Source organism: Argiope bruennichi, chromosome 7, assembly GCF_947563725.1.
Source record: "Argiope bruennichi chromosome 7, qqArgBrue1.1, whole genome shotgun sequence".
NCBI classification, from domain to species: domain Eukaryota; kingdom Metazoa; phylum Arthropoda; class Arachnida; order Araneae; family Araneidae; genus Argiope; species Argiope bruennichi.
In genome coordinates, this window is record NC_079157.1 from 109,261,718 (window position 1) to 109,333,806 (window position 72,089).

At 29.3% G+C, this 72,089-nt stretch overlaps 2 protein-coding genes across 4 annotated transcripts; one reads left to right on the forward strand and one right to left on the reverse strand.

Annotated features, from left to right (window-relative positions):
* Positions 1–1,029: 1,029 nt before the first annotated feature.
* On the reverse strand, positions 1,030–14,597 carry LOC129975718 (acyl-CoA Delta12-desaturase-like). The gene is made up of 5 exons (XM_056088894.1): positions 14,352–14,597; positions 7,422–7,603; positions 4,133–4,263; positions 3,842–4,047; positions 1,030–2,336 (listed from the first exon to the last, which is right to left on the reverse strand). The coding sequence occupies exons 2-5, from the start codon at positions 7,600–7,602 to the stop codon at positions 1,895–1,897; spliced, it is 960 nt and encodes a 319-aa protein (XP_055944869.1). The 5' UTR covers position 7,603; positions 14,352–14,597; the 3' UTR covers positions 1,030–1,894.
* A 14,183-nt stretch (positions 14,598–28,780) lies between these two features.
* On the forward strand, positions 28,781–47,093 carry LOC129976025 (uncharacterized). 3 transcript variants are annotated; one of them, XR_008785067.1, is made up of 7 exons: positions 28,781–28,926; positions 30,206–30,258; positions 33,982–34,089; positions 37,576–37,623; positions 41,595–41,651; positions 43,352–43,509; positions 46,898–47,092. XR_008785067.1 is itself a non-coding variant. In XM_056089360.1 (6 exons), the coding sequence occupies exons 1-6, from the start codon at positions 28,797–28,799 to the stop codon at positions 43,400–43,402; spliced, it is 447 nt and encodes a 148-aa protein (XP_055945335.1). In that variant the 5' UTR covers positions 28,781–28,796; the 3' UTR covers positions 43,403–43,553. The 3 variants fall into 3 exon arrangements, 1 of the variants encoding a protein (XP_055945335.1); XR_008785068.1 differs by having other exon boundaries at positions 28,920–28,994; positions 46,898–47,093; XM_056089360.1 differs by lacking the exon at positions 46,898–47,092 and having other exon boundaries at positions 43,352–43,553.
* Positions 47,094–72,089: the final 24,996 nt, after the last annotated feature.

Here is a 72,089-nt window from a genome sequence, read left to right on the forward strand (position 1 = left end):
GTATTTTCATTTGCACAAAGAAAATATATTTTAATTGATAGAAAACTTTATCTAAAGGAATAAAACTTGATTTAAATCTTTACATTCCAGACTTCTCATAATTGAAATAACGCAAGGATAACGAATTTTTCATTCTTAATTTCGTAATAATCGCTCTCAAAATCTTCCAAAAAATTACAATTTTTTAATTAGATAGTTTAAATCGTATGTACTTTTTTTCTATACCTATAGTTTTTTTTTCAATAACGCACACTTTCTAATTTTTATTACAATTTATTTTTTCTTTCTATGATTGGCTAAACCTAACAACCCTTAATGTTTTATCATTAATCAATTAATAAAATTAATTTCATCATATTTTAATAAGTCTATCTTTTTATGCATTTCTCCACTATATAGGCAGTTCCATAATTCCTAGATTCAAAGGTTGATAAAAGGCATCATGTCTTCATAGAAACATGATGTAGTTCCTTCTTAGTATCTTGGTCTTCTATAGAAAAGGGCGACACTTTTTAAATTCATTAAGGAATCTACAACCAATTCCTCAATAGAAAGCAGATCTGCATTTTGCAAGTAATTATATATGTATGATAGTGTACCGAGGAACAAGTGTGGCCAAAACCACGAATTTAGTTAATCTGAGCAGGTATCTATTTGGAAAAAGATGATTTACACTTGTAAAAGGTTGCTATGCAGTAGATTCGGTCCCCTCCAGTTTTTATAATCGATGTTATTAATTTTCATATATATTTACTCCAGTTATGAGAAAATTGGGGGTTCATCATTTCTGATTTCAATCTCCTGATTTGTTTAGATATCCAGAATTTCTGAAGTTCATTTACTTTCAAATAACGTGTTACATAATAACAAAAAACATTTTTAATGAAGGTTTTGGCATACACAAATGGTTAACTTTTTCCAAATAGGATTCTAACTGAATATATATCTCAACTTTATTCTAAAAAACATCACCGAACATTGAAAGCACAAAAATAACAATTTGAAATGGAATTTCATACAAAATTTAATTGAACACACTCGAAGGCAGTTGAACCTGAATATTAAATTCAAAGTACAATTTAAATAAATTTTATTCTAGTTTAAGTAAAGAAAAATCTATTTCGGAAAAGGGTGCAACTTTGAACCATAATCAGGTTACAGCTAAAAATTACATGGAGGTCTGACTGCTTCAAATTTTAATCCCACAAAAGTTGCATTAAAAATCAATCTAAATATTTTAATGTAACAGATGCTTCAAAACATCCGGCTGATGTAAAAAAAGATTGCAATCATAGTATTGGAAACCATATATTTAAAATTGATGTCTTCTTGATCTACCAATTGCGATTACTTCAGATACCAAACTCTAACTTGGAAATAAATTACTCACCATTGTGGCCAAGTATAAAGCAGAGTACACACGAGGACAACTATTGCGCGCAGTAGAAGGTCACACCTATTCAGGAATTTCACGTGACCCGAACTGGACAATGGTAAATAGTTGTCCCGATGATACAACTATTTGCCAATGTCCCTTTCTGATCTCGTGGTGTTCCTGAAGTAGGCTTGGCGTTCTATTGCGTGTAATAGTTGGAATCATGTGAACGGTGCTTAAAAACAAACTTGCAGAAAAGAAGGATTGAATTTTTTTAAAAAAAAATTTATTGAAAGTATAAAAAATGCATCTTCAACCAAACTTTCAAAATTTCTGAGAAGACATTTTATAATTTGGATAAAAAAAAAGATAATTACTTCTACCAACACGTTTTAATAACAACATAATGATTTGGAGTTAAGATTGTACAGTCGGAGTTAGTACTCTATGAGTAAGTTTTGGAGCGAAAATAAAAAAAGAATTTCTTCGGAGCTATCAAGTGCAGAAGAATTACTTTTCTCACTCGTCTCCTTTTTCCATTCTTGTGCCATCTCCAGTCTTCAATTTTCTATTCTTGATCATCTGAGGATGAGCAGATCTCCGATCATAAGCTTGCCCAATCCATGCCATGAAATCTATGAATGCTTTTGTAAAGTTTAATTTATAGCCCCATTCGCTTGTAGAATAGTCCCATGGGAAGACATGGTGGTAGTTGTGCCAGCCTTCTCCCAAACCCATGAAAGCAATAAGAATATTTTCTCTGGCTTCAATGTACTTATCATAAGATTGGTCACCATATGAGTGGGCAACGCTATTCACCAGAAAAATCACATTCTGAAGGTAGCAGTGTTTCGCCACAAAAGCGATAAAGAATGAATTCCGCATAGATTCATTCCAACACCACATAGGTATTATAGTTGGCAAGATGGTAGCAAAAAAGAGAGCCATAAGTAAATAAAACCTGCAAAATAACATTATGTTTAAAATAATAGCAGGAAAGTGGCATTTAAAAATGTTACATAACCTTACTTGCTTTAAACAATTTATGAATGAGTCATGAATCTCTCAACAATATTATGAAAATGAAGTCATCTTATGAATAAAATAAATTTTGTGGTATTTCTTTTAAACAAGAGGCGAAGAGACTTTGTATTAATGTTTCGATGATTTTATTAAACTAGCTTCTTGTACTCTGAAAAATTAGATGCATCATTCCCAAAATAGGTTTCTTTTTATTGTTTGGAGAAAAAAAATATGGCTGAATGAGTTAACGCTTTTAGAAATACTAATCTGCATTTCTTTGCAAACTGAGTGAGTATTTTATTAACTGCCAGAAAATCAAGAAACTTTGAAATGATATAAAGTTTGGACAATGCCTGAGAATAGATATCGAAGTAAAAGGACTAATCAATTAAATGTGAACTTTTCGCCTAAATAATTATCGAAATTTCGATTTAAATAGGATAAAAATGTCGATGAAATTTCTAATAGATTTCTTGTAACAAGAAACTAATCACAACTTTTGAAAAAAAATATGTTAGGCTGCAGGAAATATTTTAGGCCTCAAGATGTGTTGAGGAAGTAATTTAGTAATATATATTAAGTTCTAAAATAAATAAAGGTACATAATTTTTTTATGACAATAATTTTTCCTGATAATTTATTTCAATCGTGATGAATAATAATAATAGATTTTTTCGATTTGTGGAGTGGTTCCATCCTGATGAAATTGAGACTTCGTGTTATAATTTATATATCCTTTTTAATTTTGCTGTGTAAAAGAACTGAATGTGAAATTATAGTACATTCTATTTCTTGAATATTTCTGTGAGTTTAGTCTATATTTATCTATTACTGCATTTCGTTTGTCTACACGCCTATAAATCAGTAAAATCCGAGAAAGTCTACTTCGAGGGATATGAAGTTTGTCCTATCACTGTTTTTATCTAGCGAATTTTTAATTTTTTTAAATATCTGTGGAGCGGCGAACTTCCATATGTGACTAGAATAATTTTCATCATGTACCAAACCATAATTTGATTGAAATTTGATATTATGAAACTGTGTCTAACAGCAGCATTTTAGCTAATAATTTGGAATTTGAAGATTGGATGCTGTCTTTTCTTAATTCATATTTAATATCCGATTTATAAAATTAGAAAGAGGACCACCTTAGGAGCGTTTATTTTTAATTATCGTTAACTTAAGAAAATCTCTTGACATAATACTGCTAATCAATTCTGAAAAATTTAGGCTTTAATTTTTAAATTACTTTAGTAATTCGCAACTAAAAATTCCTACTCTGATGTTCACAAGATGTTAGATCGCCAAATCAATGCTGACTGAGTTCTTCTCTGGAGTACAATAAAAATCATTCTGAGTTGCTGTCAAATATGAGGTGTAGTTTTAATAATATACCAACAAAAAGCTTTATGCCAAGGATAGAAATAAAAAAAAAATTCTTACCTTCTGTGAAATCTAACAACTGGATCAGCCAATAAATCATCAAGGTAAATAGATTTTCCTTTCTCTACTACATCCGGATGCTTTTTACACATCAACCATCCTATATGAGCAAAGAAGAAACCACGCTTGATATTATGTGGATCTGCATTGGTCTCAGTGAATTTGTGATGAATCCGATGATCTCTACACCATTTGTAGATATCTTGCTACGAGATAATTGGTTTTATAATAAGTATTATGCTAATATATCAGAAACACATTTAAAATGGTTTATAAGTTACAAAAACTTACTTGGGCCGCAATACTAAGAAAACAGGAGAGTAGAATTCTTAGTGGCAACTTTGCTTTATATGATCTATGAGACCAAAGTCTGTGTGTTCCTGCTGTAACACCCAATCCACCAAGATGTGCATAAATGAAAGCTGGAACAGATATAAAACTAGTGAAAAAGGAAACGAATTCATGTACGCTCATTTCAGTAGAAAAGATGTGTCTTAAAATTTTAAGGATAAGGCTTCTATTCTCAATAAATCTTGGTATTTAAGCTTAAACCATAATATGAATCTGCTAAGAGTTTGTATCGTTACAGGATCTTTGACACTTAACACTTTTCAAAGTGTTCTTGATATTCTATCGAGAGCCATTTTGAAATTCGGTTCGATCGAGTTAAATTAGAATATAATGAAAGTGTGCGAGAAATTTCTTGGAAAGGAATTCGTGCTTTTGATCTAATTTAAAATAAGGAAAATATCCGAGATTGCTCCTCCCATCTAATTCCTATTTTATATCAATTAACCTACAGGGAAAAAGATATTGTTGCCACATCTCAGCATCACTCTAGAACATATTTAGAGTTTCCATTCTAGAACACACATCATGAAAAGAATAGAGTTTCTATATTCACCATGAGAAAATAGAAGAACGGATGCGTTCAATTTTAAGAGGTTTGTCATTATTATGAATAGTGCCTGCGAAAGCAAAAAGAAGTGAAAACTGACAACATCGAGAATCTAGCAGTTAATTATTTAAAATAAGAGAATTGTGGGACATGTAAGATCATTCTTTTACTACTGCCTGCAAGTATTGTTATTTGAATTACGTTGGACTTATATTTTTGAGATAAATAATTTCTCGAAATACCTTACAAGATATTTCGTCTTAATTCTTTCAAAGGAGATATTGACACACAAAAGTCAGATCGGATCAAAATTAAATTTGATGATATGACAGTAACGGTTACCAAATAAATAATATTTCATTTATAGAATAATATAGATTGGTAATAGAATGGTAAAAAGATAATAGATTGGTAAAAATAATTACAGTCATTGAATTTTGATCTAAAATGAGTCTTGCATTGACAGGTTTTAAATGTGCATCTTCAAAGCCGACATGGTTAAATATATAAAAGTGGCATATAAGTGATAAACATGTAAAGAAAATTCTTACTCAATAAATTTTGTTGCTGCCTTAGCTCATTTTTTTAAGGGGCAGCAAAGATTGTTTGATAGAGTAAAAAAATTAAGCATATATTTTATTTTTCTTAGTTTTATATGAGATTTAATATATTTTAAAATTTTGAATGAAGACAAAAACCAAATAGTAACCATATAATTTTTTACAAACATGTTCCAAAAAAAATTAATCACATGAATAACATAATTAATAAAACTTTAAATGGCTTTGATTATAATTAACAACAAACAAATTACAATCTACAAATTAAATTGCCTCTACAAATTAAAGATAAAAAGACAGCCTTTTAAAATTAGACAATTGGGCATTTTATAAATATAAAAGTGATAAAACATAAACAAAATTAGGTAAATATTTAAAGAAATTATGACAATTTTACTAGCCAATTTTTAATAATAAACAAATGTATAAATAAAGTTCCTTTTTCTGTGTAAGAAAAGCAAAAGTGAAAATGTCCAATCAGCAATAAATTATATAAAAATAAAGGTAGATGCATTTAAAAATTTTTCATCTTAATGATGGCATTCAGATAAATTTTGAGTGATAATATATTATAAAATTATGGTGGATGAATATTAAACCGTTTTACCGCAATTTCACTTCTTTACAGAAGCGTAGAAAATTTAAATGTCAAACCATCGATGTGCAATTAAATATATATGCCAGCTTTTGTCTGAGTTCTTAAAAGGACGAGGAAATTATATAAAGAGATGATGTGCAAAGGGTCTCGTTTATATTTTCCGACTTGCTTAAATGCACAAATTTTGCAATTGTACATACAAAAACAGAAGGAAAATCATTCTCAATTATGATATTATTTCCGATCATGGGAAGGCATCTAAATTTTTGGACGAAATATAGGAATTCTATGTTTCTTAGATTCTGTCTTCATAGTTTCTTCTTTTTTAATTTTAATCTCATATTTTTTGAATTTATAGTATAAAACTGTTGCAACAGGTGTGGATGATAAGGAAAAGCATTATTTTTATGTTTAAAAATATTCAATATCATGCATATTTTAAAAAGTGTTTTCAAAATATATAAAAAAGCATTTAATAAAAAAGCAATATTTTAAAATTTAAAAATACAGTTGAAAAATATAGTTTAAATTTAAAAATATTGTTGTAATAAGTTTTAAGGAACCACAATGATCACAGGCATAATAAAGAAATTTTAAACTTCATTGTGAAAGAAATAACGTCGATATTTCAAGAAAGCATTTGGACCGGAGAAGAAGTGGCCAAAGAACAGTTTGAATAAAATTGGGAAAGAATCTTAGAGATATGAAAAAAGGCCGATGTAGATTTTTGCCAGTAACATTTTTCAATTCATTTGAAAAATTACAAATCTAAACCTTCTGTGAAGCATCAATCATGCTGAGCAATTAGATATCCGAAATTTATTCAATACAAACGCTTAGTTTTAATATAAAGATTTATCTAAATTTCTTATCAAATGATGGTCTTTAAGTCATTGCAGTGAGACTACAGTTTGCATGCACAATACATCATACTTACCATCATTTTCATTCGAAATGCCTGCATGTTTTCCTTTAGCCATTTTGAAATTCACTGTGCATTAAATGAATTAATAGAAGAAAGTAGCAGGATCACGTTTAAAAGGTGTTACATATTTGTCAATAGTCGAAAAGCGCAACTTACCTATGATTAGGAATAGAAACTATTTCTGATAAGTAGAATATTTAAATGAAATTTATCGAAACGATGTAACAAGAGAAAATGTGTTGATGTTCTGTTCTGTTGCCAACACTAAGTAATAAATTTCTGAATTATCTATATTTTAATAAAGCTATTTTAATGTCTTTTACTATTATTCCGACGTCTTAAAAGAATCTGACAGCAAATAAATTTAATGCTGTCATCAATAATGTCTATATTAAGAAAGTTGAAACTAGTTCTCAATGATCTAAAATTGGAATTTTGTTTCAAATTTTTTTTTATTTTGGGATTTTTACATACGATGTCAAAAGAGGCGACTTAAAGTTCATGGGATTAATGTGCAAACCAAGCAATGTTTACAGATAAACTGATAATTTTATGATTGGATTTATGCTAAGCGCATAATATCACAATCAAATACTTACCGAATAGAGAAGTTTTCCAACAGGCTGACGTGAAACTCAAGTAAAGCGCATAAAGGAAGCCTGCATGAAGAAAAATGAAAAATATTACATTGAACCAGATTATTTTGACTTTGTACTCTGGTGTTTCGGATTTTTTCTGAAAAACTACTTCTTTCACGACAGTCGAACTCTGAGCAGCCATTCTGGAAGAAAAACATTTCACATTACAAGGAATGATTTTTATATTATGCATACGTTTGATTTTGCCATAATATTTATCAAGTGAAAGCAGGCAGAGGAATATAAAAAAATTAGACTTGGAATTTCCAAAATTAAACTCCAGGTAGATTCCTAATCATTTCATGCATATTTCTAATGAGTTTTGTAATCGGTAAGTTCCCAAAAGAATTTAGTTACTATTTCAAAAGCAACCAAGTTCTTTATAACAGAAAAATTAATTTTCGCGATGATTCTCGAGGTACAACGTCAAAGAAACTTCAGAAATTTAAACGATCATAATTCCTGAAAGGCTAAATCACATTCATTTCAAAAATGCAAAGTTTTAGGTCATTAGAAACGGAATTTTAAACTCCAAACGAGGATAATCATGTTGCTAGAAATTGCTGATGAAAATTATTTGACCTTGTTATGTTTCAAAGAAATCTAATAATGACTTAAAACTTCTATTAATGGCTTTGTTCCGGATGTTAAATATTCACATGTGCTTTTATAGATGTAGCATGGATATTAAGAGCAATGTAATTTTTTTTTAAAAAAAATCCCAATATATTTGTAAACATCTTTTATAGAAAATACAGAATTTTTAGCGGAAATATACGAAACTTACAATATACGTGATAATATGAGACCAAAATATTACGTTAAAATTTGCAACAAACATTTTGAATGTTTGAGAAAATATGAGCTATTGAAATTAGCGATATGTAATAGTACATGAACGATACATAGCATGTTTTTTTTCATAATTTCGAAGTAATATAGGCAATATAAAAACTCCAAATTAATATTCAGAGAAATGTCGGAATTCCAGCGGATTGAATTTCAGTTGCCTTCTAAGAGAAATTAAATAAAGATATCGCTCTAATTAATATTTATTAAATTTTATTTATATTGTATCTTTACTGAAAAAGTTTTTTATCAAATCTTTTCTTATATGCAGTAAATTTACGATATAAAAATATATATTAACATTCCGCAAGTTCAGATTCGGAATACCTTCCTCCTCTCCAATATGAAGTTTTTCATCGAATGAAAATTATTTAAAACTTAGTGGGGATTTCAACGAATAAAATCTTTTTAATTACGATATGATAATTTCCAAGATTTAATAACAACTTAAATTCAACAACTATCAACCTAATAAGGAATGAGATGTGATTCGGTACACTAGAATAAGGTGTTTTTTAAATAATAAAATTGTTAACAATCATAAGATTTTAACATAGGTTTTATCAGTTCAAAAACATCTGTTAAACAGATTATTAATTTGAAAAAATCATAATTTTAGTCAATATTTTTAAGATTATTAAACATCACGTGTCTTTTTATCAAATGAATGCTATGTGGAAATTCGTGTTTTGTTTGAAACCTATAATGAACTTTCGAGAAATCTTATGCGAAAATAAAATTGTATATTACTTAATATTTTCATTAATTTATAACGTGAAAGTTACCACTTTTCTGAGTCCGAAGTGTCTGCACTTAGTTTCATTACATAGTTTAATGAAATTTCTGTAATGTTTTCATCTTAATTATATAAACAATCAAAGCTTGATTACAAATATTTGATTATATTTTTCAATTCTATTCTCATAAAAACAATCGTTCAATTCTCAATATGTCAACAACAAATGAATAATGATCACCTGAATGATGTTATTGCAAATATGGTTCAGTGATGCTTAAATTACAGACTGAATTTTCAAATATTTATTACAACTAAAATATAATTATATAAAATTAGATACATTATTTACAGTAATAAAATTATAGTGAGTGCAAATTATCAAGCTATCCCAATGTATTACAATCACTCGTTTCCGTAATCTATTACACAAATAACACCAAGTTTACATTCCTTCAAAAAGACCCTCAATATTACCATCCGGATGCTCAGAAATATGGAAGAAACACACACTAAATTTCTTATCTGTCATCAAAATTATAAAATTAACATTTCCATCCTATTTTGCATGATTTTATTAAAAAAAATGATAATGCTCGGCTATTTCGTAACAAGCTACAACTCTTTAAGAAAATAATTTTATCTAATTTAAAATGAACTGTTGATATATTTCTTTTTCTGAGACTTAAAAACCAAGAGGACACGACTAGGACAAAAGACATTTTTAAATCAAATATTATATATGAAGCGGGGGGGTTTTCTAAATAAATAAAATTCTTACTTTTAGATTTTTTTTAAATTTTAAGCTTCTATAAGTTAAAAATGAGCAGATGATTGAAACAAACTCATTCAATTACATTTTATCTCCACATTTTTTTTATACTCTAAAATTTACTCTAGCTCCATAGTTGGCTCTTTGAAAATGTGGAGCAATTTTTTTTAAATTTTATATCAGTTGCCTCAGTGTGAAAGTTTTTGAAACAGTTTCTTTTTTATAACGTGATGAAGGAACGTTGCACTATTTCTAAAAGAGAAATTAACAGTAAAATTTTAAAAATTTATCATACTTATTAATTATTTAAATAATATGGCAATGATTGATTTCTACATTTGTTATGAAGACAATTATCAGCAATTCGTTTTAGATATAACTGATTTCCAAACAAAATGTCCTTGCTATTTAAAACCAATTCACCGAATGAAATCATCTTTCATAATCACAATGGCTGAATCGTTTTTTAGTTGCTTTTAGCTACACAATCATAAAATTTCCCATCGCAGCAAAAATCGTTACATGCTCACAGCTTTCAAAACTATTTGCACGATCAGCTTAAAGAAAGCTGACTTGAATTTTCTTATCAGAAATGAGGCGAAATCTTGTTTGTCGCTTTAGCAAGATTGAAATTCGATAGCATTGATTGCGCTTATTTCCACATTTTCCCTTTCGAATACAAATTTATCAAGATTTTAAGAACGAAATTCATTATAATTTTTTATCAATAACAACTTCTGCAACAAAATTACAAATCTTCCCGTTTATGGCAATATTTAAAATGTCATATTATTATATTCTTCACTATACGAGAAATCCTTCAGAATATTCACAAGACACTAAAAAAAATTACTTGTTTTTTTTGTTTTGTTTTTACAAGACACTAAAAAATGACTCGTGTCCTTTTTTTTATTTGTTTGCATCCGAAATTTACAAAGAAAATACGTATAATGCAATCATCATGAAAAAAAAATCGCATTCGAGATTTTGACAAATTTTCGCGATTCAAACCTCACCGAGTCCAAAAAAAAATCATATTTTTGGAATTTAATTTGCACTTCTGTGAATACAATGACTCAAAAACACTTTGAAATAAACGGATGAAATTAGTTATATGGTCTGTGCACTTAGTTCGCAAATTTCTATAAAATTTTGAACGAGATAAATTCAGAAAAATTTGTCCGACTATAAATGAACACTATAATCACAAAACGTAAAGAACTGGATTAAAAAAATTGGTACATACGTTTAGTATATAAAATGCAGATTCTTATCAAATTTTAAATCAAATCTATCGCCGTCAATCGGTTTGAATTTTCGCACACATATAAACGCAATAGCAACAAATGCATATAAACACAATAAACAATGTAATGATTTAAATAAATGAAATTTGATAAGCCGTCTTGTTACTACCGTTGAAGATATGTACGAAATTTTAGTTTTCATTAGGTTAGAAAAAATGCATCTAAAATACATTTTCGATATTCTGACGCTTGTGTATTAACCACACACTAGCGATTAATCGCTAGAAATCACTAAAGATTGCGTATTAATTGACTCTTACGCGATTTTCTTTGAGAATGGCATACGGCTAATAATTTTTAATTCTTTTAACTCTAATAATAATGGGTAATATTTTATTAACGAGTGTACTAGAAAGTTTCGGGGAGAACACGGTCGCTCATTTTCCTTCAAATTCAAGTATCTTCAAACTGCAATATTAAGCCTCAGCTCTTCTGTTATAAATTTTAATATAAATGGGGTCTATGCATACCATTATTAGTTAAAAGGTTTAAAATATTTAAGAACTCGTTTTAAAATATTTTCGGACTGAGATGGAATGCCTATAATTCTTCAAATGTAATTCTTTTCCTTTTTAAAAATGTCAATGGATTTAATTAATTTATTCAAACTTTTACCATAAAAATATTTATTCGACATATATTTTTGCAGAGTCGTATTCTTAGTACTTTTTCAATAAACTGTCTTTCTATTACATCTATGTGTGTCTTATATTCCGATGAGTCGGAGAATGTTTATATTGGGTGTACAGCTACCGAAGAATAGATGCTGAATTACAATTTTTATACAATATCTCCTTTCCATTTAGTTTTATATGTTTTACTGGAGAAATGATTCCCTGAACAAAATGGGTTTATTATAATCAACAATGAAATTGGTTGCTTTTTAGTTTGGGAAGTTTAGAATAATTACCTTTTATTTGGAGAATCAGGTATACATCAAACAAAACTTTGCAATTACAAAATTCAAAGTTAAAAGGTTCAAGTATATATTAGTACCATTATATCAGTGTTGTTGTTGTTTCTTATGGCACTTGCCATTGGCAAGCCCGCTGTTCGAAGACAGTGGATTTAAGCCTGGGGGGAGCGCCTCTTGCTTCTATAGTAGCGCCATCTATGGCCAAGAGAACGACTTAGCTACACACACGTCACAACCCTTTTTACGGGGCGGACTTCATTCACGCATTTCATTCACTCAAACACAGATCGTAATTTAGACCTGAATCAGGGAACCATCACCCCTGATCCAGTACCCCCAGTGGTATTACTCTCGACATGGAGGACTTTGTGACCACGACAGATTTAACGCGCGTCAGCCACCAAGCACGCGGGGAATCTTCGGCCGGCGGGGTTCGAACTCGCAACCTAAGGGACGCGAATCCGAAACTTTATTTAGATATTTCGAAATTACATTGATGTTAATAACTGTTAGAATTTAACAAAAAAGAAGAAGAACATAATATTAATTCAATATTATGTTCTTAAATAATTAAAATATTATTTCAAGAATATTTCTTTTTTCTTTTTGCATTATTCAAATTAAAAGCAGTTTCTGAGACATGGATTCAATGACACCATAAATAAAAACAAAAACTTTGAAAAAGAATTACTCGGTTATACGCACGTTTCATACTTAGACTTTTTCCAGCATATTGCATAAAGAGCAATTTGAAGGTACCGAGGAGCTGATTACATTCAAGAACAAAATACCATGTGATAATCAGAGCTAAAATGAACAACGCGGAGCCATTTTGACTCTCATCTATAGTTACGGGGTGCTAATATTCAACAACTAGTATTTAATATCATCAGATATATCTCAATTATAGAAAAATAATCAATACATGACGATTTCAGTAACAGTATTTTAATTTTGAGTTAAACAAACCATGAGAACCTGAGATTAAGAATTGTTTCCTTTAATATTAATAAACTCAATTTTGACAAGTTTTTATTTCTTCATTAGAAAGAAAGTTATCACAATCTCCAATTTATTGTTAAAAAATACACTTGCAACCAACGAGTTATCGCTACGAAATTTTTTTCATACTTTCTACAATAGATGTTACTTTGGTTTTCTCCAAGAAAAAGTACTATAATCGCAAATATTGGGTGTGGCTGTGAATATAAAATAATGTTTATTCGCAATACTGATAAAAAATATTTCTTTTGTACGAGTACATTTACTATTCAGAATATTTTTAAGGTTTATTTATAAACAATCATAAGAGAGTTAGAATAAGTATAGGTTAACACACATGTATGTTCTGAATAAAGAAAATTCATCATAAAATATTTTACTTCAAATTCTAGTGCAAATGTCCCATTTGCGGTTGATAAAAAAGAAAAAAAATGATGTCCTTCATTCTTAAACTTTGGAGACAGGAAGTGATAAATAACGGGCGGAAGAAACGTGACATATTTCTAACTTTACCGTGTCTAATTTCAAATATTTTATTACATTTAAGATCTTTATTTGCTTACATATCTCTTATACATTTTTATCTTCCCAAAGGGTTAATCCCTTTGGGACGTTTAAATTATCAGTGTTTACGGCAGATAGAAAGAAACGGAAATCCCTCAGCTTTGTACAGAACTGGCAGAAATAACACACGAGAGGAGCAAAAAGTAATAATTTTCGGAAGTAATGAACTCCCAATATATTGGGATAATTTAGATTAGAATAAAACAAAGGTTAATTTTTTGAAAATGCACTGAAATTAGTTTAGAATTAACTTCTGTTTCAGATGATAAATTATTTAATTCGTCATTTACATATAAATTACAACAAAGGCATAACAAAAACAGTGTGACAATGAAAGAGCTTTTTCTCCTTTTTTTGTTGCAATAAAAAGGCATATATTCAAATTTCATATTTTAAAACACTGCTAGATATTCTATACATAGATTTAACTTACAAAGAATACTGCAAGCAATTTAAAGATTACCACACCAGAAAAGTATTTTTATTGATGTAATTCAAAACGGAACCTTTGATTACACATAAGAAATAATATCTTATCTTGTTACAGTAATAGATTAGAAATACTTTCACAATTAAATCTAATGCATCATATTAAATTATTATTCTTCTGAAAAGGAAAATTCAACAAACTGTAATCTTCGAATATTTATTAGAATAAATATATTCAAGAAAAAAAAAGTCTTTCAAATAATTAACAATTATTGAAAATTATCTTTAAACATCAATTTATAGAAAGAAAACTTACTTTTCAATAATCTTTATCTTTACTTTTCAATTTTTGCTAAAGAAACAAGTTGTGTTTTATTCAGATAAAATTCAAAAAGGAGCACTTGATTAAATGTAAGAAATAATGTCTTAATATGCTAGATAGCGTAACAGTAGCAGGTATTTATCAACAGCAACCAATAAGCCGATTCAACAGATTAAAAAATGTCTACACGCCAAAAAAGAAAGCTTTTCTTTTTAACAGGTCAGGAATTATTCCACACTTTTATATTGTTATTTATTTTGCTCAACTTGACTCATTGGTGGAAACGAACAACGTTCAATAGATAAAAAATCTATTTATAGTTTTATCTTAGTTTTATGAAGCAGTGTGATTATGGGAAATGCTTATTTTAATCTTTTTCTGTTTCGAAATGGAAGTTTTCACACGGCGTAAACAAATCCAGATTTCGAAATTTAAACAATTCTTCAAGGTGTATTAAATTCATGCATTATTTGGAAATGTTTGTATATTCTAAAGTTTTATTTTTGTAATTATTAAAAAAATCATTGAATTTTATGAATTTATTAGAAATTATATTCGCAGCTCTAATTGAATGTTTCTGTTTTATAAAAATGAAAAAATAAATAAAGAGCATGTAAGTCAGGGACTGGGGAATAACCATTTACGTGCATTGGAAAATGTTTATGGCTATAGTTTTTTTGGGATAATTATTTGAATTAGAATTCACTCATATGATTATCCCAAGTTATCCACTCTCATGAGAGGAACTATGAATTCAATGTGAGAAAAATGAAATGCATTTTTTGTTTTTCTTAGATTTTTCTAAAATGGCATTTTCAAATCTTAAAATGTTAAGACAAATTTTATAGAACATAAAATTACGTGTAAAATAAATGTCGCGATTGATTAATTTGATAGTTTTAAAATGAATGTTTCTCTCTAAATGATATATATATACCGGGTGCGGCATAAATTCGTGCAAACTTCAAAAAATCATAATAAAAAAGTAAGACTAGAAAAAGATTGCGGTTTGCGGGAATATGTTCAGAGAGCCTTTGGATTTTGTTATTTCCATTAAAAAAAGTGCATTTAGCAAATAATCGATAGATGGCGCTCACACGTCATACCGAGACGGTATATACAAATCAGGAAAACAGAGCACAGTAACATTATAGTACATTTTATTTTAAAGCAAAAGATGCTCAACATGACCGCCACCACAAAGTATTAAGCAAGTGAGGCTTGTAAGATGTCGGCATCGATGCCACCAACGACCAACTGAATGGCATCTTTCAGTTCCATCAAAGTGGCAGGAGAGTTCCGGTAGACACGAGACTTTAGGTATCCCCACAACAAAAAGTCCGCTGGAGCAAGACCTGGCGATCATGAGGGGAACTCAGTCTTACATCCTCGGCTTATCACTCTGTCCTCAGTGAATGTGTCTAGGATGAACGTCTTAACGGAACTAGCAACGTGAGGCGGGGCGCCATCCTGCATGAAGGTGAAGGAAGATAATGCACGTCTTTCCTGCAAAGCAGGCATAACGTGGTCACGCAAAAGCCTAAGATAGCTTTCTGCAGTGACAGAGCAGGTTTCCCAACCGGATACAGGACAACGCTCTTCATAGAAGAAAGGGACTAGAATGAAGGACGCAGTCAAACCGCACTAAAAAATCACATGCGGAGAATGTAGTGGTTTGGTCGTCTACGCACGAGGGTTTGATGTCGCCCAGATACTACTGTTTTGCGTATTGACGTCACCATGCAATGAAAAGTAGGATTCATCTGTCCCCGTGATGTTCAATAATCATTCTGGATCATCTGGATTCCATTTATGCGAGCACCCATGTTGCAAAGGCTTGTCTTTTCTCGCAATCTGCTGGCAACAAATGGTGAAATGCCTCTATCTTAAACGGATGCAATTTCAAGATTTCGTGCAGAATGCGTCGGATTCGACTTTTACGGAATTCATGTTACTTTACATGCTTCATGTGCACTGCAACGTTGCCACAACAAGTTTAATTTTTTCAGTGCAAACTCTTTAGATTTTTTTAAACACTTAGGATCTTCCTTTAAGGACATTTTTACAACATATTGTCCTTCCGAATTTCTCGAAATTTATTTTTGAAACGTTCTTCAAACATTATTTTTTTTTACTCTCAATTAATTCCGTTTCAACATTTTCAATTTCCCAAAAACTTCTTAAAGTCTTTTCTAAACCAACACTTTCTTTGACTAACCGGCAATATATTTTATTTTCTTCCGTGTTAGAAATACTCCCACTCACTAGATAACCAAAAACAGAATTTTGTAAGATTAGATTGGAATTTGGTGGACATATTTGTCCTGGTTCCAACAGTTCAAAAAATGCTTCCGCTCCAACCAATAAATCAACTCTTTGTGGAATATAAAAATGCTCATCAGCTAATTTAATATTATCTAACCCTACTACGCATTCATCTACTCGCTTTGATGGAGTAAGATCCATAATTCTCGGAACAACTAATAAATTTAATTCAGTCTCAAAGGTTCGGGCCTTGTTACACAAAGTAGCGGATACTTGAGATCGAACGGAAATCGCTGAGTAATTTAACCCAGACACCACGATATTTATTTTATTTCTTCTCAACTGAAGTCGATCTGTACATTCGTTGCTAATAAAGTGAGATATTGAGCCAGAATCCATTAATATCCGTACTTCACATTCATTTCCAATAAGAATCACATAAATAACCAAACGCTGTACTCTGGAGAACTGTTTTGTTTTTAGTCGAGAAACGACTACGCGTAGCTGAAAAGACGTTGGCGCCAGTGTTCTGTTCATTGCTTGCTGCCGGAATGAATGAATGTAGAAGCTAATGGGGAGAGAGAGGAGGGTGACAGATTTCTATTTTCACTTTGTTTTTTATTTAATATCGTACTCAGAAAAGGTTTCATCTTTTTCTTTTAATTGCCCAAAAGAATTCTGATCTCGGGTGAAATGTAAACTATATGATGCCTTTTATTGCATTTAGCACAAGACTACTTTGATTTGCAACTACTCACTTTATGTTTGCCAAGGCAATTTAAGTATAAATAATTATCTTTCACAAATTGTACTTTCTCATTAACAGGTAATTTCTTATAATTAGAACACATATATTGAGGATGAGCATCATTACATAGAATACATTTCGAACATTTTACATCGGATAAAAAGGTCTTTGATACATTTTTCACATTATAATTTTTATTATGAGGAACAACACTCTTTGATAGGGATTTTCCCTGAGATGACAAATATAAATCAATTTCCTTTTCCAACGTAATTTCATCACACCAGGTATCTGCTTGTTTTACACTTATATGTGAAGAGGTTTCTCTATCCAAAGTTTGGAAAAGTTTATCAGAAATTATAAGCTGATTTAATGTTTTGTAATCTGACACATTCCTTAATTTTAAGTAATATTCCCAGACTGTGGTTAAACGGGAAGCGAACTGAACATAGGTCTCATTTAACTGCCGCGTGGTCATTCTGAAATTCTCTAGACAGGACTGAGCTGTTGACTGAAACTCTCTCAGCACAATTTCTTTAATTTTCTCATATTTAATTTATTTAGATCATCATCATCTATGTATGTGATTATATTAGACGATCTTTCACCTAGCAGGTTAAGAAGAATCTCAGATTTATATTTCTCTGGTACACTCTTTACCATAAATGCTCGGGTACAGTTCTAGGGACGGGTACCATTTGGCGATTTTCCACCAAATTTTTCTCGCCAAGCCCCGCGAACGCTGTAATCTTCAGAATTGTATTTCTCAATATTATGACTATTTTCAAGAGATTTATTTCTGAAGATTACAGCGTCTATGGGGCCATGGCAGGTGAAAAATTTGGCATGAGGTATACAAAAAGAACAAAAACAAGAATTAAAAATAATTAAAAATGGCACAATTTGAACAATGTTAAATTTAAAAAAATTCACAAAAATAACAATACAATATTTTTTTTAACTCACCCGATTTAACAATGTAAATTTCGTCGGTATGGCAGCTACTGCTCTTTTCGGATTTCTTTGTCAAGCGGGTGCACTTTTATGATGGATTCAAAAAATTGCCGGGTGATAGATTTATCCCCGGAGCGGTGACACCGCCTCCATATGTATTCAGCTAAATAGCCGTCCGTACCATCTTTCACTTTTCGTGTTTCTCGGAAATATAGCTTACAAATTCCCCAAGTCCCCTCGATTGAATTCGTGTGGGCACCTGTATCCGGGTCCTTGAATGTGAGACTATGATTAACTGCCAGGTGCACAAATGCCTCGGATGAAAGACAATCGTACGCCTTCCAGCAGTCAGACATTACTGTGGAACCCTGAAGAACCCATTCTTTCAGTACCGAAATCAAAGTTTCGCTTGTTCGATCCGGTACCACAGCCATAAAACATTTGTTCGAATCCCTTTCAACACCTCCAAAAACCCATGCACCCTCAACCCTCTTTCCCTTATTATATTTTCGTTTCCCAAATTTTGATTCATCAATCTCAACAATTTTACCCTGCCACCCAAGTGTAACACTTTCATTCACAAGCATGCAAGCACACACCTCCCTACAAAAACTAATCCAGTCTGTCGCGGTTTGCCTGGCAATATCGGCCTCTTCCATTATAAATGAGTCAGTACAACCCTTCACCCACATGGCCGTCGCCAATAAAACCTTCGACAGATCCATCCGAGAATTTTCAAACCAAGAGTTAGTCCGAATACTTAATTTACAAAAATGCCCTTACCTTCTACAAACCCAATTAACCCAATCCCCCCCCCCGATCTTTCCTTTCCGTTAATACCATATCTTGCCCGCATTCACCACACTTCCGTCCATAGCAATTAAACCCATTTTCATGCACCATTCAACACACGCTTTCGCCCCCAAACGTTCTAAATAATAATAATAATTAAAAAAAAACCCTAAATTTTGGGGATTCCTCATTTGTCACATTCATACCAGCCATTTTACACCTCAAGAAAAATCGAAGAAAGTAAGAAAAGAAATACGTTACAAGACTTGATATTCAAAGGTTGATATTCAAAGTCAATTCATACCTGATTAGTTGATAATTACATCACCGACATCATCCCACTCTCTTCACACGGTTGCCATACATTGGAGGCGTATAATCTTATTGGCGACATAAGCTTTAAAATTTGGCATCAAACTTGGCGGTACCCGTCCCTAGGATTTAACCAATGCTCGCTCTAAAGATGAAAAAAGAAACCCCAATTTTCAGGTTTGCTTGGTACTTTAATTGTTAGAGTTCTAATACTCTTTACTAATGAGTATAAGGAATCATTAGGCTCAAATGATCCTGCATTATTTTCTTTTGCCTTGGCACGAATTCGCGCTATTTCAAGCTCAGTCTTTGCTTTTTCTAATTTTAACTTCTCAAATGCTAATTCTTTTTCATCTTCTGCTTTGCGCTCTTCAATAATTAAATTTTCAAGGTCACTTACAGTTTCAGGTTCAGTTTTAAATTTGTCGCTTTTTTTAATCATATCAATTAGTTCTAAAACTGTCATTTCATTACTTGTGTTCAAACCAAGTTCTTTGGCAATAAGCCTTAAATCAGCCTTTCTACAAGTCTTAAACATTTCGAAATAGGGTACAGTCAATAAAGAAAACAAAACAATCCTACCTCATATGAAGAATTTTTATTTGCAAGATATCTCAGTAACTCCAGAAACGAAACTTGATGGTGAATCGAAACTGTTTCACACTAATAATTAAACTGTTTCACTCCGTATGAGCGGACCACATGTCTTCGCTTTTTCATGAAAAGATCTTTTCTAACAGACGTCCTGAAAAGCGAATACGACACTGTTTACACCCTTATCATGTATCAAAAACATTTAAAGGATTTAATAAAAAATACGGCTACAGGTCCATAATTTTGAAATCTTCCTTAAAATGACCCAATTTATAATATGGATTAGCAAAACATATTGATATTTTGTGCAAATGTTATGGTACTATGTTGCTTTGAATCACTATACAGTATAGACATAAGTGCTTTAAACTGTATTATTGGATATAAAGAACAATAACTGCTAAAAAAATATACATGTAATAATTTCGGGAGGGATGTCTAATAAGACCCATACATAAAATGTTTTCAGGATTATCAGTAAGTAATTTGAAACATCATGAAGAAAGCTGAGTCAATCTTTACAAAAAAAAAATTCTTTGAACGAAAAACATCAAAACTTTAATAACAAGGAAAGAAGAACGCATGTAGCTTTAACTATGTTTAACATCACAGCTTATGGCCTTTTGAAAATAGTTTTACTACAATGTAAACATATTTTATATAGCATATAACTGATTATTTCTGATAGTAAATAGAGATCTTCTGGAATGAGTATATATTAAAAATAATAAAAATATATATTAATGTGCGTTCCAATATTTTTATCGCTCAAGTTTTTTCCTCTAATTTTGCTAAATATATTTTATTGATATAGCAATTTAATCTATCATTCGTTACATAAAAATTAGAATAAGTGTAAACTAAACAATAAAAGACAAAAAAAAATACAAATACAAAATAATCCAATGCAACCAAAGCATGGGTTAAAAAGGAATAGTGTGACAACAAATTACAAGCAAGAAAAAATATATATATATGCTATAAAATATAGAACTTAAAATAAGCGATAATAATGTAAAATTGCATATTAAGTAACAAAATTGTGCATTAATAGCCTCCTCAGTCGGCCAGTTGATTCGCGGTAAATATTACTTATATTTGAATAGCTGACAGGGCGAACTTCGTACCGCCTAACAATCAATAAACAGTTTAGTTATACCATTTATAACTCAAGAACGGCTGTTCCGATTTTAATCATATTTGACTTGTTATAATAATATAAGGAAAAAAATTCAATAAAACTACAAGAATAAGTATTACAATGGCTTATCAGAAAGATATTTTCTTTATTCAATCCCGCATACATTCTTCTCGAATGCATATATTTACATTCGGGTTTATTCTCTTGAGTCAAGTGCTTTCTGATATACAACATTTTCGGTTTTGTTATCAGGCGCAAGAACAAATAAAGCGGATGGTTTATCAACACGTGAAATTGCCACATTAGAGCCGTTTATTTTGAAAGTGGGGCAAGTCCATTTTTAAAAAAAATGGAGATAATGGTAGTTATAGATAAAAATTATTATGATCTTTTTATAAGTAAACAATTTAATGTAAAAAAAAAATCAGATTCTAGCATTTTGGAGATGGAAGTTTTAGCTCTTAACAGTATTGAAAATCTCTTTATTTGAAAGTGGTGCAAGTCCATCTTAGATTGAAATTAATTTTTGATCGATTATATTACGGCAAAATTTGGCCCCGGTTGCTATATGATGAAGCAAATGTGGCCGTTTGACATCATGTGTGAAATCTAGGGTATTTCTATCTATCTATCTTTGATAAAGAAAATCGGTGCTTTTACAGTATTTCATACGTATTAAAAAGTATATATTAATTTATCTTAATCTTAATATCTTAATAATTAATTTATCTTAGTATGTCTTAATAACTATATGTTTACTTCCAACACCGATTGTTCAGTCCAGTGAGAATGAAATAAATATCATTAATCATAAATTTTTGTTGTCAGGACATTCAATTTTACTGAACGATCGTGATTTTGGAGTGGTAGAAACGGCAATCCGGAAAACCATTTCCTTGTATATTCCCCAGGATTACTGTAAAGTAATACGAAATTGTCGAAGACATAATAAATTCTTAGTACATGAAATGAAACGTGGATATTTATATAACCCAACCTCTGGAGAAAGCGATTTTAAAAAGAAATAAAAATACCAATGGATAAACCGTCAATTGTTTAACTCTATGATGGATCCGATTTATATGGGATGCACCATACAAAATGTTTTACAAAATTTCTATAGAACGAGATGCTGAATTTAAAATTATCGATTTAGCACGACAACAAGGAAGACCAAGTAATTTCAGAAATATAAAATTATCTTTCATGTATGAAAAAAGAAGATATATTGCATCTGAAAAATGCAAGGACATGGATTTATTACCTTATATACATCTTGTTCATCATGAACATTTTAAAATGCTGAATCCTGAATAAAATTCAGTTTAATTATACATAAGTATAAACTGAAAATGTGTGATTTCATTGAAATTCTTAATAAAACTGGATTTCTTTTTATGTTATATTTTCCACAAGAAAATTCTTTGTTTTGTTTCACTTTTTATCAAATGAATAAATATTTATAAATTTTTGAATAGTAATTTATTTATATTATTTAAAAAATGGCTGATGCAACTGAACTATTTTCCAATTAAATGAACTTTTAGAATAAATAATTCATTGATTTTGAAAGTCAGGCAAGTCTATTTAGTTATGATAAAACTCGTATTTTTTTAGTCAGCACTGTAAACACTATTGGATTATAAACTTGCATTATCTGGTACCACAAAATACAAAAAATATATCTATTAATACTTACCAATATTTTTAAATTTATTGAAATGCAAACCTTTAAATATCTCGCAATAACAAAAAATGGACTTACCCCATTTTCAAACTAAACGGTTCATATAATTGACCATGATAAAAACATGGGTTTTCTGGATTCAGACCACAAACATTCAACGATTGGCCTTGTGATTTGTTAATCGTCATCGCGAATGCAACACGAATTGGAAATTGAATTCTTTTAAACTAAGGCGTATCGCTTGGGATCATGGAAATCCTCGGAATAATAACATCCTCATCTTTGAATTTTCCTTTCAGTATAGTCGCTTGAACCACATTGATCATCATTTTTTTTTCATCAAACGCGTTCCATTGCATAGTTTAAGTTGGTTTAGTTTTCGAAGCATCATGACCACCGAGCCAACCTTCTGGTGTAAATTGTGCGGCGGTAAGCCAGGCACATCCAAGGAGTTTAAAAATTCAGATGGTTAGTTGGTGACTTCGTCTTCGTTTGTTACACAGTCAATAGATTTGAATGATTGCAGCGTTGATTCTGAATTACGAAGTTTAAGTCATCCACATCTTTGTTCTTAACCGCCAAAATTTCTCGCTCACTCAACCATTTGTGATTTTTGTGGTTATCAATCATGTTCGTGAACACGTTGTTGATGAGCTCATCTTTCCATGAAACGAAATTGAAAAAAATTCCGAGGAAACGAAATCAATCAGTTCGATTCGTCGACAGGAATACGGCCATTACCGATAGTCAAAAATTGTGTGGAGAAATGTTCAGCAGATGGATCGTTCAACAATGCAATTCTCATATTTGTTGTCAGTTGAAGTTTCTTCACATAGCACCACAGATTTGATGATTTAAGGCAAGGGTTTATTTCATCGGCACAGTCGATATTGGAATGAATAGCAGTGTTTGGCGGAAATCGCCAGACAGTACAATCATTGCGCCTCAAAAGCATCTCGAGTCATTGCGCAGATCTTTTAATGTCCTGTCAAGTGCTTCCAATGCGCGTTTGTGCGTCATCGTGCATTTGTCAATCAATGGCCAAAATTTTAGATTCTACTAAAATTTTGGCCATTGCGGACGGTTTTAAGATGTTACATGTCACTGGTTTAGAATTTTGCAACTTTAATGGCTTGACGGCAACTTTAACGCTGAATGAGCCGTAAGACATCCTTCCATAATGTGGCCACTATGCCAGAAGAAGCAACTGCTACCGCAATGTCTGATCTCGTGCGAACTATGGCCAAAAGCAATGATATGAGGAATTGTTCAATCGTATAGAAACGCTGCTCGATTCAAATCAACATGTGAAGCATGGTGCCGAAGATTATATCATTGTTGATCTCTACGTCGAGCTCGACGATTTCTCATTGCTCACCTGGCCGAGCCGCGGGTTTCCCCTCTTTGCTCTTCTGTTTGAAAAGCTAGAAGTCGGTCCATACTAACTCTTCGTATTCGTTTTCTCGTTCTTCTTCGGTGGATTGATTCGCAATGTCCTGAAGCTTAATTGCATTGAGGGTTTGTTGGGAAATATTAGATATTCTACGTCTACATAACGTCTACGTACATAATAATATAAAACAAACAAATTTACCGGTAACCTAAATGTTTTTTCACAACAAATCACAGACAATATGAAAAAAAAAGACATGGTAGTGATGTGTCAACTCGAGCTGAGCTTAGCTCGAATTTACTCGACTAGAAATCTCAACCTATTAAAATGTTTTTAATATTGTTACGAAGCTCAGTCATTAAATTGGTAAAAACAAAACATGCGTTCCAACACCGTTCTGAACAGCCTGACTAATGCATTATACTCATGAAGCAATTGCTGCAGATCATGGAGAATTGCTCCTTTTCATTGCTGGGTTGATCTCTTCACGTCGATCAAGTTGTTCCTCCATATTACCAATGATGTATATTTGCAAGAATTTATGCTGTGCTTGTTCAAGAAGTAGCAATGATCCAATTTGATGGTGAATCTGGCTTTGAATCTGTCGAAAGCGAAATCAACATTACTCATTTATAATCTCTTTTTTTATGTTATCATGCCTTATTTATTTTAGAAACAAATACATTGACCTAAACTTTTTCGCCTGTAATTGAAATTACATTTGAGCAATTTTTCATCTATTAAACAAAACTTATATTTTAAAGAAAATGAACATTGACTCTCTTTAACATAAATTAAATGACCTTGAATGTCCGTTTAAATCCTGGTTCTTGGATAATGTTTGCCCCAAATGAAGTAATTTTAAAACAGCCATTGTATTTTTGAATGTTCGCTAGAAAATGTCGTGATTCTGGTGATTCGCCGAAAAACAATGAACACAATGGCTCAGGTGGCGAAATCAATAATGGCAATTTCACTTTGCCGTTAAGGCAGCACGTAGCACAATCCAGACGTTTTTCCAGCAAACTTTAATGCGCCACAATGCTCGCAAACAACGTCCATTTGACTAATGCGAACGAAAGGATGCGAGTTGTAATCAATTGTGCAATTGTGGTGAAAAGTTTATAAGCCAGATAACAGCTAGGAAACACGAGCAATTGATTTTTGTCTTGTGGTCCTATTTCTCGGTGGCGAACCACAAGGTCCCAGATTCTTTCCTCGTTCATAACAATCCGCTGCACATTTGTATAGAAACGCTGCTCGATTCAAATCGACACTTGAAGCATCGCGCCGAATATTATTTCGATGTTGCAATTTTTTCAGCTTTTTAAAGAAATAATAATGAATCATAAAAAATCATTTTTAAATACACAACGGAAAATTGCAAATAATATTCCATTCGGAAGAACGCCATCGAAGTTCAAGAAATGAATTTAAACTGTCACGATCACAGTTCATTTTGAAGCAAAACCATGCTGAAAACCGTCTTCCAATCAAAAAAAACTTGAAAAGTATCCTGGGACGCTAGAATCCAGCCTCTATAGATTCAAACTATTTCATTTTTTATCAGTGGCAATTATTTTTACATTGTAATATTTCGAAGCCAAATGTTCGAATTATTTATCATCCTATCCGAAAATGTTACTCAGAAATAAGATATTACTTCCCAGAATTATTTTTAATGCGTAGAATAAATTTGATACTTTGCAACAGATCAAGTATTATTATCTTATGTTTGAATTTTTTATTACTGTGCACGGAGACGTTTCTCGGATATAAGATATTTTATTTGAATATGATGAACTCCACACGTTTTAATGGATCACTAATTTATAGCATACTGAAATTCTACTTTTTGTTTAAGAAGAAGTTTGAAAAATACTTTGAAGTGCGCACGGATATTTAATAATTATCGTTTTGAATGAATTACGATTATTTATCTTACAGTTTACTAAGAAAATTCTGTACGGTAATGGCAGAGTTGAATTCTCGATTTATTAAAATGTTTTTAATATTGTTACGAAGCTCAGTCATTTAATTGGTAAAAACAAAACAAATCATCTGACTAGTAGTTTTGACCTACTCGAGGGTTGTTGCAGTGTTACCAATTAAAAAATGCCACTAAGATCAAGATTAATTTTCGTGCTATCGTAGTTTAACCCCCTGATTGGCGCACTTTTCAAAAATCGCCAACTCGCCAGCCAAGAACTTACGCAGGGTTTTTTGGAGGAGTCCTAGGATAGAGAAAACGATGGTTGCCAGCTTTGGCGCGTTATCACAAACGGCGAAGAAGGGGGTTAAACTACGATTCATTCTTAATTTTTTTCCCCTTGAACTTTTACGGTATTTAAATGATTATTCTGCAATTCGGGACTCAGACTAATCCAAAAAAACAAATATCATTAAAATCGATACAGCCGTTCTTGAGTTATAAATGGTGTAACTAACGCGATTTAAGACTTTGTTTCATATATATATAGAGAGAGAGAGATTTTAGATAAATCTTGTGTAATTTCATGTTCACGATTGGACAATGTGTCTGACATTAAAGCCCTGTTATTTTAATTGTCGTAATTAAGTTATGTTTATCATATTTTATGAAACTTTTTTGATGGAAATTGTCCTATAACATAATAGCGGTATTAAAAACGTAAGTATTTGCATAATCTACATTCTAAATTTCTAAATTTAAATTTTTTCTAAGATTCTAGGGGGTTAAATGTTAAAAAAAAATACTCGAAAACTGCACGATGTAGAAGTATATTGTGTGTGTGTGTGTATGTGTAAAATGTTGCCAGTACAAGATTTTGTGCCCAAACTATCCTCTAGACATGTCCCATAAATATTTAACGGGGCCCATAAATATCTATTGCCCAATAACTTGACGCATTGTCATCTATAAAAATTCCATTGTTGTTCCTGCACATACAGTTCATGAATGACTCTGTGGTGGTAACATTATAAGCCAGTTAACAACTTCCGGAGAAGAGTGTACACTTTTGTCTAGTGGCTTTGTTACTCGGCTACGAACCCTAACGTTGCGAGTTCGAATCTTAAACATGCACATTGGTGACCCTGGTTCTGAACAACCGCATCCTTCATTCAGCTGTCGTGGCTCCATCTACCGGCAGCAACCACTCACACACGCTCGCCGTCGCCCGCCATAACACTTGGCGCGATATCAACGTTCGTCGCTCGCCATAACGCCTGGCGCGATAATCACGTTCGTCGTTCGCCATAACTGGCGCGATAAACACTACCGACTCACTGGTGGGGGAGTGTTGTGGTGGTAACATCATAAGCCAGTTAACAACTTCCGGAGAAGAGTGTACACTTTTGTCTAGTGGCTTTGTTACTCGGCTACGAACCCTAATGTTGCGAGTTCGAATCTTAAACATGCACAACTTTCTGTGATCTCCAAGCAGAAAAACATAATCATTTCCAGTCAATGAATGCTTCATTTGAACCAAGGGGCTCAGTTCATTCCATGTATCAATAGCCAACACCATCAATAAGCGACCACCAGCTTGTACTACATTTTGTTGACAAATTGGGTCCATGTCTTTGTAGGAGCTGCCAAACATTCGAGCCCTACTATCAGCTCTTGCCAACTAAACTCCTTACTCATCTGACCGAGCCGCGGTTTTCCAATCGTCAGGGTTCAACCGATATGGTCATGAGCCCAGGTAAGGCGCAGCAAATGATATCGGGCTTTTAGTAAAGGCATGATACTCGGGTTTCTATCGCCAGAGCCCATTAAAACGAAATTTCACTGCACTGTCTTAGCGGTCATGTTTGTTGTACATTCAAAATTGATTATTGTGGTTATTACATATAGTGTTATTTTCTAATAAAACTGACAATTCTATAAATACGTCGCTGTTCTCGGACATTAAGTGTAGGCGGTCAGCCACTGCGGTATGTATGATAGGATGTTAGGCCTCAAATTAGCTATTCTTGGCACATTCTTGACTCTGTGGATCTCTCTAACAATTTCCAAAATGTAATGTTCCATTCATCTGGCCCGAATTAGCATTCCGCTTTCAAAATTCCCGTCGTGCGACCACAATAAGGTCAGATTCCTTTTCATATGAATCACTTGAATACAAATGAAATCCTTGCCAATACACTGTCTAATTTATACATTTTGTATGTGATGCTACTGCTATTTCTATATTGCCATCCCATGACTTTTATTACCTCAGTGTATATATTTCCATTAATATAAAACAAATAAGTTCAGATGGAATACGATCACTAACGTATCATATATATATATATTAATCATAACAAAATTATTACACGCACACGAATCCATAATGATAACAAATATTTGAGACTGATCAAATAAAAGAAAATACGAAATCATTTTTAATCAATAAATAAAGATAGTTATAATGCACATAAAACATAATTTCACGTAAAAGCAAATAATGTTATTACAAGTCTGAACGATTTATAAAATTTTTATCCGATTCAAACAGACTATAAAAAAGATTGGAAAAATTATGGTTTCTTTCAACTTAAATTAGTACATTATTACGGAACTAAAGATGACAAGCAAAATAAGCATGGCCATTTTGAGCTTTTTAAGTTTGATTTTTATCATTCAAGGTATGACAGTCAACCCAAACGAATACGATAAGTATAAGAAGTGCTGGGCGTATGCCACGTGCTCTTCAGGTAATATGAAATGTTCAAAAAATTTCTAAATGGATTAATGTAATAATTATTAGTAACTATTATCAAAGGTAAAAATAATAACTATTTAATCACTTGATATTAAAAAGTATATAATGTAACTAAGAAAATTGATTGTTATTTAATCGTCAACAATATTACTGATCTTTTTTTTTTTTTCGTTCTTTCTGTTATAAATTAATTCAGTTAGAAAAACTGTTTGCAATTTACTGGTTAATTTAATTTTCTATATATGATAACATTATTGAAAAATGTAGTTATTAAATGATCTTTCAAAAGCAGCAATATCAAAGACGTGTAGAATAATTGCTCATTTTACTAAGTTTTGTCCTGATCGTCTTTAAATTTTGATTTTTTTTTATCGGATTACCATTGGCCATCTTTACTCTTTAGAATCGTAATCAATAAGGGTATTGAATTTGACTTTTTTGTATGTGGCATTGTAAATTACTAATAAATAAATATTAATGAATATTTTTAAATTGAGGCTTTTGCCATCCCCTTTGAAATTTTTAGGTTTTGAAAAATCTTCAATCAACTATCATGATTTGTGAGTTAATTTAGCTTGATATTTAAATCCAGAGTATGATTGAAATAGCATATCATTTACTTTTGAAAGTTCATTTTCGCCTAATTTCTATTGTTTACAGACAAACTTTTTCAAGTAGAAAGCATTTTCAAATATTTTTATCCAATGGTTACTATTATAATTCGGTTTTCATTCAAAACAAAATTAATCTGGAAACTTCTTTATAAAATTTTCACATTGTTCATTTGATATATAATTACAATAGCCATCTTCATCTGATTTATGTAAGTGAATATTCTATTAAATATTTCAAATTATAATGTAGTTTAAAATTACCAACACAAGCTCATGTATTTTTGTATGTCTGATTTACTCTAAAAGTTTGTCCAATGATTTCTTTCTGCAAGGAAATGAACTGCAATAATTGATTTAATTATTATTTTATTCATCATAGAAATTATTTCAAGCTCGAAATTATTGACATCTACAAAATAAAAGTTTTTCATTAAATCCATATATATTAAACCTTTAATCATTAAAACTGCAATTTTTTGTCAGTTTCAAATACAATAAGAAATATGATTTGTCATGTAATTTTAACCGTTTTATTTATTAAAAATGGATTCTTCGTTACTTTTCTCAAAAACTTAAAATTCTAAAAATTTTTGAGAGGATAGGCGAAATAGATAGTTAGAATATTAGTTAAAAATTAATAAACTTTTGTCATTTTAGATGGGCCAGAAAGTGAAGAAATGGAAAATTGCTTCAAGAAATTGAAACCCGAGGTAAAGGCTCAGATTTCTTTCCATGATTTAAAAAATAACTTTTTTTATTCATGAGATTAATGCAAAATAATTATTAAGAGGGAAATTAGTGTAATTTTCTAGTAGTTCCATCTAATTTTACTTTCGAAATTTGGGATTATAACTAATAAAGCTGTTTATAATCTAAGAAAGTTTTCAAATAATTTATTTACATCTTTACAAGCCATCCTCACTGGAAAATGGTTTTAAATTTAATTTGAAGAAGAAGCAATTTTAATAAATAAATCGGAGTGAAGAATCCTCTCAAAAACAAAATATGATATTCATTTTATGAATTTCATAGGCCTTTTTTTACTTGGTTCATTTATTTAAAAAAAAATCTTTCAAAAATTTTTCCTGTTTTATTAAAGAAAAAAAACTTTACTATTTATTTAAGTTAGTAATTTGTTTAGTAACACTAATTTGCAAGTGGTAGAATATTTTCTTTCTATGATGGTCAACGATAATTTCATTTTTAATATGATTTTTTCTTTAATTTTTGATATAGAAATATTTTTAAAGAATCAACATCAGAATTTCTTAAATTATGAATTGACATTACATTTGTTTCACAGAAATATTAGCTTCTGAATATCTTAGAGCTAATGCATTGCTAAAGAAACTAGAGTAAGAAAGCTTTCAAAGAATAATGATTCTTTTAATTTGCTATTATATTTGGCTTTCGGCACTTTTATTTTTATTAGAGTATTCCACTCCTTCTTCCGTTCGCCGAAATCAGATCAACCAGTTTTCCTCAACCCTTAAAATATTTAAAATACTCTTAAAATTTTATTCAGCATCAGAAATAGATGTAATCTTCTAAGTGATTTGGTCATAGAAGATCACCTCTGGTGCATCTTTTCTGGTCCAGGAAAAAAAGAACATGTTTTAACGTGTTCGTTTAATTCAGGGCAAAAGAGGAACCTTCACTCGCCCCCTCGCTTGATAATTAAAAACATATAGATTCATGTCACAACAGGCTTTTTAACTAATCGGAGCTATCAGACCGTAGTACATATTCGGTGAATTTCGAATTTTCGTAACTTGGTTCATTGAATAAATGGACATCGTAATAAAAATACTGGTTAATCGATAGTTTCTTCTAGAACAATCCCAGAACAATTAAGCGACAATTGGATAGAACCATCATAATTCCGAATCGTATTATCTCATTTTCAGACTCCACGTTTTTAGAAAATCAGAATAGGTTTATCACTGACAAAGACATTCTTTTGTTCTCTTCCTATTCAGTATCTGGCTTGAGAAACACTGAAGAGTTTGGTATATTGATCAAATTTTATGAGAATGATTTCATTACCTCTGAACAAATACGTGATTGCTATTTTGTTACATACAAAATAAATGGGTGAATTTCCAGAAGTTGTCGTGATTACTCGGTTATTTAAAAGTTAAATAGATATAAAAACATATGTGACTTTAACATACACCAGCCATTAAGAACAATCACTGTAATATTATTGATAACAGCAATAGTACATTAAAGCTATAGTACATTAAAAAGATTGAAGATGTTTTCGGAGAATACGAGAGGTGAAAATTGAATATCCGCTGAAACAAAAATAAATATATATATGTATTAATATGAACTTTAAAGTTAATGAAGTGCTCAATAGCTAACATCAATGAATTAATTTTGTTGAAATATTTAATAATAATCCAAATTTGATAATGCTATTTTGATAAAACATACAAATTTATGATAACAAAAAAAAAAAAAAGGCAGTTTGTAAAAATTGACTTTGTTCGACTGTAAAAGATGAATTTGCCAGTTTAGTGTGAACGATATCAATGCATCGTTTCGTTTGCAGATTTAGAATCGGTGACAATTACCCCGCGTGAACGTACTTTTGGAAACATTGAGCAATACCAGTCTCTCAATCATTACATTAAGCAAAAGAAAAAGAAAGTATGCAGTACAAATTAAAGGGAATACAATTATTAATAGCACAACAAAACAACTGCATGTATAAGAAATGTATGGCTTTCATATCCAAGTTCTTCTTTCTCTATTAAGAACTCCAAAGATTTGTTATTGATATTGTGCTCGACTTGCAATAGATTTGCCATGCTGTGTGCCAAATGCAATGTTGCTTTTCTTGCAATTGCGTAGTTATGCTCTTATGAATTTATAATCTTTTATACTTATGGTATATGCTTATAAGTTATATTTTTGGAGTCCCATAGCTAACTGACCTTTGCATTTGTGACTGCATAATTTATTGTAAAAACGACTTGTTTCTGTATGCATAGCTGAAATAAAGAATGTCTTTGTTTTAAGAATTTGAAACATCCTGTAGATATGCAGTAGATGATCATTTTCTGCATCTTTAATAAAAACATACAAAATTTTTCTTTATCTGAATTTTTAAAGAAAACATAAAAATCAAATGAAATTTATTTTTAGCCTCTTCTTTACAAGTAATATATATGCTGCTCCATTTTTCCCCCCTTTGTTATGTAATACTCATCTACGATAGTGCAGTCTTACAGACAACTAAATAAGATTTTCCCTCCACCTCTACTTTGTTTTTGATTTAGTTGAATAGATTTGACCTGTATTATTTTATTTAGTAGATCAGTAGATTTATAGAATGCCATAGATATTTCTTCCATTACATCCTGTTCAACCTTCTGATCCTCTTACTAGTGTGGTACTTTTAAATAAAGTAAAAAAATGATTTTTGAGATGGAAATAATTATTTAGATTTTTTTTCATGAAAAATCATATTTGACTAATTCAGAAAATACCCAAGAAGAATGATTCTCTTCATGTAAAAATTGTTATTAATGAAAAAAAAAATTCCCTGTTAAGAAAAATTCCATATATTCCTGCAACAGTTGAACAAGGATTATGGATATTTTCTATAGATTATTGGTTATAAAAACTTTTTGTTGATATATTTGTAATCAAATTCATTCCATGATCTTTCCTGTTTACTTTCTAGTATATGAAGTAGAGATAATATTGTAATCGTCAAAAAATTCTATCTTTAGATTTTGAAAAATTCTCTTATTTTAGTCTTCTGTATTCTGTATTGTTACAGATTACAAGTTACAGTTCTGTGGGTATTATTACAGTTACAGTTCGGACGTAGACTTGTCTGTCAACGAGATTGAACTAGAACAAGATTTATACAAGATTGAAGAACGAAATTTTTATTATATCTTTTCATCAAAAATATTGATTTCTATCACATTTTGCATTATGCCATTGTGTTTATCTTCTGTCGGCTTAAATGTTTACTTGCGTATGAATGCGATAGCTTAAATGCAATGAAGATAAAAGAAATTTGTTTTGTGGATTTGTGATCCAAAAGGTATATCTATGTGAAATTTGGACATGGTTGTTAGGAAGGAAGACTTTCAAAATATTGGATCGAATACTGGACAAAATACTGGAAAGTGGGGACAAAACATTCCCATTGTTGATATCGGAACTTCGTGCTTCTCATATTTTTCTTGCCAGCAAATAGCTTACCAGACAATCAATTATTTTATATTATAAAGCTGTCTGCTAACAATGCAGACTTTTGTAAGACAGGAATTAGCAGTAAGCGCTGTATTGTTTTGATATACGAAAAAGTGTTGAGAGAAACTCTATTGTCATTAAATTGCCGTTTTAAGATTCTACTCGAATATAATTTAATGAAATAAAATGCTATTTTTACATGTTATTTCTTTCAGGAAGTAAAATCAGCCTACCAGTTCGTAAATAATAATTATTTCAATTACAAAAGTGATGACATTCCAGGTGCAATAAACGAATTCTGCTCTTATGATGATGCCACAAAGGTTCGTTTTCTTTCTATCCTTCTAATTAATAAAGAATAAACCTCTTAAAACAATATCTAAGTCAGATATAGTGTTTAAAACGGTGCATATCAAAAGTATATGGATAGGCATGTTTGCAAATAATAGTTCAAAAAAGATGCAATAATCACGAAAAATAATTAGCTTATGGAATCTTAAGTTTATTATAGCAAAGAATGTAGTATAACTTTTAAAGAATTTATGCATATTCTTTATTGTTAATAAAAATAAATTGTCCTAAAAATATATGGACTTTTCGAATATTTGTATTTAAATTCAAATTTTGAATCCATTATTTGAATTATCGTGAACATCCTCCCATTCCTACTTTGAACTTGAATCTGCAGAAAGTGCGACTTTAAAGAGACTCAACTCTGCTTTACTTGTTCATATAATTCCTGAATACTGACGAACATGGGCATACACATCTGTATATGTATATACAAGGGCATACACATTCCCCAAAGGTTTCCTTTGGGGAATATATATATATATATATATATATATATATATATATATATATATATATATATATATATATTACTTCTAAAGAGCTATTGGCTTTTTTACTTGCATCTAGGATTTTTTTTTATTCTGCTTGTGTTGAACATTCTTTTTTAAGTTCTTGTATATTACATCATTGTATCAAATGCTAATGTTCTAACACCATTTTTTTACGTCATATTTATTCATTTCTATCTTTACGCATCTCCACTTATAATTTAATAAGTGAGTGGGGTTTTTTTTTTTATCTTTCATACTTTTACCATTTGATTGGCTCAGTATAGGCAAAAATGTCTCTTGGACCAAGAAACCGCACAAAAACATACCAAGAAAGCACATTGCCACCTTTCGATATATTTTCGTAAATTCCAAATCTGCTACGCTTCATTTGTTTGGCGATATCAGAAACTTTGACATTTTGAGCTTTTAAGCATCTAATTTTAGCTATATCAGCAACAAAAAATTGAACCTTTGGAGGCATTTTTCGTCTACTCGAGAATTGACGAACAAGCAGGGATTTTATATTTCGAAGTTGTTAAGTCACATATTCAGACTGTAGAATATGCAAATTATTTGACAAAATGGCAATAAAAGCGATTCTTTTCATTGTTTATATATGTTTTGATCAGCTTATTTTGAATTCCATTTTTTTACAAACAATCTGTGAAGTAAGCAGAATATTTTTGTATTGTAATAAACTTATGTTATGATTCCATATGCTAATTACTTTTTTCGTGACTATTGCTTCACTTTTTTATTTGTTATTTCAAAAAAAGTCGCTTGTCCATATGCTTTCGAGACGTACTGAATAATAACATGACTTTTTGTTGTTGTTGTTTCTTATGGCACTTGCCATGGACAAGCCCGCTGTTACGGAGACAGCGATTTTAAGCCGGTGGAGGAGCGCCTCTTGTTTTTTTTTATAGTGGCGCCAACTAGGGCCAAGAGTACGACTTTGCTACTCACGCATCACTCATTCGCTTGCACAACCCCTTTTTACAGGAGGGCACATTCACACATCTCACAGATAGAACAACGGAAGAACAACCATGCCCAAACCGGGACTCGAACCCAGGACGTCCGGATCACGGGGAAGATGCGCTACCCCTATGCCAGGACGCCGGCACATGACTTTTTAATATGATCTAATGAAGCCTAACCGCCATTTTATTTTGGAACATGTCATTTCAAGGAAATATGCTACTATATGGGACTCCATATGAAAGCTGCTTTTTTTTGTATAATATTTATATAAATAGAGAAAAAAAGCTATAACAATAACCAATATCAAAATTAATTGTTTCCATTTTTAAATATTTTACCTAAAATTGTATTATAAAATCTTTTACAAATCTGTTAATCGCACGGATCAAATCTACAGTGTTGTAAGTCATGTTACTTTATTTCCCATGAATTGGCATAGTGCAAAAGGCAATGCAATAAATTCCTGGTAAAAAAATGTGATATTGTTATTATTTTAAGATAGAAGTCACCTTGATTCAGATTTAACATGAGTGTTGAATGTAATTGATTTTGTATTATGTATATTGATTTTGCATAATGTTAAATAAATTTCTTTCTTAGAAAAAATCCCAAGATTTATATAGCTTTAAATTAAACTCCTTCAATTATTTATCATTTGACATATACTATTGTACATTTAAAATCACACAAGAATAAATATTTTTTATAAATAAAAGTTAGAAACTGGAATCAATAAACTACTGAAATAATATACCTAATTTTTTTAATAATATAAATGTTTTAGCGAAGCTGAGAATTGGAAATTTAAAGTGGTTGTGTTATTTGTTCGAAGTACGACAATTTAATGTATATCATTCTAATACAGAAATTCTAAATATGTATCAATACGTTAAGTTGGTTAACAAGAACTGTTTTCAATACTTACTTCATTTCTTTTCTGCATAATCTGAAATTATAACGGCAAAATGTCCGTGGTATCATTACAATTTAACCAAATTTCTTACATTCTTATAAATTTATTCCTAATCAACTTTGAACTGTAACTTTCTAATAAAAATGTTACGTAAACTTTCTTATACAGCTCATGGGAGTAAGAGTTAAAAATTATTTTAAAGAAGCAATGAAAATCATAATAAAACTGAATGAGGTTCATTTAATATACAGGACAGGAAATTAAGGATGAATAAAAAACATTTTATTGGAATAATACGCCCTGAAATTAACGTCGAAAAAAGTTAAACAAATCTAAAGAAAACGAAACCCTTTATCAATTGCCTATATTGAAATTAATTTAAAATATTTTTATAGAAGGCAATTAACATTTAACTGCAAAATTCATTATCCAACTTATTTTTTTGTGACTTTTATTGACTTTTTTTTCAGCAGTACAAAAAAAAAAAAAAAAAAAAAAAAAAAAAATTGGGTCCACTTTTATTAAATCAATAAATACGGATTTTACTTTTATCCTTACCTCTAAAAGTTTTACTAAATTGCTATTCCCATAGTGTTTTTTTAGTAATTTATTGATATTTAAAACAAAAAAGTGGATATGAGCAGGGAGAATAAACAAGGCATCATATTATACAAAAATCCGTTTGTATAATGTTATCATTTAGAAAATAAATCATATAGGCACACACTTATGAAAATATGTTTAATGTTAGAATTTAGGAGTTAAAACACATAATTTTCATTGTTTATTTCACTTATGAACGAATATTTCATTTTTAATATATAAATAGTATAGTGTAGCCAAATCTCAAGATCTATTTTTATCTTTGGAAAATATATTTTAATATCTTTAATAAATTAACAATAATAAACAGCTCCAAATGTTTAAAACTAAATGATATGGAGGGCTATTTTTTTATTGACTTGTAAATAGTCTTTGTAATTAATTTCAATTTTGTGAACTTTATATTTATATTTTAGCAACAAATTATTTAGTATTTTTTCTCTTTTTTTATATCTAATTTGCAGCGAGAGGCCTCTAACAAAACATTAAATGGTATGCTGGACTTTGAGAAGGTAAGTGAAATATATGCTCTTCTTTTTCAGTAATCATTGATATGATGCTGTTAGAAATTATATTGTGTAAATGAATATAAACGGTTTTTATTTAAAAGGTGCTTCTTTCTGCATAGGATGATTGTGTTTATATTTCTGAACAAATTTTGACTTTATTATTTTACTAGCCGCCTTTGGCGTACAGCCAGTTCGCCAGTACTAATGTTCGCTAAAATGTTCAATTAACATTTTATGTAACTTGTTCTGATAATAGGTTTTTAAGCAAAATATTTATAAGCTTCAAATTTTAATAGTCATGTTATTTACTTATACAATTATGTAGGCCTTAAGCATTGAAGCCGTTCTGTTCATTATATTACGCATCTTTCTTCAACTTTCTATACTGCCCGTAAATTTCAATCTTAAAGAATGAAGGATTTTATAACTTAAAGCAGAGTCGTTCGGCATGGAAGTCTTATTTGCATAACAAAATCATTTTAATAATTTATAATATCTCAAAGAATTATTCAACAAAAACTTCACGGATTCAATGCAAAATTCACTTTTTAATTTTATTTTGAAATGGATATAGATGATGTCAAAATAGTATTTTATTTCTTTCGGTTTATAAATATACTTTTAAGAAATATAAAGTCTAAATTTCAGACAGTCCTAAGGAATCAGACTCTACAAAATATTCTTGACACTTCAACTTTTAAATAAATAAATAAACGCTCTATCTTTCGCATTCAAACCTGGCGGATTTACTAAGTTTTGAATATTACAATATTAGAACAATCGATATTTTTTTAAATCTAGGCCGATCACTCTTCAGAAATCCTGGGAGATGATTGGCTGCTTTGAGACTGTCGATAAAGTACTCTAAAATCTCCTATTTTTATTTAATCGTGACATTCAGATTCCCATAAATTGGTCATCTTTAGTGATCGATTTAGTTGATTGGAATCCAACTCTTTTCATTTAAAATATTAACGTCTCAAGAATATTTTGTTAAATATGACGCACAGGGCACAGGATATATAAAAAAAAATTATAAATTCGTGATTCATTAGCCTTTATTGACTCCATTTACATAAAATATAATTATTTATTTCATTTAGACAATTTGTTAACAGATGTATGTCTATTACTAAAGGTTTACAAATTAGTTGTTAGTTTCTGATTGGAATGGATGCACATATTAAATTACAGTTTCCTTAAATGAATCTGTTTAAGTGAATTAGTAATATTTGTATTGTAAAAGATCCTATAAAACGATTCCTTGCATTTACTTTTCAAAAATTATCATGTTTAATATTTATTTCATTTCATACAGACACATGCTGAAAATTACATATTTATATGCTTAATTTGTAATGAAAGTTAAATTATTCGTTCAGCTTTGGTCAATATGATGGCAAGGCGCGTTGATAAACTTAATTTTTTTCTATTAATATGCAACATGCTTGTGCAACTTAAATCTTATTTTTATTTTGTACTATATAAATTGTTGAAAAATATAATTAAATTGTTTTCAAAAATTCATTAAAAATAAAAATTTAATTTGTTTGTTGAAACATTAGTATAATTGAAAAGATTATTTTTTGAACTTCAATATAATGTAAAAATTAATTTTTTGCTGTAATATTTTCGAAAGTTATAGCAGAAAAAATGCCCAAATTTCGCTTAATTTTAATTAATTAAAATTATTATTGAAAAAAACCGCTCTGAGATGCACATTCCCTGTATTCAAAATATACTCGTGCCAAATTTGGTAGCTGTAGGTATAACGGTCTAGCCTGTAGAGCACCAGCATCCATCCACCCACACACACATTGAGCTTTATTATAAGTATAGATATTAGTGTCTCAAGAGTATTTTGTTAAATATGACTCACAGACTACAGAGTGAAAAAATTTAAAACTCGTAATTCATCAGTGTATTTACTGACTCAAGTTACATAAATATAATTATTTACTTCATTCAGACCATTCTAACAGTATTAAATAGTATGTATGTCTTTTACAAAAGATTTACAAAATAACCATTGGGCCTTGAACCATTGTCATTAGAATTTGAGTGGATATCCTATATATATATTAAGCTATATTTACCTTTAAAAAAGCTAATTTGTTGAATTAATAATATAGATATTGCAAATGATATTAGAAAAATTTGTCTTGCATTCATTTGTTTAGAAAATATCACATTTCCTATTTATTTCATTTCATACAGTCACGTGCCGAAAATTAAATTCTTCTAGATTTAATTTGCAGTAGAAATCAATTTATTTTTTTAATCAGGGCTTTTGAAAATGTGATGGCAACACGTTAATAAAAGCTACTTTTTACCATGCTCATGAGGATTAAATTTTATTTTTATTTTTTATTGTTAAATTGTTGAAAAATATGATTAAATTATATTTTTGAAAATTCATTAAAAATGGAATTTTAATTTATAGATCAAAATATTAGCATCATCAAAAAGATTATCTTTGATGTAAAAATCATTTTTGTGCGATTATATTTTGGGAAGTTATTGCGAAAAGACGCCAAAATTATAAAAGGAATCGTATTGTGCCAATTTAGCACATGTCGATGGTTCAAATAATGATCAGATAACTTCGTTTCTTCTTTAATAGTAATACTTTTATATTAATACATTTCTTCTTTAATAGTAAAACTTTTATACTAATGCATTTCTTCTTTAATAGTAGTATTCTTTAATATTAATTTCTTTTATAATGTCTTCTTCGAATACTCATCCACAAGTTTTATATAACTTTTCAGTTTTGAGTTTGAGAGTTATATATCTTGTCGTTTCAAATTAAAATGAACTGTCCAAAGGAAATAGCCATCAAACAAATGTAGGTCAACAAGAAACTTTCTTTTAAATCAACCTTGAAAGTTCTTAGTAAGTGCTCCATTGAGGCTAGTGATTTTCTTGAGATTTCTTTTTCTAAAGGATACTGTATACCCAAAGAGCATAAATTATCCATTCCAGGAATATACATTTACAAAAAAGAGAATACAAAAAAGAGAAATTAATAGCATGACATTGATGGAATGTTATCTCATTTTCAAATATTTATTCAACAGTGTATAGCTAAGTAATAGTCTCTAGAGTAACTAGATTAGAAATCAAAAATCTTCGTTTACCTTCCATAGCATTTCCTATTATGCCAATTCTTAGGAGTATTTAAACAGCTTGTGGTTCATTACCCACATTAGATAGAGTCACTTTCGTCAAACTCATTAATTCATGAACTGAATTAACAGGCCTCTTGTTATCAAGTACAAAGATCATGTACAAAACTTCCATGTTATTAGTCACATTATTTTTTTAAGTTATTTAATCTTATCCAATAATAGTGTATTCAAATTTATCAGATTACAACCTCAAACAAAGAATGAAAAAGAATTTGTATTTCTTACTGAAATATATCCAATTTCTTCGTTAGATTCGGTTCTATTCTACATTTTTGAGGTCTCAGATTCTAAGACTGCTCTGATGTTTTTTCTGCTTCATAGTTTTATTTTCAAAATCTCAAAAAAAAAAAAATGGATTATAATTTTTTAGTACATGTTGGTTTAAAAGTTTCGAAATGTCCCATTAGTCTTAACTTATTCTTTATTTGGAGGATCTTGCGCCACCCATATTAGTGACTTTCGAGTTTTTTACCACATAATATATGTTTAAAAAGATATTGCACTTGACAGCTGTAGGCTGTGGTATCAGACAGATAAAATAACATTATTTATTTCTTAAAATACTCGGCCTCAAGATAACTCATCTTATGTGTGGAAAACAATTTGAGTTCGAATAGTTCCCAACAAAAAAATATACATATTTTCTTCACTTCCTTTGAAGAAGTAATCAATAAATCGGTATTATAGGTAGTTTTTTCGCTTTCTTTGAGGAGAGAATTTTCCAACGTATGACTTCAAATTTGATGTTATAAATGATAACTAATTTCATTTTTTGTTTTACAGAAAATCTGTGAGAATTCAGACATGGCTGGCGAATGTTCTCGTTGTAAAGAATACTTTGTAAGATATTTTAAAAATTTATAAATTTATTAGACAAACAGAAATAGGGGGTTTGAATTATCGTAAATAATTGCATATTTTTAATCACATATGTAACAAGCGTAAATTTACTTAATCAACAAATTTTTAGCTAAGTACTATTAATTGTCTTAAGTGAAAGTTGATATTCACCATTTCAGTAATTCATTACACACTCTCGATACTATTCAATATTCATTATATATTATACACTACATTCTTATAAGTACACTTTCGAGTATCCGGTTCGCGACTACCTAGCTTCCGTACTATCCTGTATACTTTTCTTTTCCGTATTTAAATATGGAAGGCAAGGCGTTGTACTAGTAACATTGCCAAGGCATTGGAAGCTGACCTCTGCTACGATTCTGCCGTGAGCAAAATGCAATTTGTGACAGGAAAAGAGCAGCGTTCTGCTCGTTGTTCATTGTTTCGTCAGTGGGTAAAAGATCTCATTTGTTGACGCTGTTCCTGATTATAACTGCACACTACATACAGTATTCGTAAATTATTCTGGGGGTAGGCTTAATGCTTCTTTAAGTGTACCACAGTTTCAAAATAGATTCACAAAGATTCTTCAGATGTGCAGTTCAGCATATAAACATACATAAACCAGTATCGAGCCTTCTATTTTATTTAGACACGTTACCGGCAAATGATTCTATGATTCTAAAGATCGAAGTTGCGTTCACATTCTACGTGGCGTGAGATTAATGGAAGGATTAGTACTAAATAAGAAGTGAGAAAATAGGAAATTATCATTGTGAGTTTTGGTATAAAAACTTTGTCTTCTGGTACTGATGGGCAAAGAAATAAGTTCATAGAACACCGGCCTATCCGACTTGCCCTTCCACCACATTTGGCCGGATACTCGGGAGTGTATTGCATTTCAATTATAAAAATTATAAATTTCATAATAATTTATAATTATTTTTATAAACTATTATGAATTTATAATCACTTCATAACTAAAGTTGCATTTCATAATCGAAAATACCTTTTTATCTTATCCAAAGAAGTTTAACCAATGAAGAACATACTCATAAGAGACAATTGATCATTATTTTGTATAATATTTAAATATTTCAACTGAAAATTATTTCTTTGCTCCGATTCTCAATAACTGAAATTAATTTAATAATCGATCAGACCCTTTCGGGAATGTGCTTGTTCAGAAGATCCTACTGATAATTTATTACTCTTCGAAGATGATCGCACAATACTTGAAGTCTTTCTCATTTAAAATTCTCCTTTCAATACAAAACGTAACTAGCTTTTGCTATAAATTAAAGCTCTAAATAAGCTATAAATTGAAATTTACTTTATTTAATTTTTTTAAAAAAAATAAAGCTGTTGCAAATTACTATCCATGATACCTCGTTACTATACAATTTAGTTGAATTCATATTATTATATATCTAGACTTATGATTCTGAAATTACGTTGTCATTTCATAATTGTATATAATGAAGTGACAGCATAAAACCGCAAGTGTATTTATAATCTTATTATAAAAACATGAAAAACTTAGTGATCGAAAATATGAAGTTTAGATATATTTTGAAAATTTTTAAACAATCACGAAGAACTTATAACCTAACAAGACACATATTTCGTATAAATTCATTATTTGCTCTTAAGGTAATGAGGAGCTGCGAATGATTTGTTTTCTCTTCTTACAGGACTGCTTCTTCAGTCATTTGAATCAATACCATCAACAGAAGAAGTGCTAGTTCCTCGCTCATATCAAAAGAATGGTTTTCAATGAATGATGAAAAAAATGTACCTTGTTTCCATATATAGTAAACCACTGAATTTAAAATTATTTGTTCCTTCATTGGTATGTATAAGAATTCAAATATTCAAATAAAAGATAATATAAAAATTTACTTAATCCTCTATAAATTTACTTAATTTGTGTTTAACTTTCGTATCAGAAAGTTGGTTTTATTTGGAAACAAAAAAATATTTGTACTAAGTGTAAAAGAAATAAAAGTATTAAATTCAGTTAAAACCAATAGTTGAATAACCCATTTTTACGATTTTGTTATATTTCTTCCTTCTAGAGTGAATCGTTTGGTAAGAAAAATACTTTCACAGATGTAGTAATAGCTGAGGAAATGATACCAGGTCAATGACTCCCGGCTTTACCAACAGAAATGTTCTAAAATATCGGAAGATCTGCAAGACATCTATCTCCATTAGACATGAGCTCTGTGTTTGATTTAGAACATTCGCTGGCCCATTACGGAAGTTATAAATCAAAAAATATGAAAGAAAATTTGAAATTTAGCAGGAAATTTTCAGAAATACAGCATGTCTCCAGTTCTATTTAAAAAGAAAACTATTTGGGAGTAAGATGATTAATTCAGTTAGGGTTAAAAAAAATTAATGATTCTATTCAAAGGAAAAATTATATAATTTAAAAAACTATTTATGAACATATTATGTAATCTAATTTTTTCTTCCAATATACATCGATTTTTAGAGGAGTAAAAATTTTTTTCTGCAATTCCCTCTGTAAGAATACAATTTATCTAATCTTAATACCAGAGCCTTATTCCAATTAATGAAATAGTTTTTCCCGTAAAACAAAAGTCGTAAGAATTAATTATTCTGAAATTGATTGTGATAATTATTATTAATCGAAATCCAGCGTGTTCTGGGATCCAATAATACATAGGTATGAAATAATTTTTGAGTATATTTAGGAGATATAAATATTTCTGAATTAAGAAATGACTATGCGAATAAACATCTTTAAAGCTTCAGTATTGTTCTATTAGTCTGCATTAAATAATATATTTTAAGAAATTCGATATGAAATTTTTTCAAGAGCTTTGTAGTAGCTCTGAGGAACAAAAACAGAAAATTTGAATTAATTCTATTCTATTAATTTAATATTTGGAAATTACTTCTGAATCGACATGATATTCAAAATTTGAGCTCTCATTACTCGTAAGGGTAAAACTTTAATTACATTCTATATACTCAAGAAAAAATTTCTGAATAATTATATTAGATTTGGATGCTTTATTAAAATATATAAAATCATCATTAAAATTAAATTTTTCGTCCTGCTCTGGATAGTTTTTTTTTTTTTGGGGGGGGGGATATTGACAATTACAGGAAAGTTGTCTTACATGTCCTTAGCATTAGCTATTCAGAGTCTAGCAGCTTATGTAGGGGTATTTTCGCGGAAACACTGTTGCTGTTTCCTGTGATATAATTGATGAATACAGATAAAAAATTTAGGAAATACATAGTATACTTTCCGGTTTTTTAAAAATTGTTCCTATTTTTCTAGATAAATTCAGCCTAAAGGTTTGTTTTTGAGCTTTATAGCAAGAGCGTTTACTCTCCTTTTCTCCTTCTTTCCGAGAAATATAATGTTGCATATAGCTAAGATCCTAGGAATATTGCAGAGCAAAAACTTATCATCAACCTTTCATTTTTTTGGATCCTTAATGTACTGGAATCGGCTCCTGTATCTTTTGAAATGATCATTAATTTCTAATTATTTATTGTTTCTTAGCATTGCAATTTACACATTCTATTGCTTTTTTTTTCGGTACTTAGCAGTAGAATGATCACCATTAAATTTACGACGTTCAATATTATTTGGCCACAAGTAGCCCTACAGTATGCTTTTTAATAGAGAAGTTATGCGTTTCCGAGGAATGTTCCTTTTCAAGGGTGTTTCCCTGGCAGAAAACAAAGCAATTTCTTCTTTTTTTTTCATATTCATCCTTTTCAGCTCTGTAATAAAGTTAGCATTTTGAGGAAAATACAGACCAAGAATACAGGGACAATCGATAAAATCAGGTATTAGTTTCCTACTTGGATTCTAAAATTTTACAGATTTACATTTGATTGATACATCCTTTCCGTGTATCTTTTCACCAAGAGCGTCTTTAAGAAAATGTTACAAGGCGAGAAAACAATAAAATAATTCCATTCAGCATCGATATTAATCAATTTACTGTTAAACTCAATTTGCTCTTTGAATCGTGTACGATTTCTTTCTCTTTAATAAAATCACTTATTACCTCTGGTTTGTGGTTTTCAAAAATTAAATTGTACAGTAATTTAAGTCCTTTAATAAATAATTAAACGACTCAAACGATTCAAGACGATTAAATTTACATCATTTATTAATGGTGATGCTTTATATCTGTGTTGTGTTAATGGCGCTTTTAGAATTTTTTTGATTAACGACTCCATTATAAATTATAATTGCATCAAATTATAATAATTATTAGAAAAGAGAGTTTACTTTGATTTTGATAGTATTTTATGCGAAGGAATCATTTAGAAGATATTATGAATTTGCTACTTCCTAAATAATGTAAATTTCTCTGAAATTGAATATTCTCTTTTATTATTTACGAAAATTTTATTTTTTTGACCCTTGCATTTTAAGCTACGGATGGAAAAATATTTCGAGTAACGTAACATATAAGGCGTGTTACTGAACAAAATATTTTGAATTTTTTTTTTAACGCTTGTTAAAAACAAAAATTATGTGACACAATACACATCCTCCAAACCTAAGTTGCATTCTTTCTCATAGCAGATTGTATATTCAAACCCAAATTATTCTAATTTTTTTTTACAATAAACAGAAGTTGAAAGTTCTTTCTCCCTGTTTCGAAATAAGAAAGGTGAGTATTGAAAGCTTCATCATTGGGTTTTCATTATCCTTCCAATGATAAAGCGAGAAAGTTTTGAGAAGAAAAGGTATCTCATGTATGGTGTGCATAATTAGGAAGCCCATTACAAAATAATTTCATTAAAAGTTGAAGCAAATAAACATGCTTTCCTAATATTTTACTGCATATTAGAATCCACGGCATTAAAAGCGCCGGATAGCCTGCAAGAAAAGGCAAGGAAACTAATTTACTTGATACCATTACTTGCGCTAAAATCTTACTGTAAATGTTTTAATTTTTAAAAAAGTCTAGCTATAACAAACGATTTATAAAACTTTCCAAATGCTCCAAACTCTTTTTTTTTCTTTAATGTATGAGAAAGCTGGTCTTTTTCTTCCTGCTTTTAAGACAAAAAGAGTTAAAAAGGACATAAAAACTATGAAGTCAATTTTATATTTTTTAACTTAACAGCTTTGACTAGTGTAGCTACTCTAGCAGCGTAATCCAAGAAGTTAACATTTGGCATTTTCATGCATAGAATTCGCTTTCCAAAGAAAATAAATAAATTACTTCTAGGAATATAAGGTGTCTTCTTGTATTTTCCTTTGAAGAAAAAATAAGTAGGACCACTTGGAGTGATTCTTGGAATACCCAAACAACTGTGGATTTTTTTTATTGATGGCAATGCGCCCATGTCACCTGGTCACAGCTCTTCGCAATTGGTTTGAAAAATATTCTGTACAATTCCATCGAATGGACAATTCATCGACCTATATCACCCGACATGAATCTCATCGAACATTTATGGGATATAATCGATAGGTCAGTTCATGTATAATGTCCTGCACTAGCAACACTTTCACAATTATACATCTATAAAATCTATAGAGGTTTATAGAAGCAGGATAACTCAATAGTTCTGCACGGAAATTTCAACGATTTGTTGAATCCATGCCAATCTAGTTGCTAGATTTCACTGGAAAAAGGAGGTCCGACAAGTTATTAGGAAGTATTCTGTGATTTTTGTCACCTCATTGTATTACATTTTTAAGTTTAATACATTGGTTGTAAAATTTTAATTTACATATTTGTAATTTGAATTTAATGAACAAAAGCAATAAAGAATAAATATCTATTTATTTATTTAATTATTTATGTTTCGGCATACGTAAGCGGCAGATATTATTGGATAGTAAGATTCACTATAAAACAAAAAATGAATATAGAACTAGACGTAAGAGAATTCTAGTGTTATTATGAATAATTCAATTAAAGCATGCTAATAAAAAAAATTCATAATTCTGCAACAGTAATGTTAGCAAAATAATGCACAGAAGATTTTATTTAGAGCTTAAAGAGTGCACGTCAATGTAAAGGTGATCAAAAGTTGTTTAAAGAAGTGTAACCGTTTAAATTATAGTAGTTGTTAGTTGGTAAAATTCTTAAAAAGATAAATATTCTTCAAACAGTAAGTTTATTATGTATTCAATAAGAAAATCAATGTATTTTCAAATGTATGAGATGTTCTTATAGATAATTTGGAACCACATTTTCTTAATAGATTCACTGTGCATTTTAGTCGATAATTGAAAGAATATATTAAACATATTCCATCCAAACTATATATGAATAAAAAAATCAATTTTTAATATGTATTTATGCGATACATATGATTAATTCATAATTGAAGCTTTTTTTGTGCTAATTGAAATTTATTTCTTATGCAGAAAAAGTTACTAGCGATTCCTTCTTTCATTCTTTGATTTCATTCATTAACCTCGGTTAACCATTTCATTTCATTAACCTTGGTAGATGTTCTTGTTTTTGGATTTTATGAAATCTCACTACTGCTGTACGATTAAAAGTATAGATTTAACGCATTAACTGAACGCATTAACAAGGACTGAGATTTGCCGCCAGATTTAAAAACAGCGATTATTAATAAAGTATTATGGCAATGGAAAACATTATTATATTTTAATATTATTATTCTGCCAGATTAAATTTTATTTGGAAAATGCATCATCACATGTATTTGAATATTAAATACAACGCTTTCGACATTCACAATTATGCGACAATTAAAAATATTACCTCCAAAAGTCACAGCATAAAATAGGACTGATGGGAAAGGATTTTTTCGAGAAAAAAGAAAGAGATTTTTTGAGACATTTTAAGATAACTTTGTAAATAAATTTTTCTATTAAAAATGAATACTAAATACAATAAAATATTATTGCTATTGGGTAGTAAAAAAAATACAATTTGGTGCTATTGCTATTTGGGTTACAAAATGCAAGTTCAACAGTAGATTACTTTCAGTATTGTCACCTAAGTTCATGTAGTTATGTAGTCACCTATGTTCAAGTATTTGACATCCTTATTTGATTGAGATGTGATCAGTGACTGTTCATCATGCTTTCTGAACCGTTACAGGAATGAAAATTATAAGAGGCCTGGAAAATAGAAATTATGTCAGTGAAGTCAAGAAATTCAGACTTACTTATACTTAAACCTACTTAAAAAAATCTTTTCCTCGAAATACCAGGAAAAGACTTTAAAAAAATTCGAATAGAATTGGAATCTGCTATCACAAATTTAAAATTATCATGTGAGAACATAATTTTTTTAGGTCACGTGGTATAAATGTGACCGAAAAACATCATGTCCTCACATGTGATTCAGAAAATTGATGGTTTTTGAACCATCTCAAAATCAACCAAGTTCTGACATTTTTGTCCTGAAAAACCTGTTTAAACAGGTTTAAAACAAGTAGGTGATTATCAGATTGCGCATACGTCAATATTTAAAAAAAACTTTTTTTTTAAATCGTTTAATTTCCAAAACTTTACCTCGAGACCAACATTTTTTTTTCAAAAAAATCCGATTTAAACGGGTTTAGAATGAACATGTATCTATTGTATTACTCAAGCTTCGAAATTTTTTTGCAACAAGCTGGAAAAATTAAAAATTTCAATATATATATATATATATATATATATATATATATATATATATATATATATATATATATATATATATATATATATATATATATATATATATATATAATATACCTTCCTTCCTTAGCTGTTTCGCGTTCATTCTCATTTTCTTCTTTATGCTTTTTCAGGCGAAAACTCCTTATGACCCTGCCCTATATTAGCCAGACAGGAGAATCAGGTACATGGCGGACATTCGCACCAAGTGGTAACATTTTGTTGGTGATATGTAGCCAAATGGGACAACCTTCTTTAACTTTTTCTAACAACTCTAAAAGCGAAAAATTGATGCCTTAAAAGCTATAAATCGCCAATTTTCTACCCGTGCATTTTGAAGCTCCAAAAATCCCAAACCAAAACAATATCAAGCTCTCACATGATAAAATATATATATATATATTTGTAGATCGTTTTGTTGATCGATATAAAAATATTCACAAACACATGGCAAGAACTGATTTACCGGGAGAATATTTTCAAAATAATAATACTATCCTATAAATTCTTCCCTCTTTGGCTTTATAACTATACATACTAATTCATTCCTCTATGCCTAATAGTATGCTGACCTTGTTTGAAAAGATTTATTCAATTGTCCTATCTTTCTCAAATTTTATCTTCCCTCTATATAAATCAAGGGATTCATATAAGATATTAGAATTATTTGTAAAAGAAATTTACCAAATATTTTCAGCAGTTTCTCAGCTATTATTTTAATATTGTTATCATAATTTTTTTACAGCAAACTTTTATCTTAATTTTTTATTGCTATAATATTATGCATTTTTAATTTTAAAAGGAAAATTTCAGAAAAAGAAGAAGCTTATTGATTAACCAATTGGTATTAATTCCCACACTAAATGAAGCAACCAGATTAAATGTTTAAGAAACAAACGAGTAATTGCAGCTTCAGTGACATTGTTTTGTAATTTTAGTCACAATTTCATTCTGCCATTTGTTTTACTTCAAAAATAAAATTAATAAAATAATCGATAAATTTTAAGAAGAAAAAAAAAGTAATATTCATTAAAACTATAATTTAGCGTAAAAAAGTATGAAACGAATAGCAAGGCAAAAGAAATAGCTGGGACTTTTAATCTCAATTTGATTTTCTGTTCTCTGCTTTATATGCCTAATAATGTCAAAACCACAGATTTTCTTTCTTAATTCACCTAAAAGAACGAAATATCAACTCAGGAAAACGATGAGCATTTTATATGAGTAAATAAAAAAGTAAGAGATAAATTGTAAAAAAAAAAAAAAAACCCTGGAATTTTTCTTTTCAATTTAAATCAAGAGTTTTGTTCTCTTCCATGTTTCTATGCCTAATAATATCAAAATCACAATTGTTTTCTTAAACACTGAAATTCATCTAAATGACAAAATATCAGCATATAAGTTAGGTAAACAATGAGCATTTTATATAAGTTGCAGAAAGTACTTCACTTTGTGTAACGGTTGCATGTAAATGAATTAGTAACAAAAATGTAGTCAAAATTTTCGAATAAATAATATAAATTTTTAACACATAAAAGACAATCAAATTTACTTACGTTTTTGTACTGGAAAACATTTTTGTAATATGGCTTATAAGCACTTATCTTGAGAGCCAAGAAAAGCAATGGGATTAATAAAATATTTTCTATCTCTTTTACAAATCTAAATAACATAGACTGAGAAATCAAATAAATGCATTCATGTGTTTAATTATTCATGTTTCAAATTTGGAGCAACAGAAGTTTAAGAAATAATCCTTTAACCTTCATTGATTATATTACATTTTGACTGGCAGTCTTATTTTATCCTCATATTAAAGGCTTTTCTATATTCATCTATCTCTGTACAATCACAAAACACTTGAATATCAATAAAATAATAATAATAAAGTAAGTTGTTGTGGAATTGAATGAAAATGCTAAATGTATAAGAGAATTTCCAGATTTATGCTTGTGAAAAAATGCCAAACGTTTTTGGAATTCTCAAATTCGGTACAGCAATTTTTATTTACTTTATTTATTTTTGTTCATTTTTATTCCTTCATCAAAAGAAACTGAAAAGTTTCTTAACTTGAATCATACATAATAATTTTTTCAAATATAAAGTACATTACGGATACTGGAGTGATTCTATCGTGTATTTTACGTCTTTTTGAAGCATCTTTGCACTTTTCGATATAAGTACAGAATAATTCCAATATTTATAAAATAATATTGTATAGTATATCTTACAATTATATCTTGTATGCCTGTAATTATAGAGACATTATAAATATGCATGAAATGTGTGAATTTTTTGAAATAACTGCAAATAGATATTTATCTTTAGAAATAAAGTTTCATAGTTGTTCCATTCTAATGATATCATATGCTTGACTTTCTAATTAAAAATACTAAATCTAGATGAAATTGCCAGGTTGTTGTTTTTTAAATGCATAGAAGTAAATTTTTAATTTTTAAAAGCGAACAGTAGTACATAATGTATTTCTCTTTAAAACTTCTGTATTTCACTTATTATCAAATATGATATACTCGTATATGAATAGAATCCCATCAATGTTTGAAATAATTCCTTAAATTTCAGGTCTTTAGATATTAATAGTACTTAATATCTCTTGTTTTAAGATGTTATATATATGACTTCTTAATTAAGATATATAGTATATTTAGATGAAATCCATGCTCCTTTTCAAATTCAGATCTTAAGAAATTAATATTCATCTCTTTAGACATTGGTGACCTCACATTCAGATCTGATTTACTGGAAATTCATCAAAATATAGTATATCGAGATGAAAAAAGCTCAAGCACCAACAAATATACAGACGAGCGTGGTTCTGAAAATAAAACCAAAAAAACATTTTCAAGAATACTTAAATTTTGGGTTTATCAGTACTGAAGTAAATGAAGAAAGGTCCATGTATATAATTTGCTCAAAAATGTTGGCCGCAGACAGCATAAAACCTAATAAACTTAAACGACGACATTTGGAAACGCTTCATAGTGAGTAAGTACAACAAACGCAGATAATTCTTAGAATTAAAATTAAAATCATATAAAAAGTAAAAATTACTTTTTAAAGAAACTTTGTGAATAAAAGAGCTTTAATTGCATCTCACAAAATTTCATATAAAATAGTCAGTAAAACCCTCACACCATTGGTGAAGAGCTTATTTTGCCAGCAGCAATTGAGCTGTAAATTTTATATAATATCTTTTTTTTTAAGATGTTATATACATGACTTCTTAATTAAGATATGTAGTAAATTTAGATGAAATCCATGCTCCTATTAAATAAAGATCTTAAGAATTTAGTATTGATCTCTTTAGACATTGGCGACCTCACATTTAGATCTGATTTACTCGAAATTTATCAAAATATAGTATATCGAGATGAAAGTCGCTAAAATGTGCGCAACAGCTTTTCAATATGGCAAGAAAATGCCGAACTTAAAAAAAAGATTATCAACACTTTCAACGGTAATTAAGTTTAAAATTAAATAAAGAAAATGCATTTATTCATAATCAGAAGCTCAAAATGAACTGTCTGTCAGTCTGTAATCATTATATTGATATTTTGTTTGATCTGGATTTGTTAAATTTCCCACAAATAATATATTAAACAGTGAAAATATAATATTCGAAAAGAATTAGATGGAATAATTGGAATTAATTATAAATTATACGAAATTTTAACAGTTTTCAGAAAATAATTTCGGAAATATGACATAAAAAGTGTTTTTACACTGTCCTAAAATTTAAAAACAAAAGCTGTGGTAATTTTTTTGAAAAAAGTAATTTAATAGTCACATTTATATTCTTTTTATATATAAAATAATAAGATGATTTTAAATTATGTAATTTAAATTCTATTTTACTTCATGATTGATCGTATTCTGTTGTTTTAATACTTTTACTTTAATTTTAATTCTCTTCTTATGTTGCTCGTTTGCTTTTTACTTTAATTTTAATTTGTAGAATACTTTTATACAAAAAGATCTTAAAGTAAACATTTCATAATTAAAAAGACATTACTTACTCTTTATTAGTAAGGAAATTCAATGTTTTTTCGAATAAATTCTGAAATTACATACCCTTATTTTCGGTGTCCTCCTTGTATCATCCGAGCTTGCTGTATGTTTCGAAGCATTCACTTTAGCTACTTCAAATGAAAAAAAAGATCGTTTGCAACATTTCTAACTCACTACCGCCACTGCTTTTGGGCCAATCAAACGTTTCCGAAAATACGTATGATGACCTCTCACGATAAGGAAGTAATAAGATTTATCAAGTAAGCAGGTGGTAATACTTTTCTTTATGACTTTCGGAAGATTTCAATCTCTGTTAATAACATAGGCTAACACATATTTTGGTGCCAGTGATTTTTTTTCTATACGTATCATGCACTTGAAAAAAACGAGGCATTAGTTTTTGAACATAATTTCTTTTTGTAAAGTATGACAAAACATCATTTGCTCTTACACATAAAAGTAAGCCGATGGTAACACATTCAAATAGGGCTTTTATAAAGCGAATTTTATAAGCCTTTTAATTAATTATAACAAAAAAATTCCACAATATTTCGGTAAATATTCAATTGCTTAAAATTAGGAATTCGGAAATTCAAGTAAAAACTCATTGTTTATTCTTAACTATCAGTTATTTTATGTTTCTTCGAGAGATTATTTTGTTTCTCTTTCTTGAGTTTCCTTAGCTACGAATTCTTTGCAGATTCGTAACATTACATGATATGTCCAGGAATTCATCTTTCATTGTTTTTTCATTCTGGTGAAATCGTTCAACTTATTTTTCACCTTGAGTTGCGACATTTTTAAAGAAAAATATATTTCCACACTATATTTTCTTTGTCCTATTCTTTATCATTTAAGAAAATTTATAAAACACGAAGAAAATATTTCGCATAGTTTATTAAATAAAAAATTGACTATAGAACCTCAAGTAATCTTGTATTCTTTTTATCCTTACGAAAGCAATATTTCTCAAATAGAGTAATAATAGATTCTTATATTTTTTTCCTTACTGGACTAATTTTCCCTATTTTGGATTCTAACTTCATTGAAGTTATATGTTTTTTTTTTAAACTACAAAAAGACATTTTGTTAATTATCCCTTATAGTGCACCATTTTTTGCATTAATCTTAGTAATGACAAGAGTTGAAGATTTTTTTTAACAATAGCTAATTTTTAATTAGACTCTATAATTGCCTGAACTTTAGAAAGTTTGCATGGAGAAAGTCAAGTAAACCTAACAGTTTTCTGTGAGCAAGATCAACTTTTTTGCTAGTCTTTTGTTCTTAAGGACGAACTCTATTAAAGACTGAAACAGTGTACAGATTCATTTTTTAATCCTGTTTTTCTTTGTTTCATGTATTTATTTATTTATTTATATATGTTCACTTTTCTTTAAAATTCTTTTTTTTTATTTTTATTATTTTTCTGCTTTCTAAATTTAAATTGCCTATCTTTAATAAATGTTATGCATAACTAATTATGTTTGAATGATGTAACTGTAATATTTTGTAGGTCATATTGTTTGTGTTAATCAGACCTTCTAAGTTTTCTTTCTAAGCCTTTTCCTTTCCCTAGTTTGGGGTTTTTATTTTCTTTGGTTGAATTAGTTTCCTTTGCGCCCAGAACATATGTGTAAAGATTTTATCAATGGTTAGTTCATTGACTGCGTTCAATTATGAGCTTCTTATCTCTGTAACTCCATTGTTAGCACAACTAACCATTATCAGACTTACACTTGGTAAAAGAACCGAAGAGGTAATAAGTTAATAAATGCATTTGGCTGCCTAGTTTTTTCTTGCTAAATTATCATCATTTTTAAATAAAAAATTGAGTTTTAATTTTCAGTCCCTATTTTCGATTTCCTGTTAGTAGAATTATTAATAAAACTGTGTCACCTATATTACTCATTAATAAGGTGAGAAAGTTGTTTTCCCTAATTTATAATTTATGTAAATTTCAGAAAATGAAAGACATTTTATTTATCCTCGGCAATGAATTTGAAGCTTTTTCTAATATATAAGTCTTTACTTCAATGTGATAATTATCATACGAAAATCTTTTTAATGGTTAAAGAAACTTTAATAAAAGATAAATAATTCATATAGACTTTTTTTTAACAATTTGATTGTTAAGAAAATACTTTCCTGTGGCTCAAATCAATGCAGTAAGTAAATAATTATTTTAAAAAAATCCAAACTACAAGTTCTATAAACTTTATTTAATTTTAAAATATTTGTACAATTATTACAAATAAGCTACAATTATTTCAGGTAAGAAATATTACCGCCTGCAGTTTGAAAACAAAAATAAATATATGTGATATGAAAACCTTATAACTACATTAAATTTTCATATTCAGTATGAACTAAGCTTGTTAAATACATTTATATATAAATATTTCATTGGTATTATAATATTTCATTATTTTTTTTCCTTCTGCGCATTATGTTTTTAGGTAAAAACTATAAAATTCCAAATGCTTATAAATTTCTCATGGATTTTCGATAAATTTTTTTAACAAAACAATGAATAAATTTTCAATCAGCTATAACTTAAAGGTCGTTCTAATTAGTCTCACAAATAATAACTAGGGCGTAGAACCGGCTTTTCCGAGAACGAAGAGAACAAAGCGCTGTTGTGAGATTGTTGAACATTGCTTTCCGAAAACTGATCTAAGACTGGCTAAGAAAGAAAGTAGATTTCTGAAGTTCCCTCAAAACTTGATTTGAACTCCGAACGCGATGCTTACCTTCGGTAGCGTGGTGACTCCATGACACTTCGTACAGTTAAATATGCATCATTTTATAGAAGCATCGTTTCATCATTTTAGTTTCACCGGAATTCCTTAGTTTATTTTCATTAGTTACACCGCAATTATTAGTTCATTTCTCATTAGCATTTTTAGAGTCATCAAAGGCTTCTACAGCCCATAAAATACTAGAATTTTTAGCAATTCTAAGAAACGGTTCATTAGTTGCATTTCTTACTCCCCATGAGTTTCTTCTATGTAGTTGAAGAAAAAATTACAATTCCAAACAATGAAAAGTATAACAAAATAGAATAATGCTACTATTCAAATTGTATAAAACTCCTATCGATTATTGACTCACTAAGCATTTCCAAACTGTTAAAAAGAGATATGGAGCTAGAATCGGAAAAATGCTTCAAATGAAATAAAGAATTAGATTTTAGGCTATATCCTGCCTGTGAATGTAATAACTACAGATTGTAAATTGTGGTATTGTCCTGTGATGTTAATAATCATATTCAGTTAATCGGTCATGACATACTATGTTTTTAAACTAAAATAATTTTATTTCTTCTATGATTTACTGATTTATGAAAATAGATTTTTTTTCTTTAGAACAATACATGGGTGCATTTAGGAAATGGAGTCCGTAGATTATATATTCTATTTAGTGCACATGTTTAAATAGTCTCAACCAATCTAATTTAAACTGAGGAAATAAAACGAAATTGAAAATGTAAATATTCAAATTAAATTTAAGTAGCATGAAATTTAAATAAGAAATATAAATGCTCAATAAATATAACTTTAATGCAGGCTCCATTAATAAATGTAATAAATGTAACTTTATTATGCAGGCTCCATTCTTCATCAAGAATGGAGCCTGCATAATAAAGTTACAAATTAATAAAAATTCTATAAATCTTTTTTTCTTGTTGTACTTTATTTAATTGCATGAGTTAATATTCTATATTACTGAATATGATTTTCTTTTAAATTTAAGATTATCTATCTTAAAATAGGCCATCTTAAAAATTAGTTTGAACTATGAAAATTCTTCAAAGCATAGTTACTAGCATCGGACTTTTCCATGTACTACCAAATACAGACGGACGAATGATGGCAACTGCAAGGTCGGACGCCAGATCTTGAAGGATACTTTCCGATAAGCACTTGCTGAAAAGATACCAAGAAGGCCTGTCAAGTTTACATAGTGAAACCAGTTCTAGAAGCTCATCGTCATTGTTCTTCCTGGAAAAGTGATAGAATCGTAGAATTTATAATTTGTCTATTAAAGTTAACAGTTTCTATTTTTGTAAATCTAAAATATTAGAAATTCGAATATGAAGAAAAACATTAGGAATTTATACCATATTTTCTACTAATATCAGCACTTAATTTCTGAGAAAATAATATCAAATATTTTCTTCTTTTATCTAATGGCCAAGGGAAAATAATTCAACCGGAACCGAATTTTTTTTTTTTTAAATCTATGAAAATGCTATTCCGAAATTATTTTTAATTTATTATTTAAGCTAAGTTACAATCAAGACATAAAGATACAATAATAAGTGCACTGAAACCTTTGTGCATTTTGAAAAAATATACAAGCATTACATTCTAGCATTTTGTTATTCGTTACTATTTGATGATGAATTTGTATTTGGTATTTTTTCTTAGATTTCCATTTTAAATCGCCAATATTTCTTTTATTCCCTCCTTAATGCATTTTAAAATAAAGACGAAGGGAAACTTTCTGTGGGACAATTAATTATAATTTTTATACTAACTGAAGTGAGATATAATCATAGGTTGAGAATTTTCATATAAGAGTTTGACTTGCGAATTTTATAGTCCTTAAATCATTAAAAAATACAATGAAATAACTAATTTTATATAAAATGTAAATATCTGCAGTAGTTTAATCTTGGCAATTTCCCTTATTGACTTTTATTGTTTAATAATTTTTATATCTTAATTTAAAGTTAAAAGTATTGCATTTATATAAAATTAAATGCTACTATTAACGTAACTATTTTTATTCAATGTTTAAGTAAAGGAGGCGTAATCGATTTTTGCAAAAATTGTAAATTTGTAATTAATGAATGCATTTACAGCTGTTTCTGAAAGAAAAATATAAGACACTGTCAAAAACGTTAATTTCAGTCAGATATTACTTCTCAAATCTGTTTCTGAGAAAGTTTAAAAACAGATAAAAATTGAATTATATGTAATTCAATTAACTTTACAAACAAAAATTCTAATTACTATATGGGGCAAGAATAATAATTATTCTTAATTTAGGGCATCTAGAAATTTACGAGCATGGAAAGGAAGTCTGTAAACCTTCCTTTTTATTGGTAAGCCAATATGGTTGCAGTTACTGTAAGATGTTGATGTATAGCATCACACCTAAAACATAACACAAAGTTTTTCACGCTTTTTTTTTTCTTACAAAATATAGATCACGGAAAAGCAAGCATTATTTTCATGTCTAGTGCCTCTTTAAGTTTATTTCAATTGAATCAAAATAAAAAAATAAAAAAAAAGTTTCCACTTTAAACTCGTTTTTTTTGGCGATTCTATTAATTATTCAAAAAAATCTGATGATCCTGGCAATCATTTTTACACAGCTGAAAACATTTACAGAAAAGATATAATTGATGAACAATTAAAAGAACATTTGCATCTTGAAAACCTCAAAGCTTCTGCAGCATAGTTATCAAAGAAAAGAACTTCGATAATGCCACGTTGAACTTTCAATAATTAAAAGTTTTCATTTTTTCCAGATTTAAATATTTGCAGTTTTATATTCATCGAAAGCATTTTTTTAAATGTTAAGAACGAGTTTCTTGATTTTATATTATTTGAAATTAAAACTCATTGTGCTTGTTTTTGAATGATTTTATATTTAGTTAAATATTGGGTTATTGAAAATAATCTAAATTTAATCAACAAAAAATATTAATTACATTCTGAACTAAATTTAACAATCTTTTAGATCAATATATATACCATCAAATATTTCTCCTTTATTGATTTCTACACTTATTCTATTTTTATGTTATGTTTTAGGTAGTAACATAATCCTCATTCCATTCAAATGCATTTGAATCACACTAAAATAAACTATCGCTAATTTGTTTTCTACGAAACATTCAACAATTTATCCAAACAAGTTGTTCTTTAAAGAAGATTTTTTTAAAAATATTATGAATATTTGTTCATTCCTTTTCTTTTATATGGTTGAGTTTCGCCATCTATAGAACAAAATTATAAATTTAAACAAATTAATTAATTTAGTTCACTAAATGGAGCTTTTCCCTAGCTGTTTTTAAACTAATAAAGGAAATAACATAAAGAATAAAATCATTAATGGTTTTGTTTCGCCATCTACAGATCAAAATTATAAATTTAAAACTAATTATTTCATTTCATTTCAGTAGTGGTCATTTTTCGCAGTCTGTTTCTAAACTAATATACGAAATAACATAAAAAATGAACTTAGAAACACCTTTCCGCTTAGGTGTTGCCATCTATTGAATAAAATATTCAAAGAAATTATTTCATTTCATTTTAGTAGAAGGCACTTTTTGCAAGCAGTTTTTAAACCAATATGCGAAATAACAAAGAATGAAATCAATAACTCATTTCATATTAGGTTCGCCATCTACAGTTCTAAATTATACATTTAAAACTAACTATAACGTTTCATTTCAGTTTAGGGAGCTTTTCACAAACGGTTTTAAAACAAATAAACGAAATAACATTAGGAGTGGACTATATAACACATTTAATGTTAGGTGTCGCCATCTACACATCTAAATTATATATTTAACCCTCCGAGCTGCAAATTATTCTGAGTATGCCTTCTCAAAAATTTATCTCTATTCATCAAAATATTTCTTCAAAAATTAGCAACTTCACAGGGGAGAGTGTTCCAGAGAGAAAGGAGCATTTTTCTCTCCCCTTCTTTACCAGCCGTAGGGGTCCAATTACCCCCTTGGAGAGATTGGATTGTAATCTATATGGCTATCTTATCTTATCATTCTGACTGACCACTCCCCTTCCCGCTCGTCACTCCCCCTTTTTTTTTTCGTTTTAACAATATGTAGTTCCAAACTAAACTGTGATCCCAATTGGATTTTCGAAAAATTACCACATCTTGGTAAGGGAAAAAATATTTTCCATTAGAGGTCTAAAATTTTAAACTACAATTTTTGTAATTAAATTGACTATTACATATATTTCTTTATTCCGACATTTTTACAAAAGACAATGAAACAAGTTTTCTTTTCATTAAAAATATTATATAAAAACGAAGAAAAGCATTTAGAAATATAAACTCGTTAAAATTATGCTACGCATTTACACTTTTTCTGCAAATAATATAAGTAATATTTAATGCAAATTGAATATTTTTTTTTCGAACGTATATTAATTTTCAAAATCGGTATCTCCTACACTTTATTTTTTTGTAGATACTTAATTTAAGATATCTTTTACACTGAATGATGAAAATTTTACATAGTAATTATGAAGCCTCACCATTTTATGTTCTCATTTTATAGAGGAATATATAACTCGATCATTCTTGGACAAACTTTTTAAACCAGTATTTCCCAGCTTTTGTAATAAAAACATCTACATAAAAGTTTGAAAATATGATTTTAAGGGCGTCCCTACATTTAATAACAGTAGGATCTTTTAATTTTGAGTTCAAAATTGAAAGGAGTTTTTCAAAGATAATTGAAAGGAAGGAAAAGGAGAAGGAATAAATAAAGAAATGTTTCACATTTTTTTAAATTTCAAATTGCTAGAACTATTTTTTAATGAGATATGAAGCGATATTAAGCAATTTTAGTTATTTATTTATACTTAAGGGACCAAGTAATCTAAATATTGTCATGAAATAAAGCAAAACGCTTTTGCAAAAATAATGAATTGTCCGCTAGTTTTGTTTTTTTTAAATACAGTTTTGCTTTTTATGAAAAGATTTTGTCTTGATATCTTTATGTCTGTTTTGAATCAAAAGTGATTTGTCACTTTTAATATAGTTTTGTTTCTGAATCAAAAATCACTCTTGGCAAGAAAACAATTTTCAGTGATTCAACACAATCTATCTTAGAATCGATCTTTTGAAAATATTAGTGAACAGATAGTGGTATTTTTATAAAAAAAAAATCATGAATGCCAGAAAATGTAAGTGTATGCCTGAAATGGTAAGAATCGAATGTTCCAAATTAAATGGTTACATATTTGCCATATTTCTCAATGAAACCAAGGTGAAATAGAATATAAACCGAAGTTAATGCTATAGGAAATGATAACAATCATATGTTTGAATCAATTTATCGACCTTCAAATTTTGTTTTACTAATTTACATTTAAAATTTTTGCGCTGATTCGTTAATACAATTTTTTAATCGTTTCCTAATTCAAAGAATCCTGAAGAAAAAATTAAAATACCTATATTAGAATAATTTCCTTATATTTAGATATGTATTGTTGGATTTAAATTTTGTGCAAAAATCTGCAGTTAATTTGTGTGCATCATCACTCATTTACTGAATACAATCCAGTATAAATTCGAATTTAAAAAAAGTGGTGAAAATTTAATTTACATTTAGCATTTTGTTTCATTTATCAAGCCAGTATTCAATTTACTACTATCATTATTCTCACGATCCCTAATTTTTAAGTCTATCACTAAAATATAAGGCTTTCTTTTTCAAATTTCATTTTCAGAAATTTTTGGAACTAGGATACCACTTGAAATTATAGAAAATTTTTTAGGGTCAATGGTTTTTATCCTTTTCTCGGATACCTAAAAAAACAGTTAGAGCCATTTTTCGAAAAACTTGGTTTTTATTCACAATCTCGTAACACTGAGGGTAAAACTCAGAGGCCAGTTTTGTACAAATTGTTCAACAGCTTAAAAGAATCAAATGACGGTTACTTATTTTTTCTAGGGAAAAGTAGAGTTAGATTGGGCTATTTAAATTGCAAAAGTTTAAAAAGAATTTAATTTCAAATTTTTAAGAATTTTTTTTTAATATTGTTAAATATGATTAATGCTATTAATAATTTTTGTAATACTAATACTTGTAAAAAAACTCCAAATTTCTTATTTATATATATTCTAGGCTGTAATTTTAAAAATAATATGTTTTTTAAGCAATTTTTGTGAACATTTTTGTGTTTAATTTCTTTACCCGATTTTCTCATGGTTCTTTTTCTGAAATGATATCTGTAATAAAATAGTAAAATTCAATCACATTTTTTATAAAATTACTTAAAATTAGTTTTGAATGAATTTCATCTTCATGTATTTAGTATGAATAGCATATGTTCACTCTACTACTACGGGGTTCCCCGTTTCATTGCAATCTCAACAAAAATATCAATTAACATTCTTTTATCAAAGAAAACCGTTTGCAGCACAGCTCATCTGCCTGAAACATGTGTTCTGCAACCATCTCCTCACCTTTACACCGTAAATTATTCAACACTACTTACACAGGGGGAAAATATTAAAAATATATGTAAAAGACATTTTTTTCAAGGCCATTCTCACAAATGCCTCTTTGCTATCAGATACTCTATTGTAGATGTACTTCTGCAATTTTCAGCATTATTTTCATTGAACGCTAGGTTGCCCCAATCCAAATTATATGTTAGAAAAAGTGGAAAATTCTGTAATATCCTAAAACTATCCCGAATATAATAACACATGGATACTACATACAACATATAAAATTGTTTGATTTTGATGAAATTTCTGCTTTAGTTATTTTTACCAGTGTGACAATAAATCACTAAAAATATATTACATATTTTTAATAAATTTTAATGAAACCGCATTAAAATTTATAAAATCACTTTCATGTTCTACTTTCGAATATTCATACCCTTGTGAAATCTTCCTCATTGGAATGACAATTTATTTTTAGTAAATTTCGTATTTAATTATGTCATCTATCACATTTTTCAAATAACTTTGAAAACTATTTTCCAGATGTAATGGATTTAATATTTTCTATTAAAACTTTTTTATCTTTCTTGGTTCGGTTTATATCATTATGAGGAAAAAATAAAAAGAAAGAAAATTGCAAATTTTCGATGGATCAAAAATTTAATAATTTCTATTTAAATAAAAATTTTAGTTTTGATTTGTTTTTTTCTTTTTGGGCATTTACTGTGTAAATAGCAAGTACAAATCAAATTTATCTGCATTAGGTCCAATTGTTTATTTATTTCTATATTTGAGTATTTTCACGGAAAATATGTCAATTTGAATTCATTGATTCACGGAAAATACTTCAACTTAAAGTATTAAAACATTAACATCAAGAATTCTAAACAAAATTTTCTTGAACTAACTGTTCTAATTTTTTGTAATAAGTGAAAAAACAGCCAGATGATTGCGAAAATTAATTTAGCGATGTTTGTAAGCAATACAAATATATCATGCAAGTCCACTTTTTTTTTTTTACTTTCTTTATTTCATTCAAAAGCTCATAAATTTTTATTTTTTCAATTGGAATTACAAATAATCTGTCAGCGATTATATAAATCTAGTTGTGGTTCCTCATTTCCTTAAAATCAGATTCATTTAAATTATTTTAAATTTTTTCTCCTGAGTATTTCAGAGTGAAGTACTGTGCCATAAGTATTATAAAAAAAAAACATTGAGCATTTATTTTTTGTTCTTCATAAAATATTATATCATTGCAGAGAAAAAAATAATGATATTTAAAAAATTTTATTGGAAATAAATTTTTTTGCAAATTCAATTTTGAAACGCATTGATATTTTAATAAATTCTAAATATGAAATAAAAACCTATTTCTTAATTAATGAATGAGGAAATTTCTTTGAATACACACACATACACACACACACACACACACACACACACACACACACACACACATACACACACACATACACACACACACACACACATACACACACACATACACACACACACACACATACACACACACATACACACACACACACACACAAATAGCAAATTTGTTGTTTTTAATACCTTGATGCTAATTGACATATTTTAAGAATGTTTTACTCAATTTTTATAGTAAGAAATTCAAAAACATTTTTTTTTTTTTTACTTTTGAAAATAAGTGCATCCATAATAATAGTTTAAGAAAAATTTTCTTTCCTTCCGAAATCATCATTTTCCATTTAAATCGTTTTAAGATAAGAAACTTATAAGTGAGAGCAAATTATTTCAAACCCGACTACCTGCTGTCTATCCAAGCCTTCACTGCCAAAGACTTTAATAGATGAGTGGGACTATAATGGCGAAAAACACGTTTGTTCCGATTTGGAAGGCAAAATCCAAAGTAGGAAAAACCTGTTTGCGCCCATCTTGAAATGGAATTGCTGTGCAGAAAAACACGCCCCAGGCGCTTGGAGCTTTAAATTTATAATTTTGCCCTGCTTTCAGGCGACATCTAACCTTAAATACGTTACTGATTTCATTCTTACAGTTACTTCGGTTATTAGTTTAAAATACGAGAGTGAAAAGAGCCCTTTACAAAAATATACGAAATAATAGTTTTTGAATTTAAAATTTTGTCCTGTAGATGGTGACAAAAAAAATCATTGTATTCATTTCATTCTTTATGTTATTTTGTTTATTACTTTATTACTTTAAAGATGTTTGAGAAAAGCATCCTCTACTTAAATGAAACGATATAATTCATTTTAAATATATAATTTAGACCTGTAGATGGCGACAACTAAGATTAAATGTGATATATTTCATTCCTGTCATTTCGTTTATTAGTTTGAAATTGATTGTGAAAAGCGCCCTCTACTGAACAGATACGATATAATTATTTTTAAATTTATAACACTCCATGTGTCTAAATTATATATTTAAAGCTTACTATATCATTTCTTTTCTGTGGAGGACGCTGTTCAAAAGCTGTTTTTAAACTAATGAAAGAAAAACATAAAGAATGAAATCAGCTGCGCATTTTTGATTAGGTGCTGCCATTTACAGAAAAAAACTAAAAATTTAAAACTAATTATTTCATTTCAATTCAGATGAGGCCGCTTTTCACCATTGTTTTTACAAAAATAAGCAAAATAAAATAAATAATGAAATCAATAACGCATTTCATAAGCAGTTTTTAAACTAATAAACGAAATACCAAAAAGAATGAAACCAGTAATGCATTTATGGTGAGATGTTACCATCAACCAAACAAAATTATAAATTTAAAACTAATTATTTCATTTCAATTCAGATGAGGCCGCTTTTCACCACTGTTTTTACAAAAATAAACAAAATAAAATAAATAATGAAATCAATAACGCATTTCATAAGCAGTTTTTAAACTAATAAACGAAATACCAAAAAGAATGAAACCAGTAATGCATTTATGGTGAGATGTTACCATCAACCAAACAAAATTATAAATTAAAAACTAATTGTTTCATTTCACTTCAGTAGAGGGCGCAGTTCGTAATGTTTTTAAACTAATAATCAAAATAAAAGAAATAATGAAATCAATAACGCATTTATAGTTAGGTGTCGACATCTAAAGGTCAAAATTAAAAGTTTAAAACCAATTTTTTCATTTTATTTTAGAAGAGGGCGCTTTTCGCAAACAGGTTTTTAACTAATAAACAAAATACTAAAAGAATGAAACCCATAATGCACAAATGATTGGGTGTCACTATCTACAGGATAAAATTATAAATATAAAACAAATTAATACATATCATTTCAGTAGATGGCGCTTTGCACCAGCCGTTTTTAAACTAATAAAAGAAATAACATTAAGAATGAAATCAATAACCCATTCATAGTTAGGTGTAAGCATGTACAAAAAAAAAATTATAAATTTAAAATTAATTATTTCATTTCATTTCAGTACAGGGCGCTTTTCATAAGCTGTAATTAAAATAATAAACGAAATACCAATAAGAATGAAATCAATATCGATTTTATTTTTAGCTGTCGCTATCTACAGGAGTAAATCAGAAATTTAAAACTAAATATATCATTTCATTTCATTAGAGGGCGCTTTACACAAGCCGTTTATAAACTAATAAACGAAATAACATAAAGAATGAAATCATTAACGCATTTATGGTTAGGTGTCGCCATCTAAATGAAAAAATTATAAATTCAGAACGAGTTATTTCATTTCATTTCAGTAGAGGGCGCTTTTCAGAAGCTGTTTTTAAACTATTAACGAATTCATATAAACAATTAAATCAGCATCGGCAACGCATTTATGGTTACGTTTCGTCATCTACGGGACAAAATTATAAATTTAAAAAAAAATGAATTCATTTCATTTCAGTAGATTGCTCTTTTCACAAGCTGATTTTAAACTAATAAATGAAAAAATATAAAGAATGAAATCAGAAACGCACTTCCGCATTATAAATTTAAAACTTATTAGTTCATTTCATTTCAGCATTCTAATGCATTTTGATGAGATCAGGTGTGTGCCAAAAGTGGCGTTACACCAGTAAAAGCTCAAAAATAAAATAAAAAATATATATATATATAATTTAAATAGCTATCAAAGGACTAGCTATTCAAAATTTTTTCTTCATACTCTTGTGTACTGGAAGCTAAAAAACAGCCAAAAAAAAGGCGAGGACCGGCATAAAAAGAAAAATGCGAGAGGTCTAAATAGCCTAAGCAGAAGAGTCTATATAATATTCACACAGCATCATTGAATCATAACTTGTAAATAATAAAATTTACCGAAGATATCAATTTAAATTTAGAAAACAGAAAAAAAAAATGAAAAATAAAAAAGCAAAGAAAAAAATATAAATAAAAAAAGCGAAGTCAAAAATAAAAATAAACAAATGAAAAAAATAAGTAAATTTAAAAATAAACAAACAGAAAAATAAATGTATACAATTTCTCGGTCTAAGGTAGAGTCCATGAATCAGGAACAAAAGGCCTGATAGAGTTCTTTTTGCATTTTTTTTTCTTGTACTCACTAGATACCTCCACTTTTAACAGTGCTTGACAAACCAGGATAAATTATTGTTCAATTTGGAAAATTCTGTTTTCATTATGATGTAGGAATTCCAAAATATTTTGAGCTTCTAAAGTCAATTTATTGTTTAATAGAATTTTTCGAAATATTCAATTAAAGTTTAATAAGTTTTCTCGAATGATGAAGAATAGGGCAATGGAAAATATAGTATGGAATGTCTACATAATCATTACCACATCTACAACTACAACTTCTCAGACTGAATCATTTAAGATAAAGAGGGCAAAGTCCATGGTTTGTAGTTAATTGGGCTAAAATTTATTGTCAATACATCTATTTTTTGTTACCTGAGAAAAGATACTGAAAGTAAAGCGGCCTTTTTCATTATTTTCCCATCTTAATTGCCATTCATCGATGAGAATTTTACGAAGATGAGTTTTGATTGTCCTTTCAGATTCTCCAAGATAATAGTCAATTTCAGGTTTAAGTGAAGTAGCTTTGGCAGCCAGATCGGCTACTTCATTACCTTTGATGCCAATTTGGGCTTTAACCCAGTGTAAAGAAATATTACCATCTACCAGACTTTTAACATCTCCTACTGAATTACTTTTGAGGTTGAAAATTTGAAGAACTTTTAATACACTAAGTCTCTCCTTGAATAGATGATAATGCAAATGCGGTTTATTATGGGTTTTTTCCTATTTAAAGCTTGCCATATTGTAAAAAGTTCTGCTTGAAAAATTGAACAGTGATTTTCAAGCTTATACTGAAACTCTTCGATTTTATCTTCACCCTCAAAAACAAACAAAGCCGCACTAACTTGTTCATTCATTTTCGAACCATCTCTATCGATTGAATGCGGAGCTGTCACTGCAGAAACATCCCACTGTATCTCTTCAATCTTACTGGGGTGAACCCATCTATTTTCATAACTAATCCTTTTAGAGCTCTGAATTGTTTGGCCAAAAATATAGATGTCTTTATGGTGATTTTTTTTATCCAATACCAAGCGGTATCAATATGACATATCAAATCTACTGGTTAAGTAAACTAATTATTTGTAGAGCTGCTGTAGATGTTGAGCGAAAAGCCCCCATTATTGCTAACAGTGCTTTACGTATAGTATACACTATTGATCTTTTGCCTTTGTCTATTAGTGCCCTTGGAACAGGCTGCAACTGTATATACTAAAATTCTTTCCAGGGCTCTTTTGTATAAAATTTTGACAATTTTTCCTGATATTCATCTATTGTATTTGGCAAATGCATGTCTATTTAAAATTTTAGTCATCTTGCTTCCTACATGATTTATCAGAGCCATACCATTTAATCTGTCATCAACTATAATACCAAGAATGTTCATATTTCTTGCAAGATTGAAATGGTTTACCTGTATAAGAACAATACAGAGGGTGTTTATAACGCCTTTTTTTACCAAAAGGAAAAAGCTGCGTTCTTGCAAGTGCAAAAGTAACCTTAGAGTCCTTACTCCAACAATCTAATTTTTCTAATACCTTATTAACCAGATCTTGAATTTTATGCTTGCTAGTTGCTGCCACAAACAGATAAAATTCATCAGTGTATGCAATTATTTTAGTATCTTCCCCAAAATTAATTTGCAGTGCTTCATTAGCTACTAGAAGCCAATATAGAGGTCCAGAATTAGAACCCTGAGGGCATCCAGTTGAATATTCTCAATTAAAAATTTGATTAAATTTTTAGAAATTAGAAATTAGAAAAACTTTACTGCCATTGAGGAAACTTGAAATCACACTAAAAAGACCTTGGGGGAAATTCATATTTTTTAAATTGTGTAGCACTAATGGCCACCAAACTCGACTAAAAGCACTTTTCACATCTAAAGAAATTATAAAACTATATTTTGTGTTATTTCTTGCCTCCACAATCCAATTTTTATATGAATAATTTCTTCACATTAAAGAAATAAAATCATATTAATTTATCCTCCCAGGAATAAATCCATATTGATTTTGATGAAGAAAATTATTTTTTAATAAATGGTAGAATATTCTCTGTGTAATCATTTTATCAAATATTTTTCCAATGAAATCAAGAAGACAAATAGGCCGAAAAGCTGCTGGATCTGTATCTTTTTTATTTGACTTGTTAAACAACACAACTTGTGCTACTTTCCATTTCGCAGGGAAATATCCATGGTGCAGGCATCTATTATAAAGATCAACAAAAATTTTGCTATCACACTTAAATGCTTCTTGAATAATTCCTTCTGAAATACCATTTAGACCTGGAGCTTGTTAGTTATTTAAACTGTTGATAGTATGTTTCACTTGGAAAATTGAAAATAGAGGATCATTTAGAGAATTTGAATTCGACTATTTTTTCGAATATTTTCATGAAAAAGCTTAGTATTACCATCATCCGAGGGAAAGTGAAATTCAAGTAAAGCATCTATAAGCAACTTAGGAGATTCCGCTGAAGAACCGTCAGTTTTTCTAATTGCACTAAGTTGGAAGGATTTATTGTCTGGACTTTAGCCACATCAAAATGAATTCCAAATGGCTCGCTTGATGTCACATTTTCACATAAATTAGACCAATCATTTCTTTTTGCCCAATTTAAACTCATTTTATACTTTGTCTCTACTTCTTTAACCAGCATTCGAGGATATTTCTTGTCTCTTATATCTTTGGCCTTAAACAATTTTCTTTTTACTCTTCTCACATCACTTCTTCGAACCTCTAGTTTTCTAGACCACCAATTATGTTTTTTCTTTAGGTGTTTGTTTACCTTCTTTAATTTAGTGTGTTTGCAGGCAGATATTATAGTTTTTGTTATATTCTCAACATAAAAATCCAGGTTTTGTTTTTCTATATTTTCCATCTTTTGGAAATTTTTGGTAAGCAGAACTCTAAATTTTTGTAAATTTAAGTTTTCTATGTAAATTCTATCATTTTTTAACATTTTTGGTCGTTCAGTATAAAGTGAAAAACTTATGCTATTATGGTCGCTGCAAATGGGTTCTAAATCAATTTTCCATTTAAAACTTTTTTCTTATAATATAGGGTCACTAATGGTAATATCTATATATGATCTTCCTAACGAACTGTCAAAAGTTGGAGGAGAAATTTCATCATTTAAAACAACCTTCTGAAAAGAGAAATTCAAGTAATATATGACCCCTAAAATCTTCAAAAGCCTCGCCCCATACTGTACTTTTTGCATAAAAATCTCCTGGAATCAATACTCTATCATGAGAGTGCTGTAAATTATTTTCAAATTCAATGGGGTCAATTCATGTGACGTAAGAGTCACATGTCATGGACTTCTGCACATGGCATTAAAGTTTTCATCCGCAACGCTTTCGTCGATGAATCTGTCATTAACGCTCTCCGCCAAGTATGAAGAGGATTTTTTGTTTACATTTTAAGTTATAATTTTTAGTCATTTTCTTTCCTCTTATTATATGTTAAAAGATGAAATGCTGGTGTGCTGTTCGATGCTCTAATACAAAACACAAAACTGATTGTCTTGATATTTTTTTTTGTTTTCTTTCGACAGTCTTAATTGGGTTATTAGCTTCGGATTAGAATGTTTCACTTCTTCTTCGAAATCGGTGGTATGCTCCGATCATTTTGAAGAATTCGTCCAGTGTTTGTCCATTTACTAAATATAGAAAATTGAAATTCCCAGCTGTTCCAGTAATTTTTTAGAAAAACCATTCGAAGAAAAAGTCATCGGAAAGAGATTTGCCAACTAAAGCAAATGGGGACAATGAAACGAAACCGTGAGTGCCTATCTAATTTACTTTATTGACATTTGATGAAATTTCTGATAATTTTGAATATGCTTTAAAGGTTTTTAAATGTTTACACGAATATTGTATTACATTTTACCTGCAAAATCTTATCTAAATTTAATTGATGTAAGTAAACAAACTCCTTTTGCAAAAAAAAAATATCACTCCTAACAACTGCTATAATACTGAACTTGGGTGGAAGTGAATAAATTTTTTAAACGTTTATTTAATAAGTGAGGTCTTTACTAACTACTGACAATTCAATTTTCTTATTGACTCTTATCAGCATTTATAATTGATGTATTTTATTAAAAGTGCTCTTAATTTGGTACATTGAATGCTACATATAAGAAATATATTTATCGACCTATCCCTATATATAAGTTTTGAAGATACATATCATTTAGTTAAGTATAATAATGAAATAGAATTGATTAATAAACAAAATTATTTGAATTCTTATTTCAGTGGAATGTACTCTGCTTCTTCCCAGACTATTACTTTTTCTGAAATAATCGACAGGATCAGCAATTTGCAAAATAAGCTGCAAGAACTTCAGGATTCTGTGAGAATGAAAGAGATCCATTCCAGAGAATATTGTTGATGACATTAAAATGAGTGCATTGACAGGTTTCACTAAAGAATGGTTTTCTCTATATATGTTCTTTTTTGAATTTTGAAGCAGATCTTCAAAAGTTAAATTTGTTGAAGTGTCCAATTGATTTATATGTCCTGTTCCTTGTTAAATTAAAGACTGGAATTTTAAATGAATTTTTATCTATTTTGTTGGAAATTTTATATTCTGCTGTTTCAAGGAATTTTAATTTTGTAACAACAGTTTTTATGAAAAGTTGAAATTGTTACCTATATTTCCTCCAAAATCATTAGTTATTGAAACGATATACAGTTTGGTTCTGAAATTAAAAACTCCAAAATCATTACTGACTGCACTGAATTTCCTATATAGAAACCTAAGCAATCTAGTTGAACAACAAATAACTTTTAATTTTTATAAGAAAACAACTATTTTAAAAGATATGATTGTCGTATAGTTTAAAAGATATGATGCCTTCATTAGTGATCAGCCATTATATTGTGGTAGTATAACTGACAAGGAACTTTTTATTAAAAGCCATATGATAGATGTATTAGATATTGTGATGGCAGATAAAGGTTTCCAAATTGAACTACAAATAATAGGATATAA

Excerpts from the sequence above, each read along its gene's own strand:
- LOC129976025 (XM_056089360.1), top strand. The coding sequence starts at position 28,797 with ATGACAAGCAAAATAAGCATGGCCATTTTGAGCTTTTTAAGTTTGATT. Across the intron at positions 28,927-30,205 it reads GTATGCCACGTGCTCTTCAG|ATGGGCCAGAAAGTGAAGAA; the intron begins GTAATATGAAAT and ends TTGTCATTTTAG. Across the intron at positions 34,090-37,575 it reads CTTATGATGATGCCACAAAG|CGAGAGGCCTCTAACAAAAC; the intron begins GTTCGTTTTCTT and ends TCTAATTTGCAG.
- LOC129975718 (XM_056088894.1), bottom strand. The coding sequence starts at position 7,602 with ATGGCTGCTCAGAGTTCGACTGTCGTGAAAGAAGTAGTTTTTCAGAAA. Across the intron at positions 4,264-7,421 it reads TTGGAAAACTTCTCTATTCG|CTTTCATTTATGCACATCTT; the intron begins GTAAGTATTTGA and ends TATCTGTTCCAG. Across the intron at positions 2,337-3,841 it reads GTTGTTAGATTTCACAGAAG|GTTTTATTTACTTATGGCTC; the intron begins GTAAGAATTTTT and ends GTTATTTTGCAG.